Raw genomic sequence first — 72,089 nt, 5'->3', positions numbered from 1 at the left:
AGTTGCAAGGCACACATGTTGCCTGGGTACATGGTGCCCAAGCACATGCCATCTTCATCTCCCCTCTCGAGATGTGAACTTTCATGCTGAGATGTGTCTGCTGACTTTCTCCAACTTTGAAGGAGCTTGTGCTTCTCTCCCTTGAGCACCTTGATCTCTCTTTTCAATCCTTTCCTTACCTTTTTTAGTACCTCTGAATAAAGTATGTTTTTAATTAAAAAAAAGCTGCAATTATGTTAAATTTGTAATGATATAAATAATAAATTTATAAATCAGCACTAGCATTATAGGTAGTATTCTTGGTTTTACTTAAAAAGATAAAAACTTATTAATATTATTAAGTAGCTTAAAGAATATCTGGAAGAGAGAGAGCATCTGACTTGGATGTTATAGAATTGTGAACAACACCCATATTACACAATAGGCTTCTCTCAAGGCATTTATAACTACCACCAGTCACAGACATTGCTAATTCTATCACTGAACTCAGTTGGTGGTAATTTTGCATAGTTGTAGTTTCCTTACTGGAACAAAATTCTGTGAAATGCTGGTTTATTCACATTGTATTTTAAATTACAGATTTGCAATGGTGGTTCTTAGTGTCACAGATGAATTTTATGCCCATCCCTTGACTTCTCAAGAAACTGAGAAAATTAGTTTCAGGCATGAGGTCAGTTATGGCATACTCCCAACATAAGAAAAGTTTCAAATTGTGATATTGGGCCAGGAAAAGTTTAAAATTATTAGTGATCTTGGGCTTGGAAAAACAGTACAGGGGCTTATAGTTTCTACCTTGCAAGTATATAGTCACAAGTTTAAAATCTGAATTTACAAGACTATTGTTTCTAGAAGGGTTTTTTGGGGGGCGCAGTCTTTAGGGTTTTCTAGGTTATGCTATTTGCAGTGAGTTCTACTTCTTGTTCAATTTGGATGCTTTAAATATCTTTCTTGTCTAATTGCTATGGTGATGACTTCCAATTCTATATTGAGCAATCATGGTCAGAATTGGTAATCTTTTTTTTTTAATCAGTAATTTTATCTTGTGCTTCATCTTAGGGGGAAGGTCTTCATTTTCATTACTTTATATGATAGTTTCTGTGGGCTTATGGTATATTACAGTGTCGAAGAAGTTTCCTCCAATTTCCACTTAATTGAGAGTTTTTATTATCAGTGGGTGTTGGAGGAGGATGTGCTGCTAGAATGCTTTTTTGCCAGAAAATTTAGCATCAACAGTAAACTACAATGTCTCATATAATACAATAATATTAGTAATACTACTACTACTACTACTACTAATAATAATATAAATTCCCAGTGTGCCACATGTGTTGAACTAGAGCTGGGTCTAGTTGCTTGAGTGTAGTAGCTTTTCTGACTGTGATTTCTGGCACTATAGTCACATATATCTGAACACCACAAAAAGAGGGAGCAACCCTTGGTATCTAAAATAAACATATGAGGGGATGGAGTGATAGTACAGTGAGCAGGGCATTTGCCTTATATCTGGCCAACCTGCATTTGATCATTGGAATGCCATACATATGGTCTCTTGACCATACCAGGAGTAATTTCTTTTTTCTTTTTCTTTTTTTGTTTTTTGGGCTACACCTGTGAAGCTGAGGGGTACTCCTGGCTATGCATTTGGAAATTGCTCCTGGCTTGGGGGACCATATGGGATGCTGGGATTTGAACCAATGCCTATTTTGAATCAGCCACATGCAAGGCAAAAGCCCTACTGTTGTGCTTTGGCCCATACCAAGAATAATTTCTGAATGCAGAGCCAGGAGTAACTCCTGGAAGCTGCCAGGTGTGGTTCAAAACAAAAACAAACAAAAAAGATATGTGTATCCAAAAACTAGCACATATGACTAAAGGCAAGTATGTGTGTGAAAATTACAATGACACTTGGAGATTACTACAGTATTCACTTGTTTGCTTCAACTATGAGTGGAAGCCTTGTAAAGAATGAGAGGACACCACAATGAAAGGATTCCAAACTACAGGGTGCCATGGCTGAGTGTGCAAGCACCACAGCTAAAAATATGTGAATATTTTGTCAGGTGTTTGAACAATTCTAAGTCATTGTGACAGCAATAAGAAAAGCATCACAGGAAAAAAAAAAAGAAACAAAATAAATACACAATCATGAAGATTGTCCACTGACGATTTTCCTCTGACTAAAACATCTGTATATCGTCTGTTCTCTCTCTCTGCCTCTCTCTCTGTTTCTCTCTCTCTGTTTTTCTCTCTCTGTTTCTCTCTCTCTGTTTCTCTCTCTCTGTTTCTCTCTCTGTTTCTCTGTTTCTCTCTCTGTTTCTCTCTCTGTTTCTCTCTCTGTTTCTCTGTTTCTCTCTCTCTCTCTCTTTCTGTTTTTGGGCCACACCTGGTAGTGTACAGGGTTTACTTCTGGCTCTGCACTCAGAAACTGCTTCTGGCAGGCTTGAGGGATCATATGGGATGCTGGGGATTGAACCCGGGTCCATCATGGATCAACCGCGTGCAAAGCAAATGCCCTGCCACTATGCTATATCACTCTGTTCTCTCTGTTTTCTCTTTTTTTTGGGAGGGGGTCACACCCAGCAGTGCTGAGGGGTTACTCCTGGCTCTGCACTCAGAAATTACTCCTGGCATGCTCAGGGAACCATATGGGATGCCAGGATTCAAACCACTGTCCTTCTGTATGCAAGGCAAACGCCCTACCTCCATGCCATTTCTCCAGTCCCTCTTTTGTTCTCTTTTAAACTTTCTAATAAGATAATCAATAAGCAACAACCAAATACTCCAATTTAATTTATTTTTACTTTATTTAATGTTTTTAAATTTATCTTTATTTAAACACCGTGATTACAAATATGATTGTAGTTGTATGATTACAGTCATGTAAAGAACACCTCCTTCACCAGTGCAAGATTCCCACCACCAATTTTCCAGATATCCCTCCTCCCCACCCCACCCACACCTGTACTAGAGACAGGCTTTCTATTTCCCTCATTCATTCACATTGTTATGATAGTTTTCACTGTAGTTATTTCTCTAATTGCACTCATCACTCTATGTGGTGAGATTCATGTCATGAGCTGCACCTACATGGGTAAATGGGGGGAAATAATGGTGGGGGCTGAGGCAGTAAAAGAGTAAAAGATTAAAAGAGCTTTGTAGGCAGTATCAAGGTCACAATACAAGATGGATATTATGCATATATAAACTATGCATATAATGCTATCAATATATATTGTATGCGTGGGGGCACTAGCCCCCACGTGGTTTTTGAAATGCAGACCAAGGGGAAAAATTTCCAGTGATTGTCCCAACATAAACCAGTGCTGCAACGGCCTGCCCTCCTCCCAAAGCGCATTCCCTTTAGTGTAGGGAGAGATAGGGGGAATGCCTGATGACCTCTATAGAATCCAGGGAAGGCCTGGAGTCCAGGGGAGAACGAGGGGGATGGCTGGGGACCTGCCAAGCCTCCCAGCCCTCCCAAGGCTAGGGAGAAGGCCTCAGCATGGGGCCTCCCCAAACCCCAACCTCGCAAGAGCTGGCCTCCAGAATCAAAGAGGAAACCTGAAGCCAGATATCTGCCCGCCCTCCTCCCCATGCACCTCCCCCCTGGAGTATGGAGGGAGGGGGAAGCCTGAGGACCCTTAAGAGTAAACCTGAACCCACTTCTAGCCATCTGAGCTGGCACCCAGAGAAGGCCTGGAGTCCAGGGGAGGAAGAGGGGGATGGTTGGGGGCTTGCCAAGCCTCTCAGCACTCCCCAGGCTAGGGAGAAGGCCTTCGGCATGGGGCCTCCACAAAGCCCAACCCTGGCAAGAGCTGGCCTTCAGAATCAAAGAGGAAACTGGAAGTCAGATATCTGCCTGCCCTCCTCCCCGTGCACCTCCCCCATGGCGTACGGAGGGAGGAAGAAAGCCTGAGTACCTCTAAGAGTCCACCTGAACCCAATTCTGGCCATCTGGGCTGGCACCCAGGGGAGAAAGAGGGGGACAGCTGGGGGTCTGCCAAGCCTCCTAGCACTTCTCAGGCTAGGGAGAAGGCCTACCTGGGGGGCCATACCTGGCAGTAATTCCTGAGCACGGAATCGAAGCCAGAAGAAAATCCTAATTATCACCTGGTGTAACCTAAAAGACTATTACTTCTAAATGCTGTGTCTTTATAAACTGTACTTTACAATAGAATAGATAAGTACTCAGACATAGTTTAATGAGTTTATTCCTGGCTCTGTGCTGTTATCACTCCTGGTGGTGCTTGTGGGGCCATATGTACTGTTGGGGATAGAGCTGGGGTTGACCATATGCAAGGCAAAAATCTTACCCTTTGTATTTTCAGTTCTGCTTCAATCCAATTTAATGCAGAAACACTTCTAACAAGTAATACTATGGCCCTCTCTAAAGAAGAGACAACATAAATCTCAGTAGTCATTGCAATCAGGTTTCATGTCCAGTGCTTTTAGCTTACAACATTTTTCTTCTAGTTTTATTGTGATCCTGACTCAGTATTCTATAAATTATAGAATAAATAATAATAATAAATTACCTGATAAAAAAATAAGAAAAAAGGAAAAGGACAAAAGTAAAAAAAAGTCACTGAAAGATGATGCAATAGAAGAGACAACGGCAGAGATAGATTTGACCAATGGGGTCTTTCTTGGGGGAGAAGGGTGCACTCCCAGACAAGTTCTGACAGTCTCTGCAGAGGCTGCCAGAGTGACATCTACCAGCAGCCTACAGTAAAATTATATAGTTTATATTTTGGTAGGAAAAATGCGGGAAGAGGTCAGACCATCTCTCCTCCAAGCTGGTTGGGTGGGTTTTGGTGGTTGTCTTTATCACATATGATCAGGGCTGACATCCTGCCTTTCCCTTTCAGTCAGTCCTTGAGACTTAAGGTCTCAAGATCAGATGTTGTCAGGTGTAATCGGCCCTTCTAGTGGGGGACTGCCTGATTTCCCCCAGAAAATCTGGTATTTATAATATGTAGTCACTATATATCATAAAGAATAGACAATATGAATGTTTGCTAAGGTGTCTTTTTGCAAAGGATTATAGGGCAATGATTGACATTTTAATCTTTCTTTTCATGTATTTCATTTAAAATATTATTAATGAATAGCAACCAATATCTATTTTGTTTTTTCAATAATACTTCAAATCAGGAGCCTCAATCTTCTTCATATTCAGAATCTAAAAGTGATTTTTCATTACTTCTGGCATTTAGTATTCCGGCCATGCATATTCACTTCTTCCTTTGAATGCTCTGTGATAGATTCTAGAAGAGTTAGAAATGACTATTCCTTCTAATGAAGTTATGGTGTGTGACTGTTTTCAAAAAGTGTTTCATTTTATCTTACTGATGAAGCATATACAGTTCTTTGAAAGTGTGTAACAATGAAGGATTAAAATACAAATTACAATAAATGTGTGTGTGTGTGTGTGTGTGTGTGTGGTCTTCCAATTGCTCTTCAAGCAAACAATTGAAGATGCTAATCAGAGAACAGATAATTTTTATGCATGTTTTAGGACATGGAGTGGAACTATTTTAATTTATTATTTAAAGAAGCTGACATTTCTGATGAGGAAATCTTCCATGTGCTTTTTTGGAGGCAATGAAGTGTGTATTTGCAATCTCTGGCTTCCAATAGGGTATCATAAAAATAAAGTGATAGCATATTGCAATGACAATGAGTCTTCTTAAACATAGTCCTTTCTTTCTCTACACCACTCCTAGCCAGGCAGTCCCACTTGGGAAGACACAGGATTAATCTTTTCAATAGTAAGATGTATCATCTATAAGACAGGGTATTTTGGGAATTGGAGATTGGAATTGAATTTCCTATGACAAGAGATGAATATATTGGTTCATAAAATTGGAAGGTAAGAGTGTTTCTGAAGGTGACCAGACCCAAAAGTGATGCTTTCATCTTTAGTTTTGTTTCTCAGTACTTGCTGATCTTTATTGTCTTCCAAAACAAAGAGGTGAGAACAGAAAAGGTTATTATTATTATTATTATTTTATTACTGTATTTTAGTTAGAAAATCTGCATTGAACTCTGATTTCTATGAAAAATTTATGTACTTCAAGAAAGTACTATGTGACCAGGAAAGTGAGGCTAGTTCCCATTCAGATCTAAATGCTAGCTATAACAAAGTCCTACCCTTATGAAAGGAATAGGTGACTGACTGTAATTCCCTAGAACTGGCCCCACAAAAGTCCCCATGAACTAGGTAGCCTGCCTCTATAACCTGTGGAAAGTTATCACTTTTTACCGACTACTTTTTTCACTTCTCACTTCTTTGACATTCTGTTAGGGTTCAACCTTATTTGGACAGCTCATAATGTGAACTTTCTGCAGCAAGTATTTGTTGAATACTTATTGGCTCTGGGTGGGATTTTAGGATATAAAAATAAATTCAGTCTGGTCTCCACCCTTAAGTAATATAGGCACAAGCACTTATAAGGGAGCGTAGGCGTTTTACAACCATTACTGCAAGGCTCTGATTAATATTCTTAAACTCAACTGTGTAATTAAATGGTTGTAATCATAGCTTTAATTTATTAGAATTCCCCTTTCAGTGTTTTTCTGTAGTGCTCTGTAGATAAAATAGACTCAATTGAGCTTGCAGCTGTGGAAACTGAGTGGTTGAAATTTCTACTTTCCCCATAGCCTCAAGAAGCTATATGTATATGTAACAGTCTGTGAACTAGTTGCCCTGGTAACATAGATACATTTTGCCATACCCCCGAAAAGATCTGATCTCTAATTAACCTTAAAAATTAACAGGCTAGTGGCAAAGATTTCATAGCAATTTGAAGGAAGAAACAGAATAAATTCTGGAAAATGTAAATTCGAGGTCACACTAATAAATCTGCTGAGATAGTAAAATATGTAATTTCAAAAGGCTGAGAAGGTAGTGTATCGAAATAGTATGAGTGTATTTTCCCTTATTTTATTTTTATATATGTTTTAAAAGAAATTATAAAAATGATTTGAAATGTCTTTAACCCAATATCTTTTAGAGTAAATGGTAGGTAGTATATTAAAATGGAACCTATTCTTTGATTTTTTTTCTATCAGTGTTTTACTAGTGGACACATTGGTCATAGTTCTGTTTAAATTTATTCCTCATTTCTACATATTCTTTTAATTGAATTTTATATTTGATTTTTTCAAATAATTTGCTGTTAATGTATAGAAACAGAAATAATTCTTATATGTTGATCTGGTAACTTTAGTGCTTTCATTAATTCTTACTAATCAGTTGGGTGGTTGGGTAGTGTTTAGGATTTTATATAAAATCATGTCACATACAGAGAAAATTTATTACTTTCTAATTCAGATGACTTTTGATTATTTCCTTCATTATTTTGTCTGGTTGGAACTTTTAGCACTACTCAGAGTAGCACTCTTGTCTCTTTGCCTTAGAGGAAAAACTTTCAACTTTTCATTAGTGGGCATAATGCTAGCTGTTTTTTAAATAGGTGAAGCAGACAGGCAGGTAAAAAAGCCCTCTCTTCCAATGAATTCTTGGGACACAACAGTTCTTGAGATGTTAGAAACCAAGAGTTGGTATTTGAAGGAGAAAGCTCATGTGAAGCAGGTTGGGAAAACCCTATAAAAACCAACAATGGGGTCTAAGTGGGTTGGGCATTTGCCTTGCACTTGGCCCATCCAGGCTTGATCCTGGTCATCTCAAATGATCCCCCAAGTTTGTCTGGAGTAATTTCTGAGCCCAGAGCCAGAAGTAACAACTGAGTAATGGTCCCCATTACTGAGTAATGTGGGCCCAAACAACAAATAAACAAAGTAAGTCAACTTAAAAGGACCAGAGTGATAGTTCAACAGGTAGAATGATTGCCTTGCATATACCCAAACTGAGGTTCGACACTGCATCCCAGATCATTCTGAGCAAATTGGGGAATAATTCCTGAGAGCAGAGTCAGAGTAACTACTGAGGAACTCTGGGGTGTACTGTCCCCCACTCCTAAACAAAAGACAACTTAGAACAAAGGAGGGTTTTGTACGTACATGCCACCTGCATTTCCACTCTTAAGATGTGGATTTTTATATACACCTATTCTCTTTCTCTCTGTCTCTCTGTCTGTCTCCATCTCTGTCTCTCTCTCTCTGTCCCCATACTCTCACATGTGAATTTCATTCTCTTCCTCCTTAAAACTTAAATACAACCTGTTTTTGCTTCACTGCTTGTCTCCTCCTGAAATTTTTCTGAGATAAAGGCGATAGACTGGGAAGGCCCTGGTAAAGTCTAGAACTGACTTTCTTTTCCTGTAAAGAATTGTGAGACTCACAATTCTAGATCAGCCCAGCTTTTCCTAGGCAGCAGAGGTGGGTAGAAAAAAAGTGGCAGATTTCCTTGTGGGGGCAGCTGTCTCTTCCCGCCCCAACTTCATATAAGTCACCTGGGATTCCCACCAGCATCATAAGGCTGGTTATCTCTATAATAAATTCATTGAGAATTTTTAAAATCATGCATAGATATTACATAGGGGTTGTCATTACTTGAAATATTACTTGCACAATTTAAAGTCTTTTTTCCAGACTTTATTGATTTATTTTGGTAGGGAAAACTCATCACAATCAGCCCAGCTTGGGATTCTGGAGAGTTCAACATGCAGAAGGACACTACTGAAGAATAGTAGTGTCCTTCTGCATGTTGAACTTACTATCAGGTCTCTTTGCAGGCAATAACTGATGATTATGCTCACTTATGAGCATAATCATTATGAGCCCTATTTTCAAGCAGAGGCTGTAACTGGGTTCTAAAAAAATATAGGATGTGCTCTGTGGTCTCTTGGCACCACTAGATGACTCTGCAGTTATCTCCTGTTAGGAAACTGCTGGTTTTACCCCTGCTAGGGTGACATCCATGGTTGCATTCTTCAATTGGTCAGGACCATGAAATTGGCTCTGCTATTACTTCTGGTTAGGTAGAGTGTAAATTTTGAAACTCAAATGGATAGTGCTGCTGGATGGAATCTTTATACCAGCTGGGTGGAGAGATGAGGGTCTCAGACCGTGCTTTTTAATTAGGTGGCCAGACACTGTGCTGGAAGTCTGGCAGGGCTGCTGAGTGGGCTTAGTAATGTCAGATACTGAATGAAGTTTCAGATTAGGTTCTGTTAATCTCAAAGATTGGTGGGTACTAGACACTTGTCTGAGGTTGAGCAGAATCTCAGGATTCTCTTATCATGCAGAGTTGTAGATTCCTAGACTGAATAACCCATTTAACTTCCTGCCCAGACAAAGCCATAGGCTGTATTAGCAACTTGGCACTTGTGAGTCCAGGCTACAGAGGGGAATATGATATTGGAGTTGTTCCCGTAGGCTGGGTTTAGAGGCTGTGCAGGTTAATGTTGGGGCTGCTTTGTAATGCAGGCAGCAGACTGCTGACTTGGAGTGGTGCTTCAAAATTCTGTGATCAGAATTCCTCTGGGGTGATAGGACGCTACATTCAGAAAATAGGTGCACCTGCAATGAAAAGACTCATCAGGCTCATAGAGCGGCTGTCTGTGTGTGCTTAGGATCTAGATCTGACAGAACTGCCTGTTCAGTTCTATGGTCAGAGAAGAGTTGTAGGTTGGACTCTGAAGAGGAACAGGATTGTAACTAAGCTATCAGTTTGGGTGTCCCTGCCCAATGCAGCTGCAGGACAGGTTCTAAGCTTCTTAAGTTTCTGACCCGATTTTCTGATCCAATAATACAGGAGGCAATATTCAGGGACAGGGGGTTAAGACATCAAATCTGATTCTCTAACAAATGGGGCTGTAGAATACTTTCCTGGCCTGCACAGTTTGATCCAAATTAATTAGTCCCTCTTGATCCAAACTAGTTAGTTATTAAGATCATTGAGTTTTCAGACAGACAGACAGATCGAGACAGACCCATGGACTCTCATGTCTGCTTGGTGACAGTTAAGATGGGGGAAATTCACAGGCCAAGATCTGAGGGCTGCTTGAGGTAAATCCCAATTCCCTGCAAAATTTCTTTTTGGCATTAAATGATCAAGGACACCCACATTTTGGGGGCAGCTGAATGATTAACCTGGGATATATTTTTTTTCTTTATTTTCCATGGAAAAAAACTCTCCTTCCAGAAGGGAAGTTGATGCTATTCTCTGTTAGTTTTATGGGGTTAGGCTGACTTCCTCCTCCTCTGTATACCCAGGGGATTCTTTAGCCCTAACCCAGAATTCTAGGATTTTCACATGACATCTTTCTATTTATACTTCTGTTTATGGGCCATATCTGGTAGTACTTCAGGGCTAATTCCTTTCTATATGTAGGGAACCATATGGGGTGCTGAGCAATGGTGTTTTTTCTGTGCAAGGCAAGTGCCCTACCCACAGTACAATAACTCTAGTCCTTCACAGTGATGTTTATCTACGAACAGTTGCTAATTTGTGGATCAATAGAAACTGGAATTTTTACAATGAAAGGAGCCATAGGTTCCTATATACATACATTTCTTGTAAATTGATTAGTTAATGTATACTTCTGTGAGATAAAGTATAGTTGATACCAAAACCCTCTTGAAAATAAGGGAGCAGAGATCTTCTTAGGAATTCAGGTTAAGATATTGTGGACTAGGGCAGCATTCTTCAGCTTTTCGTGCCTACAGACTGGCGCTTGTCTCGCATATATACATATCTACAGTTATAATCAAGGTGGCATAAGGTGGTTTTCAACATTTCTACACTGTAGACTGGCACTATATTTGGACTATTTTGGTGGTTAGACTACTGGATAGAAACAGTGAAGAAAGAAATAAAAAGAAAAATATTTGAGAGGAAGACCAAATATATTCAGATATATTTTTGTTTGTTTTTGGGCCATACTCAGCTGTGCTCCAGGCTTGCTGCTGGCTCTGTGTGCTCAGTGATTATTCCTGGCAGTGCTCAGGGTGTCCTGGGAATAGAACTCAGTTTGGTTGTGTGCAGGTAAGTGCCTTATCTGTTGTGCTATCTATGTAGTCCCAGAAACTTTCTTTTTTTTTTTTTGTAAGAATTTATTCAAGAGACAAAATTGATTAACATAATGAGGTAAACTAACATAACATAATATAGTGACATAACATAACATATAATTGATATAATAATAATACATGTAAGTCAAAGAAAGTTTCTGATTAAAAACACATTTTTTTTCCATAATGGCTTACATATCTTTCACAGTAGTATTTCAGGTACATATTAACATTGAGTCAGGGGAATGCCCATCACCAACTATGTCCTTCCCCCATTCCAGTTCCCTTTCTACAACCCATATACCCCACCATCACCCCCGGGCTGCTAGAGTAGGTGGACCCTTCTTTGTCTGGCTTACTATTAGTGATCATATATCTGTTTGGTCCTGGAACCCTCCCTTGTTTCCCCTTCTATTTAAGAGGCGGAGCTAGATAATTCGAGTTATGTAGTTTTGTTTGAAGGCAAGAAAAGCAATAGAATGGGGTACAAAATAAGAGGAAAAAAAAAAGAAGTCAAAAGTCAAATATGCTGAAAATGGGCTGAGTCCCTCTAGAGGCTTCCAACCTCAGTTTGAGAGAGGATGTGAAAAAGGTAATTGAAATACCACAACAATACAGAAAAAATTATCGAATTAAATAACCAGTGAGCACTACAGCAATAAAGATAGGCACCACACAATAGTCTCGGTTCTGAAATCAAATCATGCTTGAGTGCAAAAAGAAAGAGAAAGACAAGACAAAATAAAATAAAATAATATTGGAGATATCAACTGTAATCTCCACACCCAGAAACTTTCTTATAGAAGGAAGAAAGTTGGGGTTAAACTAGCTACTGCGTCTTCACTTTTTTCTTATATCTAGATAAATTTCTTTTTCTTTTGGCTGTTTCTGGATAGCTCAGCAAAAGCAAAATCACTGAAGGGCTTATTGCTTTGAAAAGACAAGATTAAAGTAGATTCTTTATGCTCTCAAATCACTTGGCCTGTTTAATATGTTGCTAGTACAAAAAATGTTTCAGTCTTCTACAAATTCAGCCTGGCTTTTTCATTTCCTCTTCCTCCAACATAACTTCTGTTTCATGGTGAATGAAATCTTGCTTTCAGCAATTTCAAAGTAACTTCACCTTATTCACATGATTTTAGGGATCAGAGAGGAGGCCAGATTAAATATTAACCTTTACCCGTGTTGCTCATGCTGACAGTCAGGCAATCTTACTTTTCTGGGCTGATGTTTGAGGAGGCGTTCCTGTTTCTTCCAGCTTTAGGCTAGAATTATAAAATTCAAGTAAAGTGAAGGTCTGCTTTGTGTGAAATTAAATGATAAAATGAACACTGGAACCTTAGCAAGGTATTATTTTATTATTAAGCAAGTGGAAAAAAGAAACCTTTATTATGGACCTATAAGCTTTTTCCTCTTCGGATTTTCCCTTCCATTTATTTGTCACTCTTTTATTTATTTTTAATTTAATTTTATATTATTTTGGAAGTGGATAGGTTTTCTAAGATTTTCTGATTTCTTTGTGGATTGTCTCCTAGCTATAGGATAAAACCCCCCTACTTCTTTACCCCTCATGGGATAGATGAGTTGTGAGGTTACTCTATAAAGACTATTTACTACTTATAGTAAATTCAATACTTTCATTCAATTTGAGTTATGGTGACTGGCATAATAGAACAGCACTGATAGATTCTACTTACAGATAGCAGATAATAGATTTCTAATAAAGAAACAAACACTATTCTTCTTTACTAGGTCTGAAATTGTTTTATTTTGGGGGGCACACCCAGTGACGCTCAGGGGTTACTCCTGGCTATGCACTCAGAAATCACTCCTGGCTTGGGGGACCATATGGGATGCTGAGGGATCGAACCGCAGTTTTTCCTGGGTCAGCTGTGTGCAAGGCAAACGCCCTACTGCTGCGCCATCACTCCAGTCCCTGAAATTGTTTTTATCATGAGCTCAAAGGTGATGACAGATTGGTGTCATTTATTCTGAGCTAGTAGTGCTGTTATTTTAATCGTGGGCAAAAACAGAATTCAGAACATTGCCACAATTTCTTCAATTTTCTTTCTTTTTCTTTTTGAACCATACCCAGTGGCCGAGGCTCTCAGGGGTTACTTCTGGCTCTTTGCTCAGAAATCACTCCTGGCACTCTCGGGAGATCACCTGGGATGCTGAGAATCTAATCCAGATCCATTGAGGGTTGGCAGGATGCAAAACAAATGCCCTATGACTGTGCTATCTCTCCAGCCTAATTTCTTTAATTTTCAACATCTGAGTCGGTCTTTTATATTGATTCATATTTAGAGCTTAAACTTTTCTGAGTAATAATATAAAATGTTTATTTCATTTCTAAAAAAGAATCTACTTAACAATTTACAGAATAAAATGATAAAAACCATCAAGTAAACCTCATATAATTCTTTTTTTTAGATAGGTATTTGAAAGACAGGTATTGTTATGGTTCTATTTTCCCACAGTTTGGGCACACGCTATTTTAAGCTTTCAAAAATTTGTTTAAGATTTAATCCCATTGTTTAATTTCTCTACAATTTGTATTATAATGGAACAAAACCATTTTGATAACTTTAGATATATTTCAATTTTATGACAACAGTTTCTTGGTTCAAATTTGGGATGCTTTTTTATTCAGAGAAATAAATGACATCTTGGTAAAAGTAAAAGCTATCATATATTTAGCATTGAAAGAATTTTTATAACTACCTCCTATTTAAAGATCAGATTTTTCTTGAAGGGTATTTTTTATGCTTAATATTAAAAGTTTCTCTGAGTTTCATAAAAGCTTATTTATCCTACTGAAACCTCTAGTGATGTACTGCAAAATGGTCTAGGATAAACCCTTATTTGTTCCCCCAGCTCCTCCTTTGCCTTGCTTTTCACCTTTTTCTTTTTACTCTGATCCTGATTTGTTTTCTCCTCTGGCAGAACTGCTAGAATCCCTGCTGATAAGTCTCCAAGGTTCTGTTTCCTGCAGAGGGCAGGAAATGTTACAGCTCCTTCTTGATTGATAAGAGGTGCAGAGCCCTGCTGAGAGGCTGCTATAAGGGAGCCTCTGCTTCAGAGGAAGTGGGTGTTTCGAGACACCAAGCTTAACCTGAGAGCCTGCCTTACTCGCCCGCTTTCAGGAAGAATGACTTTGTGCACCGACATTATCTCTAGTCAAGCTGTGGTCATCTACACTTTGAAGTAATCAGGCCAGGTTGGAAGGAAGCACACAGGCTGAGGTGATGGTACAGGGTCATGATTTATGATGTTAATAAATACGACTATATTACCACAGCGGCCCTTATGTTAGGTTTTTTGGTTATGATTATTATTGTTCAAGAATTTCATTTTCCAATTAATGGAAATACTTTTAGTACATTATCTATAATAATATTTTTAATAGGCACAACGAATATGGAAATTAGGCCAGAGCAGAAAATTAAGGATATTTGAATAATTATAGTGCAATCAAGTCAAAATTACCGATGTCTTTATTTGATGCTGGGTTATGTGGAAAACAGCACAAGAACATACGTGCTTTGGAAGTTGAAGGTACATCAGATTTTTGACAGCACAACTGCATACATTACCCAGTAGTTGGGTGATTTGTTTCCTCAGAAAATCTTGAGTAATTGTTTCAAGAAGGAGTTCTTAACGAAATTTGAATGCATAAATCATGTTCCAAGTAACTTTAAAATATGTTTTCTCTTTGAAAGCCTGGATATATGATCTATGTTTGATGTAATGCATAGTTAATAGTGAAATATTGTTTTTAATATTTATAAGAAAGGTACATTATCTAACTAATAGAGCTTATTAGGGGAATTTACTAAATAAATGAATAACTAAGCATATAAAATGTATTTAGTTAGAGGGTTTAGTAGATAAAAATGTAACTTTAAATATTAAAAATACCTGGAGTAACCCCTGAGCAAAGCCGGGTGTGACCCCTCAAAAATAAATATTACAAATACTTTTTTTTGTTTGTTTTTGGTTTTTGGGTCACACTTGGCAGTGGTCAGGGGTCACTCCTGGCTCTATGCTCAGAAATCATTCCTGGCAGGTTTGGGTACCATATGGGATGCCAGGATTCGAACCACCGTCCTTCTGTATGCAAGGCAAACACCTTACTTCAATGCTATCTCTCTGGCCTCTACAAATACTTGTTAGTGTATTGATGTTGGAATAGAACGACACAGGGAATTTATAAGGACAAATATTTGTCATTTATATTGATAATTATCAGGTGATATAAGGAACAAACATGAGAGCACAAATGTGAAATGATTCATGGACATAACTGGAGAAAGTTAAATGGGATTAAAATCGAGGCTATTGGTGAACTTCATAAGTAAGATTTTCTTTAATTTTCATAAACATTTGGGTGAATATTATTTTTCAAATACTCCCACTGATAGATCCTTTCTTGAATTCCCAGATCTTATTTATAATATATATGTATCTCTCTATCTATATGATTATTCTGTAATGGAATAATCAAAACCTTTTGCAACTTTGTGCTTATTTTCTTAGGAAAAATTTCAAAGTACTCTCTGGGAATAAGAAAGTAAAATAAACTGACTTGATATTTGTGTTTTGGAAGAGGTGACAATACTTTCTGAAATGTATCACCTGGTTACATTTTTTGGTTTTTGTTGGGTTAATATCAGCTTTACGGTGATGAGTATACTTCACTGCCAATTTCCTCCTAGATGATCGTTCTGCAGCATTCTGTTTATATAGTGTATGTCCATTATACATGCCCAGCCATACCTTTTCATAATTCCCCCTCACTCATGCGCCTGACTTTTCTTGAAAAATAACTAAATATATATAGACTGTTAGACTAATTTGATTATTCTTAAAAATTAACTGCCCCCCTTGCCTCCTTTTTCTGTATTTCTAAATAATTTTTAAAAATGGAATCACTATGAGATTCACAGTTACAAAGCTGTTTGTGATTAGTTTTACTCATACAATGTTCAACACCCATCTCTTCACCAGTACACATTTCCCACCAATTGTTCTCAATTGTTCTTCCCCATTCTTGTTCCTCCCCCTACCTCTTTGACAGACATTTTTCTCTCTCTTTCCCTCCCTCCCTTCTCCCTCCCTTCTTCTCTCCTTTTCTCCCTCCCTCCCTACCTCTCTCTTTCTGAACATTTTGGTGTCTCTTTTTGAACACTGTGGTTTGCAATATTATTACTGAAGGGGTACCAAGCATATCCCTCCTTTCAGCACCAATTATTGTCCAGAGTGATAATTTACAATTATCATTATCATTGTGAACCCTTCTCTGCCCTAATTGCACCCCCCCACTATTTGTGTAAAGATTCTCAGGATGGACTGGTTGCCCTGGCCCCCATCTCTATTGTCTTTGAGTATTATCACCGTACTATCTTTTCTGTATTGAATAAATAAGTGTGGTCATTCTACGTCTATTCCTATCCCTCTGACTCATTTCACTCCACATATTCCTCTCCATATCCATCTATGAATAAGCAAATTTTATGAATTCATTTTTTCTAACAGCTGCATAGTTCTCCATTGCATAGCTTTACCACATTTCTTTATCCACTCATCTGTCCTTGGGCATTTGGGTCGTTTTCAGAGTTTGGCTATTGTGAATAGTGTTGCAATGAATAGAGGAGCACAGATGACTTTTCTACATTATGTTTTTTGACCCTCACATATATTCTCAGGAGCAGTATTGTGAGGTTATATGAAGCTCTATATCTGGTTTTTTTTTTTTTTGAGGGATGTTCACATTTTGTTCTGAAGGCTGGTCTAGCTGATAACCTCCCCAGGGGTGAATAAAAGTCCCTTTCTCCCCATATTCATGCCACTCCTTATTTTTCTTATTCTTTTTGATATGTGTCAGTTTCTCTGGTGTGAGGTGATATTTTATTGGTGTTTTGATTTTCATCTCCATAACGAATTATGAGGTGGAGCATTTTTCTTCATATACCAATTATAGGGCCATTTATATTTCTTCTTTGAGGAAGTTTGTGTTAATTTCTTCTTATCTTTTTAGTGGGCTTTATTTTATATTAAACTTTATAAAACACTTTTGTTTTGTTTTGGGTTTTGGTTTTTCGGCCACACCCAGTGATGCTCAGTGGTTACTCCTGGCTATGCACTCAGAAATGGCTCCTGGCTTGGGGGACCTTATGGGATGCTGGGGGATTGAACTTCGGTCAGTCCTAGGCTAGCGCACATAAAGCAGATGCCTTACCAATGTGCCACCTCTCTGGCCTCTAACACTGTGGTTTTTAGTTTTTGGGTCACACCTGGCAGTGTTCAGGAGTTGCTCCTGGCTCTTTGCTCAGAAATCGCTCCTGGCAGGCTCAGGGGACCATATGGGATGCCGGGATTCAAACCATCGTCCTTCCGCATGCAAGGTAAATGCACTACCTCCATGCTATCTCTCTGACCCCAACACTGTGGTTTTTAGAGTTTCTCATAATATAGTTATTTCTGGCATTTAGTGTTCCAGTACCAATCCTAATATGATTGTAATATTCCCTTCACCATTATATCCAGTTTCCCAACCTCCCTGAAGCCTGTGCCTTGGTAGGTGAGAATAATTTCCTTAGTATTGGTTGGTACAACTAAATGGTAATGGAATTATTGAAAAAAATTTATTATATTTATTTATATGACAATTGAAAATGGTCATATACCACAATGGAGTCATTCATTATGTAATTGACTGAAGGTTTACAAAACTATTTATTGCTAGTTAAGCACTCAAATGGGAAAATACTACATATGAAAACAAGTTATTATCACAAATTTTGTAATGCAGTTAGGCCTTATACCCTGAACACTGGCATAATGACTTACCTCAGGCCTCAGAAGAATGAGTATTGCCCAGACAGCCCTGAACCATTGAGCATCTATGGAAACAACCACAATTGTCTACAACATCACCAGGAAGCAAACCTCTACCAGGGAAGACCCTACCACTACTCCAAAGAGTGTTCCCTAAACACCAGGATGACTCAGCAACAGCAACAACTTGCTTGCAGGGCATGACACTTCACATCTAATGGTGAGGAGAAACTAGAGGACACTCCACATCATCCTGACTTTGATGAAACACAGAACCAGAATTTTTCTGGCACAGAAACCAGAATCTTTAACTACAGAAACCAAACAACAACAGCTTATGTGTGAAAAATTTCATTGTGATCACAGAGAATGACTCATGGTTTGAACAACTTAGTATACCTAGATCCCAGAGTCAGTCTTACGCCAGAAAGTTTCAGGAATAAGATCTCCTTGTATTTAGGCCAAGGCTTTTTTTTCTTTTTTTCTTGAATTTATTTATTTATTTTTTTATTTAAACACCTTGATTACATACATATTTGTGTTTGGGTTTCAGTCATGTAAAGAACACCACCTATCACCAGTGCAACATTCCCATCACCAATGTCCCAAGTCTCCCTCCTCCCCACCCGACCCCTGCCTGTACTCTAAACAGGCTCTCCATTTCCCTCATACATTTTCATTATTAGGACAGTTCAAAATGTAGTTATTTCTCTAACTAATCTCATCACTCTTTGTGGTGAGCTTCCTGAGGTGAACTGGAACTTCCAGCTCTTTTCTCTTTTGTGTCTGAAAATTATTATTACAAGGGTGTCTTTCATTTTTCTTAAAACCCATAGATGAGTGAGACCATTCTGCGTTTTTCTCTCTCTCTCTGAATTATTTCACTCAGCATAATAGATTCCGTGTACATCCATGTATAGGAAAATTTTATGACTTCATCTCTCCTGACAGCTGCATAATATTCCATTGTGTATATGTACCACAGTTTCTTTAGCCATTCGTCTGTTGAAGGGCATCTTGGTTGTTTCCAGAGTCTTGCTATGGTAAATAGTGCTGCAATGAATATAGGTGTAAGGAAGGGGTTTTTGTATTGTATTTTTGTGTTCCTAGGGTATATTCCTAGGAGTAGTATAGCTGGATCGTATGGGAGCTCGATTTCCAGTTTTTGGAGGAATGTCCATATCGCTTTCCATAAAGGTTGAACTAGACGGCAATCCCACCAGCAGTGGATAAGAGTTCCTTTCTCTCCACATCCCCGCCAACACTGTTTATTCTCATTCTTTGTGATGTGTGCCATTCTCTGGGGTGTGAGGTGGTATCTCATCATTGTTTTGATTTGCATCTCCCTGATGATTAGTGATGTGGAGCATTTTTTCATGTGTCTTTTGGCCATTTGTATTTCTTCTTTGTCGAAGTGTCTGTTCATTTCTTCTCCCCATTTTTTGATGGGATTAGATGTTTTTTTCTTGTAAAGTTCTGTCAGTGCCTTGTATATTTTGGAGATTAGCCCCTTATCTGATGGGTATTGGGTGAATAGTTTCTCCCACTCAGTGGGTGGCTCTTGTATCCTGGGCACTATTTCCTTTGAGGTGCAGAAGCTTCTCAGCTTAATATATTCCCATCTGTTAATCTCTGCTTTCACTTGCTTAGAGAGTGAAGTTTCCTCCTTGAAGATGCCTGAAGTCTCAATGTCCTAGAGTGTTTTGCCTATGTGCTGTTCTATATATCTTATGTTTTTGGGGCTGATATTGAGGTCTTTAATCCATTTGGATTTTACCTTCGTACATGATGTTAGCTGGGGGGTCTAAGTTCAATTTTTTGCAAGTGGCTATCGAATTGTGCCAACACCACTTTTTGAAGAGGCTTTCCCTGCTCCATTTAGGATTTCCTGTTCCTTTATCAAAAATTAGGTGATTGTATGTCTGGGGAACATTTTCTGAGTATTCAAGCCTATTCCACTGATCTGAGGGCCTGTCCTTATTCCAATACCATGCTGTTTTGATAACTTTTGCTTTGTAGTACAGTTTAAAGTTGGGGAAAGTAATTCCTCCCATATTATTTTTCCCAATGATTGCTTTAGCGATTTGAGGGTGTTTATTGTTCCAAATGAATTTCAAAAGTGCCTGATCCACTTCTTTGAAGAATGTCATGGGTATCTTTAGAGGGATAGCATTAAATCTGTGTAATGCCTTGGGGTGTATTGCCATTTTGATGATGTTAATCCTGCCAATCCACGAGCAGGGTATGCATTTCCATTTCCGCGTGTCCTCTCTTATTTCTTGGAGCAGAGTTTTATAGTTTTCTTTGTATAGGTCCTTCACATATTTAGTCAAGTTGATTCCAAGATATTTGAGTTTGTGTGGCACTATTGTGAATGGGGTTGTTTTCTTAATGTCCATTTCCTCCTTCTTACTATTGGTGTATAGAAAGGCCATTGATTTTTGTGTGTTAATTTTGTAGCCTGCCACCTTGCTATATGAGTCTATTGTTTCTAGAAGCTTTTTGGTAGAGTCTTTAGGGTTTTCTAAGTAGAGTATCATGTCATCTGCAAACAGTGAGAGCTTGACTTCTTCCTTTCCTATCTGGATTTCCTTGATATCTTTTTCTTGCCTAATTGCTATAGCAAGTACTTCCAGTGCTATGTTGAATAGGAGTGGTGAGAGAGGACAGCCTTGTCTTGTGCCAGAATTTAGAGGGAAGACTTTTAGTTTTTCTCCATTGAGGATAATATTTGCTTTTTTTCTTTTTCATTTTATCCATATTTTGCTGGGCCTATGCAAACAACAACAATTGCCACTCTAACTCCTTTATTACTATATTTTTAACCCTTATCTTTTTTTTTTCCAAAAAAAAAAAAAAAAAGAAAGAAAGAAGAGCTTACTTTCTGCTGGTGCTTCAATGAATTCATTGGGAGTCAATAATTTTTCAAAAATATTTTTTCCTTTATCTTCTATCTCTAGCTTTTCTTTCAATTTTCTATTTTTAAAAAGAACATGTTGCACAAAAAAGGACATGTTGCTTTTGGTCTTCCTAAAAATATATTATCAATTATGTCAACTATATAATGTATTTTCTTAAAATAAATTAATTTAAAAATATGTGACAGACTTATGCATGCTCACATCTAATAAAGTAACTGTAGAAAATAAATAAAATAATTAGAACAATAAAAAACAAAGTTTATATAAAAATCAAATGACAATATAAATTGTGGTTGTTTCCATAGGTGGTCAATGTTTCAGGGCCCATTCTTTTGAGGCCAGAGCCAAGTCATTATGCCAGTGTTCAGGGTATAAGGCTTAACTGCATTACAAAATTTGTGATAATAACTTGTTTTTATATGTAGTATTTTCCCATTTTTAATGCACCTATGCAAAAGAGGAACAATGCCACAATGTATTATTGGTGCCTCTGGGGAGCTGAGGAAACAAGTCCAACAATCCCCTTAACTTGGTTCTAATATAAATTCTAAAGCAAAAGACTCTGGAAACAGCCAAGATACCCTTCAACAGATGAATGGCTAAAGAAACTGTGGTACATATACACAATGGAATATTATGCAGCTGTTAGGAGAGATAAAATATTTTCCATTTATTTTCCCCTATAACAACACAAATCAAGCCATAGAATATTACCAGATTTTTGGACAACTCCACTGTGTTCCTGTCCTATTAAAACCTTATCTAATCTGGAGGTAATTCCTCTAATGTAATAACTAGTACATTTATCTTTTTTTGTTTTGGAACTTAATTTAAGGAAATCTTGTATATGTTTTTCTGTTTAACTTGTTTTATTCACTCTATGCAAGATTTTCTATTTTGTTATACATAACAATTGTTTGTTCCTTTCTATATAGTGACTTAGTAATATGAATTTGCTATACAGCCATTAAAATTGTTATTGGGGACAGAAAGATAGCTCAATGGGATGGAATACATGCTACCCAGGTAGAAAGCATTGGTTCAATCCATGGCATACATACCCTTAAACATGTCCAGGGATGATACCCAGGCATCATGGCCAGGGATGAACTGGGAGTGGCTCCTGTTTGTCTCTAGTGTGACACAAAAATATTATTCATTTTATGTAAATCAACATATTTATTTTACTATTGATGCATATTTATATTTTTAAATGAGTTTTAAACTTTATGAATAACTTTAATTATATTTATGAACATTTTTGTGCATAACGTTTTGGTGGACATATGTACTCTTTTTTCTTGGGTGTATTGTATAAAGGGTGTGTAATTACTAGTTTGTAATATCAACTTATTCTTGGTAGATACAGCCAAGAGGAAGATATTTCTTTCTTTTGGGGGGGGGTCACATTCAGCAGTTCTCAGGGGCTACTCCTGGCTCTGCACTCAAAAATTGCTCCTGGCAGGCTCAGGGGTCTATATGGGATGCCGGGGATTGAACCAGGTTTGTTCTGGGTCATCCACATTGAAGGCAAATGCCCTACTGCTGTGCTGTCACTCCATCCCTGTTATAAAAAATTGTGACCTTTTTTGTTTGTTTGTTTGTTTTGGGTCACATCCGGTGGTGCTCAGGGTTTTTTCCCTGACTCCGCACTCAAAAATTATGAAAGAGAGAGAGAAGAGGAAAGGAGGAGGAAGGGGAGAGGAAGGGAAAGGAGGAGAAAAGAAAAGCTGAGAGGGGAGGGAAAAATGTCTGCCTAGAGGCAGGCATGGGGGAAGTAAGAGGGATGTTGGAGACACTGGTGATGGGAAACGTCCACTGGTAAAGGGAAGTATACATTATTTACTGAAACTTTCAACCATAAGCTATTCTGTTTTCACAGTGCTTAAATAAAATAATATACATATATATAATAAATATATATAAAGGAATAATTCTTGGCAGGTTTGAGGAACCATATGGGATGCTATAGATCAAATCTGTGTAGGCCACATGCAAGGCAAATACCCTACTTGCTATGCTATGGCTCTGGCCCAAAATTTTGACTCTTAAAAATACTAATGAAATAAAAAAAAATGACTCAAAAAACCAAACAATGCCAAAACAGATTCAGATGGTCATCTAAGTTGTGTGTGTCTGTGTGTGTTTTAAATCATTGATATTTATTTGGAAATAGGTGTTTTCTGTAAAATAGAATAATAAATCAATCATATTTACAGAGAAATAATTTGCTTTTCTAATTTATATTATATAAATATTTCTAGTTAATATTGTCCAATAGAAATAAATCTATAAGGATAAAAGGCTTCTAGATGACTATAGAGAACACATGAAAATATTTCTTATACAGGATATAAAAAGGATAATTTATAAAAACAATATGACTTTATAAATAGGAAGTACCTTTGGTGATTGAAGGATACCATTGAGAATAAAAATGCACATTTTCTGGTAAGAGAAGACACTTAACATACTTAACTGGTAGAAGATATATCTTGAGTAACTTCTAGAAATATATAAGTAAAAGACAATAAAGAATAGGCAAAAGTTTTGAGTGAGCATGTCAGTGGTTACCAACTGTAAGTCTTCCTGAAAGAAGGAGGAAAGGGAGTCCACACTCATTCCCAAAAGCCCTGGTGTTATCAGCCCCCAAACTTGTTTTCCTGAAGTGTGATCAAATACGTGTCCCTAATGGAAATTATAGAAGGTCAGTGATGAGTCAGGACCATCAGGGAAATGCTGATTCTGGGTGATGGAGGCAGCAGGCATGACTTTGGCAGGGTGGGGATTTGGCTCACCCTCTCCTCCCAAGAAGGCTAGCTTTCTGCTGCATAAGCTAATATAGCCATAATCTTTCATGGCTCAGTTTACATCTTGCTCAAGAATAGATAGAGTAGAGAGCTGGCCTGCTTTGAACATGGTAATTGCATTTGTGAGCCCGAGTATTTTAAAATTACTACACAATTTAACTGTTTCGGTTCCATGTGAATTAATATGGTCATTACAAACCCTTACTTCAGGCATTTTCATTTCTAAAAAGAAAATTCCAAAGTTAGTGTAATTTGCATCATAGGATCTTTCTCTTTTTGTGTTCCCTGCTAAGAGCCAATTCTATACTTTCTTAGAGCTATTCTTCACTCTGTTTACAAAGAACCACATCAGTGATGTAATTAAGAGTACTAGAAACTGTATCTGCAGCTGCCACTATCACATTTTCTGTTCTTCATCTTTATGATATTAACAACACTGTAGTCCTAATTTCTTCTTCTCCACCATCATAACTAGTTCTATATTGTCAAAGAAAATACTCAAGTATTTTAATATGGAATTTTTTCTATCTGTGCCCATTTCTTCGATGATATAAATGAGTATATTTTCTCATGCTTTTCTGTTGTTTTATATTGGCTAGAGGAAAGCAAACAATTTGTGCTCAGAGCCTGTCTCATGCCTCATTAGGTACTGGGGGTAAGCAGACGGTAGCAGCATAACATAGTTCCATATAAACATCTGATTTATTTTTATGAGCAAGTTATAGTCTTTAAGACATAAGCACAAAAGTCACAAGTGGTGCCATATACAGCATAAAAGTGAAAGATGTTTTTATTTATGTCATGAAATAACCCATGCATGTAATTCCTCTGACAGGAAAAATAGTCACTTGGAACAAACCGAGGGCTTGTTTGTTTGTTTTGTTTTCAGTTTTGGGAACCATACCCAGTAGTGTTCAGGGGTTGCTCCTAGCTCTGTAGTCAGGAATCACTTCTGGTGGTACTTGAGAGACTATATAGGATGTTGGGGACTGAATGTGGGTTGAAGGTATGCAAAGCAACCTCTTTAGTCCCAAATAAAAAAACATATTAATAAAATAGTATTTTCAAAATGAGTGATTTTATGGCCTTGGAAATATTTTTTTAATTTTTTAATTTTTTTATTAATTTTTTATTTTTAATTATGAGAACAAAGATGCAAAGAAAGAGGACAAGGTAAAGTTACAGTGAAAGGACAATCACCCATAAAGAGAATTCTCAGTAGTTCCATTATTGATATCTTAACTTTGAACTTTCAGTCAAAGAACATTAAGAAAAATAAAAACAGAACCCATGTATAATTACTTTGTTCCTCAAGTCCCCAGACTGTAGTACATAATATTTCTTAACAGCACACAAAGCAATCTAAAGCCATAAAACTTATGTAATTCCTTAAACATTGAAGGCAAAGTACTTTTTTACATTTCCATGCACATGCATATTAGTTTAAGTTAACCTCAAAAGTTTAAGTGGGTTGTTTTTCTTAAGGATTAGAGTCAAAGGAGCACAGTAAAAACAGTGTTAGAGTGGCAATTATTGTTTGCATAGGCTCACAAAAATATGAGGGACATGGAAAGGAAAAGCCTTGGCCTAAATACAAGGAGAGCCTATCCCTGGGGTTTCCTGGCATAAGACCAACTCTAGGCTCCAGACAAACTAGTTTGTCCAATCCAGGTCATTGTCTGTAGTGCCAATACTTTTATTTTTCACACAGTCTCTGTTGTTGGTATCATGTTTCTGTATTAAAGATCCTGGAATCTGCATATCCTATATTGCAGTCAGGATGGTGCAGAGCATCCTCTCATTTCACCTCACAATTAAAGGGCAATGCAGAGAACCCTGTCCTAAAAGCAGGTCGTTGTTGTTGTCAAGTCTTCTTAATGTTAAAAGAAGTCTCTTTTGAGCAGGTCAATGTCAGAGCAGTGGTAGGGTCTTCCCTGGTAGAAGATTGCTTCCAGGTGTTGTTATATAAAACCTGTTTCATAGATAGCTTCCCTGGTTCAGGGGTGAATGGAGCCTTGGAAATATTTAAAAGCACAAAATTATCTCTCTCTCTATATCTGTGATAGTTCTGAAAGTTCATTTTTTTCTTGGTGAAGGAATGATTGTTTTAAATAACCTTTAATGAAAAAAACTTCTCTATTCAGAATGTTGCACCTTTTTTGTTTCCCCATAGATTACAATTTTTTATGTTTAGAAATGTATATATTTAAATGATTTAATCAGTGATGGATGAGCACTCTCAAAAGCCTTTAAGAGCAGAAGGACTGGGTGAATGTTGTAGACAGGAGGTTAAGCTCAGAATGCTATATAGATTTATTGGGCAATAATATTGACCTAACATTTTTCCTTAGGGGGAACACCTGATGATGCAGAGGGCTATGGTTGGCTCTCCATTTAGGGATCACTTCTGACAGGCTCAGGAGACTTTATGGGATACAAGTTACTGAACTTGGGTCAACCCGTGCAAGGCAAGAGCTCTACTAGCTGTGCTATAACTCTAGCCCCTAAAATTGCATTTTGTAATAGTTTACAGATATCTTGTTCTTTTTTTATTTTCTTTATTTCTACCATTTTAATTGAGGTACCTGGATTTACCATGTTGTTAATTATACTTTTTATACATGCATTATTTCAATACCAAATCTGTCACCAGAGTGCCCACTTCTCTTCACCAGTGTCCCAAGACACTCTCCTGTCAACTCCCCCCCATCTGTAAGCTCAGTTCTATAAAGTATCCAGTAACAATAACTTTGGCCTTTTGTTATCCCTTACTGTATTTATTTGTATCCCACATATGAGAGAAATTTTATTTCTTATTATAGATGTGGTAACACCATCACACATAAAAATAATGAAAATTAACTCCTACTATTGTACAAAACTAAATCAATAAGTTGAAAACTATTTTCAAAAAGCAGTATCTTTTTTATAGGTATATAAATAAAATGATAAATAATTCTTTGCTATTTTATTTTTTTTGTTATTTGGGCCACACACGGTGGTGTGATTACAGGGATTACTCTTGGCTCTACACTCAGAAATCGCTCCTTACAGGCTCTGGTCACCATATAAGATGTCTGGATTCGAACTGAAGTTGTCCTGTCTTGGTTGCTAGCAAGACAAATGCCCTGCACTGTGCTATTGCTCCAGTCCCCATCTTTGCTACTATATTTTAAAATTAACATAAAATAGATGAATCTTACAAATATAAATTTGGTAAGAGTGAAGAGAATTAAATTTTTAATAACTATTACTTTGTAACACAATTTAAAATTAGGGAAAGTAATGCCTCCCATATTTCTTTTCCCAAGGATTGCTTTAGCTATTTCTGGGTGTTTATTGTTCCAAATAAATTTCAGGAGTGTTTGATCCACTTCTTTGAAGAATGTCATGAGTATTTGTAGAGGAATTGCATTAAATCTGTTGAATGCTTTGGGGAATATTGCCATTTTAATGATGTTAATCCTGCCAATCCATGAGCAGTGTATGTGTCTTTATTTCCTTTTGTCCTCTCTTATTTCTTGAAGACTTTTGTAGTTTTATTGGATAGGTCCTTCACCTCTTTAGTTGCCTCCAAGATATTTGAATTTGTGTGACACTAATGTGAGTGCAATTGTATTTTTAATGTCTATTTCTTCTCTATTATTATTGGTGTACAAGAAGACCATTGATTTTTGCGTATTACTTTTGTAGCCTGCCACTTTGCTATATGGGTAGATATGCAGAAGTGAAATTTCCTATGGGATATGTACTATGAGAGATATATCCTATGGGTAGATATGCAGAAGTGAAATTTCTGGATCATAAGGCAGACAAATTATATATACTGAGAACTTTCCTTACAGTTTTCAATAATAGTTGAACCTGGAAACTATCCCAACAGCAGTGTCTGAGGTTTTCTTTTTTCTCCAAACTCCTGTCAACACAGACTGTTCCCAGTATTTCCGATATATGTTATTCTCACTGGTGTAAAATAGCATCTCATTGTCATCTTGATTTGGATTTCTTTAATAACAAATGATGGTGAGCACTTTTTCATGTATCTATTGGTTATTACAAATTTTTTTTTGTTTTTGGGCTACACCTGGTGATGCTCAGTGGTTACTCCTGGCTATGCACTCAGAAATTGCTCCTGGCTTGGGGGACCATATGGGACACTGGGGATTCGAACTGCAGTTTGTCCTAGGTTAGTGCTGGCAAGGTAGATGCCTTACTGCTCTGCGCTAATGTCCGGGCCATCGTTATTACAATTTTTATATAACCAAATCATAATATTTATATATGTAACTTCTGAATGTAGTTTTCTCATTGCAGAACTAATACTTTCTTATGCTTTGTCTACTACCTGCATCATCATATTTTTGAATGTATTACACATGGCGTTGCTAAGGTCACTGTCTGATAGTTTACAGAATCTGTTGAAACTGCCAGAGCCTTGGTGTTATTATTTTTACTGATTAAGCTTTTGTCTTCCCCATTGGGTTTGCTGTGTTCTTGCTATAGCAAGGGTGAATCTTTCTAGGTATAATTCCCTGGAAGTTTGTGAAGGATTAATCTGTGCATTGCTCTTTTCATTTTCTACTTGTCTTGATTCAGTGATAGAAAGTGTGTTAGCTGTGTAAGGTATGATTAGTAGAGCAGTCAGGAGACAGGAAGTGACCTAAGAAAATGGTGAAGAGAATCAAGTAGTGGTTGCTGAAGTCTGACTAGAGAGGAGAAATTCTATTTCCAGATTGAAAAAAAGCCTTTAGAATATTATCTGGGAGAATCACCTAATTTGGAGAGTTGGAAGTTGAAGAAGAGGTTCAGAAAATGTGGAGGCGGCTGGCTGAGCAGAAAGTAGGACTACATTATTTTTTCTTAGTAGACTAGAAATTAAGTAAACTTAAAATTCACTTCTCCTAAACTACATTCAAGAATCTATATTGTAATTCTAGTCCTAATTTTAATATTTTATTATTACTTTACTAAGAATTTGAGTACAATTATTCTTTAATGACTTAGTATACTTAAAAATATCATATATAGGGGGCCTGACTGTGAAAAATTTTGAGTGCTGCCTGTGTGTGTCTCCTGTCCTGTCACGTGAAACTCTTGGGAGTGGGCTGAAAAAAGGCTCCAGAAGAGCACTTAGCTCTGCTTCGTTACATGGCCATGTGTTCATTCTAAGGAAAGAACACCATCACAACAAGAAGAAAAAATCACACTAAGAACGGTGCTGGATCACTGAAGCCCAGCATTTCTCTCCAGACTGTCTTCTCTGCTGCGTGCTCAGGCCTAAGATTTGATCCTGTGAGAGGCTTCTTCCACGGAGGACTCCCCTCACTTGGAGGCAAGTCGACCCACCCAGAAAGGGCAGAGCCAGAGGAGTGTGACTGCGTATATCATTTAGCCAATGAATACCACCACAACACGTAGAAAAACTCACAATACAAGTGTGACAATGGGGAAACAACGCAGGCCAGCATCAGACAGAGAATGAAGATGACAATTTTGATGACCAGATAATGACCAACTAACTAATCAACCGCTCAGATAAGGACTTTAGGCAAGCAATATGGAAGATGCTCAAAGAACTCAAAGAAACCATGAATCGAGTTGAATAGAAAACTAACAAGAACCAAGAAAATATAAAGACAGAAATCACAAAACTCCAAACTGAAATAACATGTCAACTAACAGGCCTGAAAAACTCAATAAATGAAGTGAACGACAAAATGGATAAACTCTGGGACAGGGTAACAGAAGCTGAGAATAGAATTGGTGTTGTGGAAGATGAGATAAATAACAACTCCATACAGCAGGAGAGATTGGAAAAAAGCTTAAAGCAAATGAACAGACAATGGAAAAATTAGTCAAAAAATGGGAACAGATGAAAATAGACATCTATGATAAGCTCAACAGAAACAACTTAAGAATCATTAGAGTCTCAGAGACCCAGGAAGAAAATCTCCAGAAAGTATCAATGGTCAAGAACATCATTAAAGAGAAACTTCCAGAGCTAAAGAATATATGTGATCAAATCCTGCATGTTCGAAGAGTACCAACCAAAAGAGACCCCAGAAAAATTACCCCAAGACACATCCTAGTCACAATGATGAATCCCACAGATAGAAACAGAATTCTGAAAACAGCAAGATCAAAAAGGGAAATTACATTCAAGAGAGCATTCTTGAGATTTACAGCAGACCTGTTACCAAAAACACTCAAGGCTAGAAAGCAGTGGTGGGATATTGTGACAAGACTGAATGAAATGAATGCTTCACCTAGAATACTGTACCCAGCAAAACTCACTTTCCAGTTTGAGGGAAGAATACATGATTTCACAGACAAAAAAAAAGAGCTCAGAAACTTTACAGACTCAAAACCAGTCTTAAGAGAAAAACTGAAAGACCTAATTTAAGACAAGACTAACCAAAAGACACACCAAATTTTGATATAAAGATGGCATTAAATCCCAGGACAATTCTTTCTCTCAACATCAATGGACCAAATGCACCAGTTAAGAGACACAGAGTGGCTAAATGGATCAAAAAACTCAATCCAACCTTCTGCTGCCTACAAGAAACGCACCTGAATAGTCAGAACAAACATAGACTCAAAATAAAAGGCTGGAGAAAAATTATCCAAGCAAACAACACCCATAAAAAAGCTGGAGTGGCCATACTAATATCAGATAATGCAAACTTTATACTCAGGAAGGTTGTAAGGGACAAAAATGGACATTTTATATTAAACAAGGGGTATGTAGAGCAGGAAGAAATCACTCTCCTAAACATATATGCACCAAATGAGGGTCCAGCAAAATATTTAATACAATTGTTGACAAATATGAAAAATAATATCAATAACAACACAAAAATTGTGGGGGACCTCAACACAGCTTTGTCAACACTGGATAGGTCAACCAGACTGAAACTCAACAAGAATATACTAGACCTGAGGAGAGAAATGGATGAAAGAGGCCTAGTGGATATATATAGCACACTCCATCCCCAGAAACCTGGATACACATTCTTCTCCAATGTACATGGGACATTCTCCAGGATAGACTACATGCTGGCACATAAAACATACCTCCATAATATCAAGAGGATAGAAATTTTGCAGGCTACTTTCGCTGACCACAAGGCTCTGAAATTATTTGTGAATTCCAAAGGGACTCAGAAGAAAAACTTTAACACCTGTAAGTTAAACAGCCTCATATTGAATAACGTTGGGTCTGAGATGAAATCAAGTAGAAAATCAAAAGGTTCCTGGAAACAAATGACAATAAAGACACAAACTATCAGAACTTATGGGACACAGCAAAAGCAGTACTGAGAGGAAAATTTATAGCTTTGCAAGCACACATCAGGAAGGAAGAAGAGGCTTACCTGAGTAGCTTAATGATGCAGCTCATAGAACTAGAAAGTATTCAACAAAAGGACCCCAAAAATAGGGAGACAGAAGGAAATAACAAAGCTGAGAGCAGAAATCAACGAAGTGGAAACCCATAAAACAATCTGAAAGATCAATAAAAGGAGAAATTGGTTCTTTGAAAAAATAAACAATATTAATAGACCGCTGGCAAAACTAACAAAGAGCAAGAGAAACTTGATAACTCGTATTAGGAGTGAAAGGAGAGATCACTACTGATATGGCAGAGATTCAAAGGGTAATGAGAAACTACTTTGAGAACTCTACACCAGTAAAAATGAGAACCTGGAAGAAACGGATAAATTCTTGGACTCTTATAATCTTCCACGGTTGAAGGAAGAGGATGTAGCATATCTAAACATCCCCATCAGTATTGATGAAATTAAAACGGTAATCAAATGTCTGCCCCAAAACAAAAGCCCAGGCCTAGATGGATTCACTAATGAATTCTTTCAAACTTTCCAAGAGGAAGTACTACCAATCCTGTCAAGACTCTCTTGAAATTGAACAAACAAAAACACTTCCAAATAGCTTTTACGAAGCCAACATCACCTTAATACTTAAACCAGAAAGTGATGCTACCAAAAAAGAAAATTACAGACCAATATCGCTGATGAATGCAGATGCAAAGATCCTCAACATAATCCTGGCAAATAGGATTTAGTGCCTCATTAAGAAGATTATCCACTATGATCAAGTAGGTTTTATCCCAGGAATGCAAGGATGGTTTAACATCCTTAAATCTATCAACATAATACACAACATCAACAACAAGAAAAATAAAAATCACATGGTCATATCAAGAGACGCAGAGAAAGCATTTGATAAGGTTCAACACCCAATCTTGATCAAAACTCTCAGCAAGATGGGAATGAAAGGAACCTTTCTCAATATAGTTAAGGCCATATACCACAAATATTGTCCTCAATGGAAAAAAAATGAAAGACTTTCCTCTAAATTCTGGTACAAGACAAGGCTGTCCTCTCTCACCATTCCTATTAAATATAGCACTGGAATTTCTTGCTATAGAGATTAGGCAAGAAAAATTTATCAAGGGAATCCAGATAGGAAAGGAAGAAGTCAAGCTCTCACTGTTTGCAGATGACATGATACTCTACCTAGAAAACCCTAAAGTCTCTACAAAAAAGCTTCTAGAAACAATAGACTCATATAGCAAGGTGGCAGGCTACAAAATTAACACACAAAAATCAATGGCCTTTCTATACACCAATTGTAATAAGGAAGAAATGGATATTAAGAAAACAACCCCATTCACAATAGTGCCACACAAACTCAAATATCTTGGAATCAACTTGACTAAAAATGTGAAGGACCTATACAAAGAAATCTTTAAAACTCTGCTGCAAGAAATAAGAGAGGACACATGAAAAAGGAAGCACATACCCTGCTCATGAATTGGCAGGATTAACATAATCAAAATGGCAATACTTCCCAAAGCATTGTACAGATTTAATGCTATCCCTCTAAAGATACCCATGACATTCTTCAAAGAAGTGGATCAGGCACTTTTGAAATTAATTTGGAACAATAAACACCCTAGAATAGCTAAAGTAATCATTGGGAAAAAGAATATGGGAGAAATTACTTTCCCCTACTTTAAACTGTACTACAAAGCAATAGTTATCAAAACAGCATGGTATTGGAACAAAGACAGGCCCTCAGATCAGTGGAATAGACTTGAATACTCAAAGAATGTTCCCCAGACATACGGTTACCTAATTTTTGATAAAGAAGCAGGAAATCCTAAATGGAGCAGGGAAAGCCTCTTCAACAAGTGGTGCTGGCACAACTGGCTAACCACTTGCAAAAAATTGAACTTAGACCCCCAGCTAACACCATGTACGAAGGTTAAATCCAAATGGATGAAAGACCTCTATATCAGACCCAAAACCATAAGATATATAGAACAACATGTAGGTAAAACACTCCAGGACATTGAGACTAAAGGCATCTTCAAGGAGGAAACTGCACTCTCCAAGCAAGTGAAAGAGAGATTAACAGATGGGAATATATTAAACTGAGAAGCTTCTGCACCTCAAAAGAAATAGCGCCCAGGATACAAGAGCCCCCCACTGAGTGGGAGAAACTATTCACCCAATACCCTTCAGACAAGGGGCTAATCTCCAAAATGTACAAGGCACTGACAGAAATTTACAAGAAAATAACATCTAATCCCACCAAAAAATGGAGAGAAGAAATGGACAGACACTTTGACAAAGAAGAAATACAAATGGCCAAAAAACACATGAAGAAATGCTCCACATCACTAATCATCAGGGAGATGCAAATCAAAATAACTATGAGGTACCACCTCACACCCCAGAGATTGGCACACATCCCAAAGAATGAGAACAAGCAGTGTTGGCGGGGATGTGGAGAGAAAGGAACTCTTATCCACTGCTGGTGGGATTGCCGTCTAGTTCAACATTTATGGAAAGCATTATGGAGATTCCTCCAAAAACTGGAAATCGAGCTCCCATATGACCCAGCTATACTACTCCTAGGAATATATTCTAGGAACACAAAAATACAATACAAAAATCCCTTCCTTACTCCTATATTCATTGCAGCACTATTTACCATAGCAAGATTCTGGAAACAGCCAAGATACCCTTCAACAGATGAGCAACTAAAGAAACTGTGGTACATATAAACAATGAAATATTATGCAGCTGTCAGGAGAGATGAAGTCATGAAATTTTCCTATACATGGATGTACATGGACATACATGGAATCTATTATGCTGAGTGAAATAAGTCAGAGAGAGAGAGAGAGAAAGACGCAGAATGGTCTCACTCATCTTTGGGTTTTAAGAAAAATGAAAGACATTCTTGCAATAATACATTTCAGACACAAAAGAGAAAAGAGCTAGAAGTTACAGCTCACCTCATGAAGCTCACCACAAACAGGGATGAGTTTAATTAGAGAAATAACTATGTTTTATACTATCCTAATAATGAGAATGTATGAGGGAAATAGAATGTCTGTCGAGTACAGGTGGGGGTTGGGTGGGGAGGAGGGAGATTTGGGAAATTGGTGATGGGAATGTTGCATTGGTGATGGGTGGTGTTCTTTACATGACTGAAACCCAAACACAATCATGTATGTAATAAAGTTGTTTAAATAAATTAAAAAACAACCAACCAGAGGTTGACTTCTTTCAAAAGAGTAAACTTTGAGTACCACTATGTGTGGCCCTAAAATAAAAAAAAATCATATCTAGAAGGAGCTTTTAAGGCTGTGAATTTAAACACCAGACCTTTTAATTCAGGAAGCATGCTGCCTCTATAGCTATATTAGTTAATATTCAGTAAAAATTTCTTTTCAGGGATCTGTAAAATTTAAGGTCTAATATTAGACATGATGATATTAATGAATAGAAAGTATTATTATTTCTTGCTGATGAACTTATGATCAGCCACTGATCATTATGAAGGCTCAATTCACACTGGGATAAGAGTATCCCAAGATGATTGGTCATTACATCTTTTTGTTTATTTATTTATTTTTTTTGGTTTTTGTTTTTTGGGTCACACCTGGCAGTGCTCAGGGGTTGCTCCTGAACAGCCCTCTTTCTGCATGCAAGGCAAACGCCTTACCTCCATGCTATCTCTCCAGCCCAGTCATTACATCTTTAAAGTAAAAATATCCTTTAACATTTTTCTCTTCCCTACATGTTTTAGTTGAAATTTTAGTTTAGGAAATTGGGCTTTATTTAAAAGGAAAGAAAAATTGATTTATTAATGCTTTTAATTAAAATGAATTACTTTTATTAAAATAAATATATTAAAATAAAATGTTTATTAATTTCTTTGTTATAATTTTGGTAACATTTAAGAATACTCTTAAACTTTATGATCTAGATATACAAAATTACTATATCTCACCACCATATACTAAAATGCTCAAGACCTGCCATCTCTGTTCTTTTATTATCTCTAGTCTGTCCCTTAAAACTAAATTCAGCTGGGGGTCCTAAATGTAGTTTTATAGTGGAATTATATTTAGATATAAGAAAGTTGATGCCTTGTTGAGTATTTTTCCATTTTGTGTGAGTATTTTATTTTATTTTATTTTTTATGAGTGTGCATATAGCTTTCCAGGAAGGACCAAATAAGATAGGATATCATAAAGATGACATGAAGTGGGTAGGTATTTTCTCCTATGTGAAAGTAGGAAAGGTTAGAATTCTGGGGTTGAGGAGTGAGATCAGGGGCCTCTCATGTGCTGCTCAGGAGATTTCGGGGAACCTTCAACAATTTTTGGCTAACTTTATTGTCTTTGGTTCGCAGTTGGCCATTGGTTGGCTAAGGCCAAGCAGGATATAGTGCTACTTGGGCCCTGTATGCCAAATATTATTCAGGTCACCTGATAGTGCTTGGAGGTTTCCAGAAATCACATAAAGATGCCTAGGGGAAGCCGTGGTGTTGGAAATTGAACTTAGGTGGTCCACATGCAAAACATATGCCTTAATCCTGAATTATCTCTCGGTTCCTAGAGTGAATTATTTAGGCAGTATTTTAGAAAGTTATATATTTTATGGGTCCGGAGCGATAGTACAGCAGTAGGGTGTTTTTCTTGCACTCGGCTGACCCAGGACGGACCTCTGTTAGATCACTGGCATCCCATATGGTCCTCCAAGCCAGGAGCGAGTTCTGAGCGCGTAGCCAGGAGTAACCCATGAGCGTCACTGGGTGTAGCCCAAAACAAACAAACAAACAAAAAAAGAAAAAAATTATATATTTTAGTAGAGAACAAGATAAATTGTAGCATACTGGAAACTAAGCTAAGCATTAATTAATCATAGCATTGAATAATCTTAGCATTAATCAAAGAAACTTACTTGGGGCAGTGATGATAGAAATGCAAGGTTGCTACAGATGTGATACTCAAGGCTAGCAAAAAATTAAGAACAACTTAGATTGAGTACATGAAAAAAGTCAGGTAAAGGAGACTGCAGGTTTTCCACCATGGGGTAAAAGAGAGAAGTTCATTATCAGGACCAGTCAAATAGAAATTAGAATAATATTATGAAGGAATGGTTATAATTTTGGGCTTCAGGTGAGAGGGTAACATCTTAGTGTAATGTTTTAGATGGTGGAAGGAAAGGCACTATATTTGGTAAAGTGACCATAAGCTAAGGGCAAAATTTTAAAAATGATCCACACTAAAGAGTAGCTGACGTAACTGGGGGCATGATAGCATAGAAACGAGATAAAAGTAAAGAGACCCTGGTTCTCTGTGCATATATTTATGTGTATAAATATATACAGAGGTATATATATGTTTATATTTATACACATAAATGTATAGCTACATATCTATATTTTAAAGTGGCTATAGTCATTTTGGTGGTGGTGAAGGTGGAATAACTTTGTATATGCAAACCTATAACTGTTACTACAATTTTAACTATGTTAAACTGTACATTTTAACTATACTACAATAAATAAAGCAATAGTTGAGAACAGTTGATGACACTGGGAAATTGGTTCAGTGGTAATGTGTGAGACCTGGGTATGAACCCCAGCACTGGAAAAAAGAAGGTGATCTTTTGAGTAAGGTAGAGGAGTTTCACTCTGAGAACTGTCTCTAGGAGAAATTTGAGAAATGCCACCTCCAGAGAAAAGAATCTGGGACAGAGGAGAGGAGCATCAAGGAATTCCTTCTGAAGGATGCATGTTGACCTGGAGACAAGAAAATCAGAACAGTTCAAAATGTGTGAGAGATAATTGATTAAAAAACTTATAAAATGGAAATTTTAACAGGAGGGTAAAAGTTGTTTTATTAGTTTTCTGTTATAATTATATCTGGTAAAATGTCATTGTTATTATAGAATGTGTCTAGGAAATCTATTCAAACTTGTTTATCCCCTCTAAAATAACCCCAATAGTTACTGTGCCTATGCAGGGGGATAAAGAAAAGGAGAAAAAAAAAGCACAAAACAATCACTTTTCCACATGTTTATTTATCGATTGATCGATTTTTTGACGTCTTTATTTTGGTGTGGAGATTACGGTAGATGTCTCCAATATTATTTTATTTTATTTTGTCTTGTCTTTCTCTTTCTTTTTGCACTCGAGCATGAGTTGATTTCAGAACCGAGACTATTGTGTGATGCCTATCTTTATTGCTGTAGTGCTCACCGGTTATTTAATTCAATATTTTTTTCTGTATTGTGGTATTTCAATTATCTTTTTCACATCTTCTCTCAAACTGAGGTTGGAAGCCTCTAGAGAGACTCAGCCCATTTTCAGCGTATTTGACTTTTGACTTCTTTTTTTTCCTCTTATTTTGTACCCCATTCTATTGCTTTTCTTGCCTTCAAACAAAACCACATACCTCGATTTTTCTAGCTCTGCCTCTTAAATAGAAGGGGAAACAAGGGAGGGTTCCAGGACCAAACAGATATGTGATCACTAATAGTAAGCCAAACAAAGAAGGGTCCACCTACTCTAGCAGCCTGGGGAGTGATGGTGGGGTATATGGGTTGTAGAAAGGGAACTGGAATGGGGGAAGGACATAGTTGGTGATGGGTATTCCCCTGACTCAATGTTAATATGTACCTGAAATACTACTGTGAAAGATATGTAAGCCATTATGGAAAAAAATATGTTTTTAATCAGAAACTTTCTTTGACTTACATGTATTATTATTATATCAATTATATTATGTTATGTTATGTCACTATATTATGTTAATCAATTTTGTCTCTTGAATAAATTCTTACAATAAAAAAAACTTGTTTATCAAACTTGCAAGAATGTGTTGGCAAGAAACATTTCTGTGCAAGGGATTAAAACCCAGGACCCTACACACAGTTCAACTAGTCTGCTATATCCCTGCCCCTTAGGAGACAGTTTTAAATCTTGGTCTCATAGTTTTCCATAGTTGCCAAAAATTTTAATAGACAAAACCAAGAAAGTAAAATTGAACAAGTAACAAATATATGTATAAAGTAAATTTTAATTGGAGAAGGAATCCTTTTTTGGACTCATATTATAGGATTTTTTTGGTGGATGATGGTTTGGACCATATCCAGTTGTGCTCATAGACTATTCATGTCTCTGTGCTTGGGAGTGACCTGTGGCACCAGGGATTTAAACCAGAATCAATGGAGGCAAGGCAAGTGCTGTCACTCACACTGTCTAGTCCTCATTTAAATTATTATGATGTTAAATTTTACCATTTAAAACTTTAATTTTTGGGTGGTGCATTTGGGTCATACCAAGTGCTGCTCAGTGCTTACTTCATGTTCTGGACAAAGGAATTATTCCTGGTAGTAATTAGAGGATAATATGGGGTGCTGGTGATCACACTCAGTTAATTACATAAAAGACAAATGCCCTACCCTCTCTCATTCCATCTTTTCTTTTTCTTTTGAAAGTAGAACAAATCAAACTTAGAGTCTCATGCATGCAAACAAATGTAGGACTGCTAGCCTACATTCCTCATCCTTCACTGTTATTTTTTTATTATTTATTCATTTATTTTTAAAAATAACTTTATTTAAGTACCATGATTACAAACATGTTTATAGTTGGGTTTCAGTCATAAAAATAATACCCCCCCTCACAAGTGCAACATTACAACCACCACTGCCCCCAACTCCCTCCTCACCCACACTCTGCCTGTATTTTAAACAGGCATTCTACTGCTCTCACTTGTTAACATTGTTATGATAGTAGTTATTTCTCTATCTGTACTCAACACTCTTTGTGAGCTTGTCCTTCTAGCCCTCAACTGTATTGTCTCTGGGCATTGTTATAATAATTTATTTTTCTGGAAACCCATGGATGAGTGAGACTATTCTGTATCTCTTTCCCCCTGATTTATTTCACTCAGAATAATAGTTTTCATGTCCATGCATGTGGAGGAAAATTTCATAACTTCGTCTCTCCTGATGGCTGCATGATATCCTATTGTCTATATGTACCACAGTTTTTTTTTTAGCCATTCATTTGTTGAAGGGCATTTTGGTTGTTTCCAGATTCTGGCTATTGTAAATAGCACTGCAATGAATATAGGTGTGCAGAAGGCATTTTTATGTTGTGTTATTGTGTTCCTAGGGTCTAGGAGTGGTATATCTGGATCATGTGGGAGCTCAATTTCCAGTTTTTTGAGGAATCTCTATATTGGTTTCTATAAGAGCTAGACTAAACAGCATTGCCAAGAGCAGTGAATGAAAGGTCCTTCCCCCACATTCCCACCAGCACTGATTTTTCTTGTTCTTTCTGATGTGTACCAGTCTCTGTGGTGTGAGATGAAACCTCATTGTTGTTTTAAGTTTTATCTCCCTAATGATTAGTGATGTGGAATATTTTTCATGTGCCTTTTGGCCATTTGAATTTCTTCTTTGAGAAACTGTTCGTTTCTTCTCCCCATTTTTTGATGGGATTAGATTTTTTCTTTTTAAGTTCTGTCAGTACCTTGTATATCTTAGATATTAGCCCCTTATTTGATAGATATTCAGTGAATAGTTTCTTCCATTTTGTGGGTGGTTTTTGTATCCTCATCACTATTTTCTTTGAGGTCCAGAAGCTTCTCAGTTTAATATAGTACCATCTATTTATCTCTGCTTCCCCTTGTTTGGGGAGTGCTATTTTGTCATTGAAAATGCCTTTAATCTCAAAGTCATGGAGTGTTTTACCTATGAGTGTTTTATATACCTTATGATTTCAGGCCTGATATCCAGGTCTTTAATCCATTTGGATTTGACTTATGTGCATGGTGTTAGACGGAGGTGTTGGGGACTGACTTGTTTGAGGACATTTTGCTGTTCTCTCTGCCATAGCCCAGCTTTTCACCTAAAAGCAATATGCAGTCTTGCTGTAAATCTCTGAGCTAAGAGAAAAGAATGTAGCTGCAGGACTTAATTTAGCTATAAGCCCGGAGGAGAGAAAAAACCGCCTGGTCCAGTTATCAGAAACTAGGCCCCATTCCTTAAGACCACATTCCGGAGTAATTTAGGCTGTTATCAATAAGTATATGCTATATTGTCTGTTCAAGATCACTTAGGCAAGCACATATTGCACCATTTCCTGATAGTCAAGCAATTAGGAATGCAGCTAGAAGGACACTAGAAGTTTCCATTGAAACAGCACGTTCAGTATAGCTTAAAGGTCATCCAGCCCCTAGCCCACTGCCCACTTCCTTATGAGCCTTCGCGCCAAAAGTATGATTGACATCACCTTTGTACTGCCCCTTTTTCTCCTTCACTATTTAAGAAGGAACTGTAGCCAATAAAGACACCCTTGAACAGTGAGACGCTGCCTTGGGTCTTTATTATTAACCTCTCTCAGATTTTTTACAGTGTGGTTGTTCTTCTACTCAGCAAAATAGGAGTGCAGTCGTCTGAGAAGCCTTCCCAGCTAATTCCTGCTGGCCGGGTCCCCCCTGGGGGGTTTCTGGACCCTGCATTTTGGCGCCCAACGCTGGGCTCGAAGATCACCGCCACACTCCGAACGACTACAGGTCGGCGAGTCTAGAGCTCCTTCGTAAATCGCGGAAATTACCTCATCAGGGTAAGCGTTGAAACGAGTTAGCCTTAATCAAATATTTAAACTGCAGTTTTTCCAGTCGTTCCGATCGCCGCCCCTGATTGGCTTTTGGGGCTTAACCCATAGGATACGCTACCATGGGTAATTCTTTGAGTACTGAACTTAAATTCATTAAATATATACAGTCTGAGTTGAAAGCCAGACATATAGAGGTTACCAAAAAAGATATTTGTAATTTCTTAATATTTGTTCATGATGTTTGCCAAAAATCTAGTGTTCCTGGGCTCCCTCTCGCTCTAACTCTGTCTCTCAGTTTCCTTCCTCTTCTGACCCTTCATCTTTACTTCTGCCGCTGCACCCTCTGTGCAAAATCCTAAACAGCCCTTCACTTCCCTAGCTTCAGCTCCGTCCCTGTTCCACCAACTCCCCTCCTTAACCAGCAATTGCAACAATACAAAGCCTTTAATTGGAAAAGCCTCACAGCTGTTTCAAGCCGTGTGACCCCAGCCCCTTACACGCTCTCCTGATTGAAATCTATTGGGGGCGGCGCTGTCTCCCCCGCTGAAAAGCTGAACTCTTGCAAAGTTAACTTTTTCTCCGCAGTAAAATCTTTCCTTCCAGCAAGCAAGCACACATTCTAATCTCTGAGCTCATCGCTGGCTTCACCTTAAAGGGACAGCGCCCATTTTCCAAATCCCAGCTTAAATCCGGTTCCACACGTAGCAACAAACTTTTGCTACTCCCCCCCCCCTCTTGGCCATGCGGCAGCTTCAGCAAAATTCAGCGAGCAGGGCGAAAACCTCCCATCCCTTACTATACAAATGCCTATCTTCCCTCAGGCTTTTATAATTGTCTCTCTGGTGCTACAACTGTTCCCTTTTCCTGAGTTGGGATGCCTAAGTTGAAATGTTTTTCTAAGTATAAAGGCCACAGTTGGTAAAATTAAAAAGTCTTAAATGTGTTACAAAATGTCATAATAAGTTTAACCTACGCAAAGGTGACGTACCTGTTTTTAAAACTAAGTTTCTATGTAGCTAAAATGCAAAAAAAAAAAAAAAAAAAAAAAAAAAAAAAAAAAGCCCGCCGTTTTTTTTTTTTTTTTTCTCTCTTCCCTGCGCTGTAAGCTCGGCCTCTAAGCTTTTAAAGGCGCAGTGTACATTTTCCAAACCCTAGCTTGTCAGCAGCTCTGTGCCTGAGTCACTCTCCAAAGTCTGTGTCACAGCAACAGGAAAATAACAGCAATAAACACCCTTGTTCATGCCTCTCAAAAATTTTAAAGTAAGGTCATAATTCTGTTACTTGTAATAACAAATTATCAGTAAACAAAAAACCTTTTCGTGCTTTAAAACTTAAACAAACACACAAATATTAAAATTTAAGTCTTTTTTAAAATTATTTTTAATCTTAAAAGTATATGAAGTTTGTAAAATAGTTCATGTCATGGGCATTTTTTAGTAGCTTAGGCTCCTTAATCTGCATTTAAATATTTCTTATATTTTGTCTTTTTAATTGCTCTTTCCTTCCCATGTTTGCCATTCAAATCTAATAGTTAAATAACATTTTGTAACATTTTTAACTTTGTTTTTAAGAACCTCTGCATTGGGAAAAAAAAGCAAAACTCCTTTGTTAAAATTACTGCACATGTTTAGAAAGTTAATTTTTTAAGAACTAAAATAATACAAGTGAGCAAAATAAGTTGGTCAGCTTTCCTTAACAATAATGTATAAACATTCCAAAACTCTAAGCTAAGCCTAAGCTCTTTTGAATGCATATAAATATAGCAAAATAGCATTGCCATTTGAAAAACTTAAACCAAATAATCTAAACCTTAAAGTGGTTAGGCAGTTCAAATAGTGGCATAAAAGCCATTTCAATAACAAAAAACAATATGATAACTAGTTAAATAAATTTGTTCATAAATTATTGTTCATAAACTTAAACCTTAAGTAGCTTTATTTCTTTTCTTAATTTCAAGCTTAATTTTAAACTCAAAGGTAAGTACAAATAATTTTGCATTTTCCAAGTTTAATCTTAAGTTGTCTCTGTTCATGTTGTGGTTAGCCCTTTTTAAAATAATATTGTTAATTAGTATCATAAAAGTAACTAAATTTTATAAGCAAATTAACAAGTATTAAAAATAATTTTGGTCTTAAGCTCTAGGTGTGTAAATGCATCAAATGTCTTTAACTATATTTTATAATGTCTAAACATTTTGTCAATTTGGTATCTAATATTTTTTACAAATTATTCACTTTAAGTCTTCAAAGTAAAAACAGTTGTTTTTTAAAGTCAGTTTTTTATACCTTTGATAATCATAGTTCATACTCTTGTGTTTAATCATAAAAAATTTTAACACTTTATTACAGCTGTCTTACTATTCTACTGTAAAACCAATTTATAACAAACCTGTTCCTTTACAGCAAATGATATCATACTTCAGAGTGCAGACTCCTTCTACAGTGCTCACTAAGCAATTTACTTAACAAAATTTTAACTGCTAACATTTTACTTTATGTTTTCAACTTTAAATTACAATTGTTTTAAAAATGTTTTGTGTTAAAGCTAAACCTTAAAATTTATTTTCAGCAGTTCCACTCCAGCTACGTTAACAATTTTTTTACAAACATGCCGGCTAAATATTTAAAAGCGCTTGTCAATTTTTCCAATGCAAATTTTGAATAAGTCCTCTTGTCTGTTCATGTGTGTGTGTTATGCGTGAAAGTGGCCACAATGTTGTGTTTCGTGTTTGTTCTGTCTGTCTATTTGTTATTTTTGCATTTCATATAAATACAATTTTTAAAGCCTTATCCATTTTTAAAATTTCAATTAATTTTTTACCTGGCTTAGTCTCGTCATCTATAAACTGTGAAATCCTGCCAAAAATCCTGTGCTCAGCTAGCTTTGTTCTATCAGCATGGCAAAAAAGGTAGGGGATGGTAAACCCCAAAAATTTCTCAAATGGCCATCAGGAATAACTTTTTCCTGGAGAATTTCTGGACTTTGCAATCCCCAGTTTTTCTGCTGTGTGTAGTTAAGGCCAATACTATAAGGCCAAATGTGGCTAGAAAAAGAAGCATCTAGCTTTAAAATAATAACTAAGAAGTTTAAAAAAAAAAATCATTTAAGTTCAGTTTAAAGGCTTTTGAACAATTGGCTATCATTAATTATAAGATTTTTTAAAAGTGCTAAAGTCTGGCAAAAGTCAGAAGGCATTTCTGTGGCATTCAAAAATAATCATTTTACCTCCTGCCAAGTTGTTTTCTTATAGACCTCCTACAGCTTCCTGCAGTCCTATCTTCACCCACTGCTAGCCCACCATTCCTACCGGACCTGTTTCTAACTGACTCTGCCTAAAGGAAATGCTGAATGGTACTCTGCCTGGCTGCCACCAACCACCCCCTTCGAACCAAGGCTTCATTAATTTGTTTGCTCCACTTCACTCCCTTGCAAGACAATGGCAACACCTCTGGTTCCTTCCCTTCCCCTTTTATGGTGCCGCATACATAGCCAAACCCCTCCCACGCATCCCCTAACCCATCCTGGAAGTAGCCCTTTGTGCCCTCACCATGGGTGCTAAGGAAGAGTGAGCCACCCCCAATCAATTTTGCCACAACCTGGCCCATTCACCCATTCCCCAGGACACACTGGCTATGTCAGCTCAACCTCTCCCATGCCCTGAGCTCTTCAGGACTCTGCCGGCTTCCCCACCCTTCCAGCCCATGCTGTCCTCGGGACCCCCCCTCCTCTTCTCAGCTCATCCTTGTCATGATCAACGCTTCCGCCCTCCGCCCAGATGCAAACGCCTTCGGTACCTGCTATTCACCCACCTCAAACCTCATCCTACAGCTGGTCAACGCCTCCACCATCACCGACCCTGCCTGCTTTGGCAACCTCCTGCCTGTCTCTGACCCCTTCGCTCTGCAATCCAGCCCCAAGCCTCACTTCAGCATCACCTTCAAACAGGTGGTGAAACTTGAACTTTGCCTTTTGGTACCCAATATAATTCCCCCTATTGAAAATTGTAATCAAATTCTTGTCATTAATTCCTCCTTTCAGTTCATAATTGCCCCCAATTTAACGTTTCTTGCCTGTTTTACTGGTTTATCTCCCCACATTGTTTCACATTTGTTTTTTTCAGTCCTAAAACTACTGTGTTTTCATTGTTTTAATGCCTAACTTACCTGTCAAACCTGCTCTCACCCTAGCCTTAATCATAGGCCTGGGTGCTACCGCTGTAAGCACAATAATTTATTCATTGGTTCATACTCTAAAATCTGTCAATGCCTTAAGTATAACTGTTGTTAATAATGTTTACAAACTTAAACTAAGTTTACAACACTTAAAGCACATTGTTAAATCCCTAGCAAAGATAGTGCAGCAAAACCACCATGCCTTAATTTGGTTTCCTTTTTTTTGAAGAAAGGGGGAGTCTGTGTAGCCCTTAAGGAACAATGTTGTATTTTTAAAGACAAAACAGGTTTAGTTAGAGATAGCGTTCAACATATTGGTGATGGTATAAAAGATTTTGAAAAACATTTCGATGAAGAACAAGGTTGGTACCAGGATTGGTTTTTCTCTTCCCCTTGGCTCCACACAATCTTGTCCACCGTTGTGGGCCCTCTTATTAGCCTCATGCTGCTCTTTTCTCTTGGCCCATGGATTTTCCGCAAAATTACTGCCTTTATTAAAAACCAGGTAGATGAAAAGGCAAAAACCTCTATTCAGGTTAACTACCAGCGTCTAACCCCGCGTGACTCCTGTGAAAACTTGGCTTTAGTCACCAAGCCGCCTATCCAGCCACTAAGTTTCCAGGAGATAGAGCGCATAGCTAACAGACGGAGCTCGCTCCGGCACTTGTGCTCTCGGCTGTGGAGACACCTACGACGGGATTAGCAAGGTCCCAGTTAGGGCACGGCCCTAAAAGGCTACAACGCATAATTCGGATCTCTGCGCGCACCCACGGCGCTTGTAGCCACCTGTTAAATGCGGCTTTGGCCGTGTCCGACCTGATCAAACCTTGTATGCCTAAGACACGGTTCTTCCACCCGCTCACGACTTTCCTTCTTTTATTAGAAGAGAAAGGGGGAGATGTTGGGGACTGACTTGTTTGAGGACATTTTGCTGTTCTCTCTGCCATAGCCCAGCTTTTCACCTAAAAGCAATATGCAGTCTTGCTGTAAATCTCTGAGCTAAGAGAAAAGAATGTAGCTGCAGGACTTAATTTAGCTATAAGCCCGGAGGAGAGAAAAAACCGCCTGGTCCAGTTATCAGAAACTAGGCCCCATTCCTTAAGACCACATTCCGGAGTAATTTAGGCTGTTATCAATAAGTATATGCTATATTGTCTGTTCAAGATCACTTAGGCAAGCACATATTGCACCATTTCCTGATAGTCAAGCAATTAGGAATGCAGCTAGAAGGACACTAGAAGTTTCCATTGAAACAGCACGTTCAGTATAGCTTAAAGGTCATCCAGCCCCTAGCCCACTGCCCACTTCCTTATGAGCCTTCGCGCCAAAAGTATGATTGACATCACCTTTGTACTGCCCCTTTTTCTCCTTCACTATTTAAGAAGGAACTGTAGCCAATAAAGACACCCTTGAACAGTGAGACGCTGCCTTGGGTCTTTATTATTAACCTCTCTCAGATTTTTTACAGTGTGGTTGTTCTTCTACTCAGCAAAATAGGAGTGCAGTCGTCTGAGAAGCCTTCCCAGCTAATTCCTGCTGGCCGGGTCCCCCCTGGGGGGTTTCTGGACCCTGCACGGAGGTCTGTGTTATGATGGAGTTCATTGGCTAGTAGATACATAAGACCATGAAGTGGAGAGGCTGTGAACCTTTGGTTCCACCCTAATTGGGATTTCCCAGCTCATCTCAGCTCATGCAGTTTCAGCAGGGCTTTAAGGTAGGGGTTGGTTTCCAAAGTCATAGGGATAATCAGGCTGTGGCCCCTTGCAATGGCATTTAGCCAGGATCCTGTTATTAATTTTTTTTAAAGAAGAATTCTTAATAGGAGAATAAAGGATATATGCTCTTTCTGTTCTTTAGAAATTATCACCCCAAAGAAAACATAAATAGATTTTGACATGTAGACAAAAGAGATTTATTTTCAGAGAAGACTGATTTAGTAATTTTAATTTAGATGACTTGAAATACAATGTCTTAATTTTCTAAAACATTTGGAAAAAAGAATGTGTATTTAAAATAAGCATCACTTTTTTAATTAGTAAGAATAGAGAGGTGTGAATTATATTACAGTTTTAGATGTGTAGAGAATATTATAAAAAGTTTAATACATTTATTGCAAACTCTTGACATTCCATGCTAATGTATTCTTTATTTGCTTTTTAATATTTGTTATTAAATTGCTTAGAATTAATTTAAAAGATTTCTTTTGCCTTAGAACTTCCACTATTTTTTGTGTCTTCATACCTGCCATCAAACTATTAAAATTATACATGAGTTATCCTTGTAATAACATAAGTCAAAGGAAATGGAGCTTATTTTCTACACTTTTAGATAATTTGCAAATTTTACAAAATACTTTCTAACTAAAAACTGTCAAAGTGTAAAATGTTTTAGTTATTACATTTTTTTTATATTTCTCTTAATTATATTGAAATAAGTCAGTGTTGATTCTTTTGAATGAGGAGGCCAAGTGAATGTTACTAAATAATTATTTTTGTCCTACAATACATGAATTCATGCCTTCTATGAATGAGGACCAAGTTACAACCCTGGCATCTCATGCCCCTTTGTATTGTTTGGAATGTCCCTGATGGCCACAGAAACACTGTGCTGAGCAGCACTGCATTGCATAACCAAAACATTGAACTGTCAGGATCTGTCTCTGACTGAGCTGACTATCTGTTGGAGTTTCCCCTAGATTTCCAAGCACTGCTAGGAAGGTCATATAAGAGATTCCCAATATAAAATTAAATTTTTCCGGGGCTGGAGAGATAGCATGGAGGTAAGGCGTTTGCCGTTTGTGCAGAAGGTCTTTGGTTCAAAGCTCGGCATATGGTCCCCCGAGCCTGCCAGGAGCGATTTCTGAGCATGGAGCCAGGAGTAACCCCTGAGCACTGCTGGGTGTGACCCAAAAATTTTTGTTTGTTTTGTTTTTGTTTTGTTTTTGGGCCACACCCGGCGTTGCTCAGGGATTACTCCTGGCTGTCTGCTCAGAAATAGCTTCTGGCAGGCACCGGGGACCATATGGGACACCGGGATTTGAACCAACCACCTTTGGTCCTGGATAGGCTGCTTGCAAGGCAAACGCCGCTGTGCTATCTCTCCGGGCCCTCCAAAATACTTTTTTTAAAAATTAAATTTTTTCTAAATATGAGCAAGCTATTAATATAAAATCTGAGATCAGCTGAAGATATTCTAGAGCTTCTTTTGGTAACTAAATGATTTCATGGCATATAAAATCTGACTAATTTTGATGGATAATTAGAAAAAAACTAGGAAATACTTAAAAAGCAAAGCTAATTGGTGGAGAAAGAACAGAAATTTTTAAAACTGACAAAGATATTGAAAATAAATGGATATTATTGTACCTCATTATCATCCACTTCCTCCAAGACCTTTCTCCATTATCTTTATGTTACTTCTCAGTCTGACTCTCCTCCAATACTTGGAAAATTTAGTAATCCAAGGTCAGTATTTGCCATAATTTGACTCTATCTGTTCCCTTGTTTTGTTATTCTATAGAACACAGATTAATGATAACATCTGATGTTTATTATTTGCCTTTTTTGTGATTGATAAGTCATTAAGAGTTGGATCTTAAACATGCAGTGGTTCATCAGTGTCATCCTCCCTCCACCAATGTTCCCAGGGTCCATTCCATGTCAACACCTCCCCAGTCTGCCATCGTAACAGGCACATTTTTAAGTTTGGCTGTTAAAGTTTAGGTCTCATGATTTTATTATTGTTGACTCTGTCTTGGATATTTAGCTCTATTCTTTCTTTTTCTATTGTTTTGTTTTGTTTTCTTTCTTCTTTTTCTATTGTTTTGTTTTCTTCCTTCCTTCCTTCCTTCCTTCCTTCCTTCCTTCCTTCCTTCCTTCCTTCCTTCCTTCCTTCCTTCCTTCCTTCCTTCCTTCCTTCCTTCCTTCCTTCCTTCCTTTCTTTCTTTCTTTCTTTCTTTCTTTCTTTCTTTTCTTTCTTTCTTTCTTCTCTTTCTTTCTTTTCTTCTTTCTTTCTTTTCTTTCTTTCTTTCTTTCTTTCTTTTCTTTCTTCTTTCTTTCTTTCTTTCTTTCTTTCTTTCTTTCTTTCTTCTTTCTTTCCTTCCATTCTTTCTCTCTCATTCTTTCTTTCTTTCTTTCCTTCTTCCTTTCTTCCTACCTTCCTTCCGTCCCTTCTTTCTTTCTTTCTTTCTTACCTTCCTTCTTCCTTCCTCCTTCCTTCCTTCCTTCCTTCCTTCCTCTCTTCCTTCCTTTCCTTCTTTCCTTCCTTCTTCTTTCTTTCTTTCTTTCTTTCTTTCTTTCTTTCTTTCTTTCTTTCTTTTTTCTTTCTTTCTTCTTTCTTTCTTTCTTTCTTTCTTTCTTTCTTTCTTTCTTTCTATCTTTCTTTCTTTCTTTCTTTCTTTCTTCTTTCATTCTTTCTTTCTTTCTTTCTTTCTTTCTTTCTTTCTTCTTTCTTCTTTCTTCTTCTTTCTTTCTTTCTTTCTTTCTTTCTTTCTTCTTTTCTTTCTTCTCTTTCTTTTCTTTCCTTTCTTTTTCTTTCTTTCTCTTTCTTCATTCCTTCCATTCTTTCTTTCTTTCTTCCTACCTTCCTTCCTTCCTTCCTCCTTCCTTCCTTCCTTCCTCTTCCTTCCTTCCTTCCTTCCTTCCTTCCTTCCTTCCTTCCTTCCTTCCTTCCTTCCTTTCTTTCTTTCTTTCTTTCTTTCTTTCTTTTTTCTTTCTTCTTTCTTTCTTTCTTTCTTTCTTCTTTCTTCTTTCTTCTTTCTTTCTTCTTTCTTTCTTTCTTTCTTCTTTCTTTCTTTCTTTTTCTTCTTTCTTTCTTTCTTTCTTTCTTTCTTTCTTTCTTTCTTTCTTTCTTTCTTTCTTTCTTTCTTTCTTTCTTTCTTTCTTTCTTTCTTTCTTTCTTTCTTTCTTTCTTTCTTTCTTTCTTCTTTTTCCTTCTTTCCTTCCTCCTTCCTACCTTCCTTCCTTCCTTCCTCCTTCCTTCCTTCCTTCCTTCCTTCCTTCCTTCCTTCCTTCCTTCCTTTCCTTCCTTCCTTTCCTTTCTTCCTTTCTTTCTTTCTTCTTTCTTTCTTTCTTTCTTTTCTTTCTTTTCTTTCTTTCTTTCTTTCTTTCTTTCTTTCTTTCTTTCTTTCATTCTTTCTTTCTTTCTTTCTTTCTTTCTTTTTTCTTTCTTCTTTTCTTTCTTTTTCTTTTTCTTTCTTTCTTTCTTTCTTTCTTCTTTCTTTCTTTCTTTCTTCTTTCTTCTTTCTTTCTTTCTTTCTTTCTTTCTTTCTTCTTTCTTTCTTTCTTTTCTTTTAGGCCACACTTGGTGATGATAAGGGCTTACTCCTATGCACTCAGAAATTTCTCCTGACTTGTGAGACCATACAGGATGCTAGGGGATTGAACCATGGTCCATCCTAGGTCAGAGGTGTGCCAGGCACCACTCTGGCCCTTTTCTATTCTTCCTTTATTTTTCTCTTTTAAAACCCATAGATAAGAGAAACTATTCTGTGTGTCACTCTCTCCCTGTCTGACTTATTTAACTCAACATAATAGTTTCCATGTTTATTCATGTATAGAAAAATTTCATAACTTTATCATGATTGCTGCATAATAGAAAACTGTGTTACAATAGAGTATTATTATTTACCTTCTGACTATTTTGCTTACCATGATAAAGCTTCAGTTTTATCCAGGTTGGATCAAATTGCAAGATTTTGTATTTTCCCATAGGTGTATGTTATTCCATTGTGTATATAATACACTTGTGGTTTAGGCTACAATTTCTTTATTCAGCTATTATTGAACATTTGGGTTCATTTCATATCCTGACTATTGTACTAAAGGCTGCAACAAATATAGGTGTTTTGGGAGTAGCTGCCCAGAAGTGGAATTGCTGAATTATACTGAAGCTCTACTTACTTTTTAGATGGAAATGCCTATAGTTTACCACAGATACTGAACAGATGACAATTTCATAAAATAAAAGAGGGTTCAGCTTTTCATACATTCCTATCAGTACTGTTTGTTTCCAGTCTTTCAGATATATTCCATTGTCACTAAAGTTAGATGATATCTTATTGTTTGGATTTAAATTTCCTTAATAATAAGTTGTGATGAGGGGCTGGAGAGATAGCATGGAGGTAGGGCATTTGCCTTCCATGCAAAAGGACGGTGGCTTGAAACCTGGCATTCCATATGGTCCCCTGAGCCTGCCAGTAGTGATTTCTGAGTGTAGAGCCAGGAGTAACCCCTGAGCACTGCTGGGTGTGACACAAAAACCAAAACCAAAACAAAACAAAAGTTGTGATGAAAACTTTCCACATGTCTACTGGGAGCCCATGCATACTTTTGGGGAAAGTAAGTGTTCATCTTCTTCCTCCTTATTTTTAAATGCATTATTGATATTAGTTATTTTTATATTGAGTTTAGTGAGCGCTATATACACACATATGCCCATATGTTAATATTAAATATAAACTTAAACTTCATGCAAATATTTTCTCTTATTCAGTAATATATCTTCAATTTCAACTCTAGTTGCTTTTTCCATATACCTCTTTTCATATTGGTGTATTTTTTTTTGGCTTTGTTTTCTTTGGCAATAGAGTCAAATCAATAGAGTCAAACCTCTGAGGTCAGTATCTCTAGAAATTCTTTTTATGTTTTCTTTTAAGTACTTTATGACTTCTAGTTAAATTTTAAGAGTTTTTTTGTTTTTATTTTTTGGCCACACCTGGCTGTGTTCGTGGCTTATTCCTGGTCCTGCACTCAGGGATCACTCCTGGAGAGTCTCTGTGGACCATAAAAGGCCTGCATGTCAAACCCAAAGGCCTACTATTTTGCCAGGCCCTCTCATTTTTTTTTAAGGCTATTCACACATACTCCTTGTAAAGCTGTTTTAGATGCAACAAATGTCTTCAGTTTTTTGTCTGAGAATGTTTTATTTCTCTCTGAAACATGAATGATAATATTGTTGGGTAGAGGCATATCATTTGTGGATTTTTAATTCAGTACTTTGAGTATATGGTTACATTTATTGTTTGAGAATTTTATTAAAAATCTGCAAATTTTATGTTGTTTTTTGTATTTGAGACTTTGCTTCTCTCTTGATGTTTTATTAAGATGATCCCTTTTCTAAAGAGAATAAAAAGCTTCATGAAACATACAAACAAAACCCATATAACTTCAAAATTCAAAAAGTTTCATAACTTGGAATTGGTTATAAACTTGAAACTGTGTGAGTAAAATGAATAAAATACTATATATTTAATAAGTTGATGTTAATAGCATGTCTAAAAGAAGTGAAAGCAGGGCTGAAGTGATAGTAGAACAGATAGGGTACTTTCCTACCAAGCAGCTAAGTCAGGTTCAATTTACGGTATCCTATTTGTGTTCTTGGCAGTTTCCCAAAAACTGCAAGAGTAATTCTTGAGTGCATAGCCAATAGTAACTCTCTGAGCATTACCAGGTTTTATCTAAAAATAAAACAACAACAATAACAAAGAAATGGAAGCAAATAGAAAAATACATGCACTTCACAGAGTTATTCATAGCAATATAAATAGGTATAAATATGACATAAAATGCAGCTCAATAATAAAATGGAGGAGCAATAACAGCAGGCAGGGCAATTTTCTGGTATACAGCCAGCCAACTTGGGTTCAGTCCTCGGCATCTCATATGAGCATCCACTCCTGAGCCTGCCAAGAATAATTTCTGAGTCATGAGTAACCCTTTAGTGCTGTTGAGTGTGGCCCCCAAACAAACAAACAAAACAGCAAAACAAAACATGGAATCAGAAAGATGCAAAAAGTACATGCCTACATGGTTTTATTTCATAGCCTATATAAATGAATATGCACACATAAGTTAGCTAACAGATGATATTGTTATTAAAATGAGATTGCTTAGTTGTATTCAGAGTGGATTGAGAATGCCTGACAGGAACAAGACTGTATGATGGGGCCAGAGTGATAGCATAGTGGGTAGGGCATTTGTCTTGCATGCATCTGACTTGGGTTCAATTTATGGCATTTCATATGGTTCCTCAAGCTTGCCCAAAGCAGCTTTCGAATGCAGAGCCAAGAGTAACCCCTGAGTGTTGCTGGGTGAGGCCTCCTTAAAAAATCCTGGGTGATGGAGATCTATCCTAGGGCAGTGCTAAATGGTAATACAGTGAGGAAGCAGGCATTATTTTGGGGGAGGCCACACCTGGTGATGCTGAGGAATTACTACTGGCTATGTGCTCAGAAATCCGTCCTATATGGGGGACTATATGGGACACCGGGGATTGAAACACGGTTCATCCTGGGTCAGTCATGTGCAAGGCAAACGCCCTACCACTATGCTATTGCTCAGGCTCTAGAAGCAGACATTTTAATTCCAGAAATCATGACTACTTCTATTTTTCAAAACTGGTATTTATTAAAAATTAGTCAATATATTGCTAGGGGGATTGAAAATATAATATTTTAGGAATTTATGTTTATATTTTAGGTCATAGGCTCAATGACAGTTATCACATATCAGTCAAATTTGGTCTTTGTATTTATCTAATAGCACTGATTAAAAGAGCAGAAAATTTCAAGGCAGTGTCAACAATGATTTACCTAATGGTCATTAATATACTTTGAGCCTCTTAAAACGTATAAAGTTTCACTAAATCTTGGAAATTATGAGGTATCTATATGCCTCCAGTTTGAAATTGCTGAGAAAGTATTATTGGTAATATTAACATTGAAAGTAGTTATAACTCATTTTTAGTAACTTGTTCAGACCTAAGGAGACATCACTCAAGAGCAAAGAAAATGTAGATAGGAACTGTCAGGAGTATGTATATAACAACAAGTATAAAGTGTATTTAGATTGGGAGTTTTGCTACAAAAAGTTATAAGTGCATTTCAAGGTTGGACAGTCCTAAAGGTACTAGGTTAAAAGTCCAACATGGTTTGTTTGGAAGCAAATTTTTCTAGTCATTCTCATCTTTATTTTTCTACAATCTGCTTTAGTTCCATATTACTTTTATTTTAATCAAATAAAACATTTCTTTATTTAACACTGTGGTTACAAGGTTGTTCATAATAAAGTTTTTCATGGTTACAAAGTTGTTTATAATTGAGTTTTAGTCATACTATGTATAATACCCTTCACCTGTGCACCTTTCCTGCCACCAATGTCCCCGTTTCCCCCTTTTCTCCTGTCCTCTCCCCTGTTCTCTGTCTGCCATTTTTCTTCTTTCTCTCTCTTTATCTATTTCATTTTTTTCTTTTTAGACACTGTGTTTTACAATGGTATCATGCATTTTATTTTATCTTCTTTCATCACCCAGTTCTTGTTTAGAGTGATCATTTCCAACTCTCATTGGCTAGTGGTTCTCTCTCAACCCTTAATTACATTCCGATGCTATTTGTGTTCTGCCTTACTTTAACACTATTCCCCCCAAATTTGAGAATGTCTTTTTTTCACTTAAATTGTGAAAAAGTTACATGAGATTTAGTGTTAATAACTAGGTAAGCCATTATTTTGAGACAGTAAAAAGAAAAAAGAACATTATGAGAGAAAAATAGGATTTCACAGCAATTTCATGACAAAAGCGCCTCTGTTTAATGATTTGTAAAAGTAGTAGGAAGCATTTTCTGTGAAAACTGCTAATTATTTTAGTTTCCCATAATGAAAAACCTGTGATGTTGTTTAAATGTCTCTGTTTATTAGTTTATTCTGTGACACTGGTATATTTGTTTGCTTTATGTATCTTTTCACTTCTCTGCATTGAAGTGAGATTGAAATAATGATTGAAAAACTTAAAAGGATTTTGGAAAATATAGCGACAAAATTTTTTGACCATGAGAATCAAGGCTTTAAAATTCCTCTTCGTCAAGATTAAAGGCATATTCCAAACATCCATTAGGTGGGTTGCTTCATTCATCAGGTGTCTTGGAAGATGGTTCTTTATTTTGCTTTGTCAGAAAGATCTACAAATCAAATCGTTATTGATTTATACATGGGACATTGTCTAGAAATAAATTTAAAAGTTACTACAGAAATTGACTTTGTTAACAATTGTTTTTTTTTTCATGCTAATAGCTTTTAAGGAATGATTTAATTATGCATGTCTGTGGCAGACTGCTCAAAGACACAGTTGGTAAAATCAGAAGAGGGACGAGGTTTTAAGGTCAAATGCCAGAAATCATATATCAGATCATATTCAGAGAAGGCATGTTCAAGAAGTTTTTGAGCCTAGAGTTGCTTAATTTTGATCAGAATAGAGATGGTGAATTTATAGGTTTTCTTTTCCTCTTTTCCTGCCTGCTGTCTTTTTTTTCTTTTCTTGCTGATTACTTACTGCTTCTTTTCTCTTTAAAATCACTTATGTCATCAAGGTGTTCATTCAGGAGAGTTTGCAGTAGGGCTCATAAACATTTCCTACCTTAGTCTCCACTGCAGATTTAGGTGTGCTGATCAGTTTTTTTTATCTACAGTCCAAGGCTTCGAAGGCTGTTAAATAAGTTCTGTCTGCCTTCATCAAATGTTTTCCTGTCCCTCATTCAAGTGACATAGCAGAAGTTACCTGGTTTCACAGAGAGCAAATCGAGACCTGCTTCAGAAGATAAACCAGTCAGGAAATTCTGCTAAGTCAAGGTTTCCAAGCTTGTTTTAAATTACACTGACACTTTAGTGTTTAGAATTCATGGACCAAAAACAGGTTCTTCTGCTCTCAGGGCCTTCCAAAAAAGACAATAAAATATTAGTAATTACGGAAAAATCAATGTAGATAACAAATTCATGATCCCTTTGAATTGGTTGAGTAAAATGGAGATGGAAGAGTCAGTAATATTGTTTATATGTGATACTCAGTGCTTTTTCATAAAAGCTTGGTTCAGGAAATATTTTACTTTTGTCTTTTCACTTTGCCATGCTCTCTGCTAGGACGGATGCTCACCTCTCATACTTGCTAGACTGCTGTTGTTATGTTGTACACTTTGGCGTCATCCCAGTTTAGACTGTCTGCAGGAGGGCCCAAGCTTTTTCTAACTACTATAGCAATGTAACAGAAGGAAGGAAGGGGAATGGCTGCAAGTCATGCTGTAATTAATGCACAGATAAAGCTTTAAGCTCTAAAATGGAAGATCTATTTCTTAAAGTAAAATAGAAATCATGGAAAGTATAATGAAGCCATTTTTCTCTCTGCCTAAAAATTTGTTTTTATTCTTTTCACTATATATTTACAGTCATTATAAATAGTCAACATATCTCCAGTTTTGAAACATATAAGATTTTATATATATTTTATTAAGAGAAGATAACAACTTCCTTTTTACAGGTTTTGAACACCAAATGGCACTTTTAAGATTTTTTCTTTCAAAAAATACTTTTTTTTTTTTTTTTTTTTTGCTTTTTGGGCCACAACCGGTGATGCTCAAGGGTTACTCTTCACTCAGAAATCACTCCTGGCTTGGGGACCATATGGGATGCCAGGGGTTCAAACTGCGATTTGTCCTAGGTTAGTGTGTGCAAGGCAAATGCCATACCACTTGGACCATAGCTCCAGCCCCTCAAAAAGTTCAGATTTAGTGTAAACCATAGTCTGTAACACCTCCCATGTCTGCATTTCACTTTATTGATTTGATTCTTGGACACGACTTTCTAGATATATGGGATATATGACACTGAAACTTCAGGTGGCAAAGGGCTGCCATTTATTGACCTTAGAAGAATGTATATGGGCCCTTTAAAATGTCTTAACAAGAGTTACCTTATATGATTCCCTGGGCCCTATAAAAATGATCCCTGAGTACAGAACCAGGAGTTAGCTGTGAACATAGTTGAGTGTAGCCCCTAAAACAAAACACAGAAGTCTTGGGAGTCCCCCTTTCCCTTTTTAAATAATGTTCTGGCATTGGACAGACTCTCCTTTCTGGGGCTGGACTAGTAATGACTTAAATCTTTTGAACCAGAGGAGATACTCTGGAGGAAATGAATTCCTAAAGGAAAAGAAGCTATGAAGACAAAGATCAACTACAATAAATGTGATAAGTATTTCATATATGAAGAACTAAAGTAACCCAAATTAGCAGGTTATCTAAGCAGAAGCTTGACCTATGTTATTTTCAGTTTTATTGTCATCAAGATTCATAATTTTACGAGATGAATTGGAAACACTCTGATCTGATAAGGAATATGCAATAGCATTTTTATTTCTATGTATTGAGAGAATGTTTTCCTGTGATCTCCTATGGAAAAATCATGTATTAATGTTTTCAATATTAGATAACAGAATGATTGATTTCATTTGTTTTTAATCTTAATATTTATTTATTCATTCATTTATTTATTTTTGGTTTTTGGGCCACACCCCATAATGCTCAGGGGTTACTCCTGACTATGTGCTCAGAAATTGCTCCTGGCTTGGGAGACCATATGGGATGCGGGGGGATCAAACCACAGTTCATCCTAGGCTAGCACATGCAAGGCAGATGTCCTACTGCTTGCGCCGCCACTCTGGCCCTTAATCTTAATTTTTAAATTAAATTATCATAAATTAAAAATATTTATGATTTAGTTTCTAGCTTATAGTTTTCCAACATCAATCTCTTTACCAGTGTTCACTTTTCTCTACTACTGTCCTCAATTTTTTTCCCAGGTCCAGGCTTTCTATGTTTGGTTTTTTCTTTTCTTTTTTTTAGGCACTATGGTTTACAGTACAATTACTGATAGAGTATCATACATATCATCTTACCTCATTTCAGTACATACACCTAGTCCAGAGTGTTTTCTGCCTTCTATCATTGATGTAATGGTCCCTTACTTGATCTAACCTCCCATTCTCCTGACAGGCAAGTTTCTTACTAAGGGTAAGTTCTGCTCTTTGTTTTTATTGTCTTTGGGCATTAGTTATTCTTGAGTGCTTGGGTTGTTCCAGATTTTGGCTAATGTGAATACTGATGCAATGAACATAGTGTAGAGGTCTTTTACTACACTGAATATTTGGATCCATGAGCTATATTTTCAGGAGTGGAATTGCTGGGTCATGTTGGAGCCCAATTCCTAATTTTTTTTTTTTTTTAGATAGCTAGTTGATTGGCTATCTTTAAAGTTTGGTCATAATTTTTTTTTGAGGTATAGAGGCTTCTTATTCTTTTTGTTTGTTTGTTTTGGGGCCATACCAATGACACTTAGGGGGTACTCCTGGATCTGCATTCAGAATCGCTCCTGGAATCTAACTGCAGTTTATCCTAGGTCAGCTGCATGCAAGGCAAACACCCTACTGCTGCGCCACTGCTCCAGCCCATAGAAGCTTCTTAATTTAATTTAGTACCTGTTATTTATATTTTATTTCCACTTACTTGGGCAGTGATGTTTTATCTTTAAATAAGCCCTATAGTTTTGATGTTATGGAGTGTGTTACTTATGTCTTCCCCTATGTATCCTATGGATTTAGGTCTTATATCCAGGTCTTTAATCCATTTTTATTTGACTTGTGCTTGGAGTCAGAAAGAAGTCTGAATTCACATATCTGTATTTGGCCATGAAGTGTTCCCATCACCACTTGTTGAAGAGACTTTTCTTATTCATTTCACATTATTGGCTCTTTTATTGAAGATTAACTGACCTTATATCAATGGGTCTGCCTCCAGATTTTTTATTTTAATCCATTGACTTTAGGCTCTGTTTTGATTCCAGTCCATGCTGTTTTAATTAGTACCACATTGAAGTACAGTTTGAAATTGAGAAAGTAATGCTTCCCTTTTGCTTTTCCCTGAGGATTGCTTTGGCAATTTTGTGGGTGAAGAGGTTAATGTTCCACGTTAATTTAGGAGCTTTTGATATGTTTCTTTGAAAAAGAGCCTAACTATCCTTTTAGTGATTACACTGAATCTGTACAATGCTTTATGGAGCATTGTCATTTTTTTTTCGGGCCACACCCATTTGATGCTCAGGGGTTACTCCTGGTTAAGCTCTCAGAAATTGCCCCTGGCTTGGGGGAACCATATGGGATGCTGGCGGATTGAACCTTGGTCCTTCCTTGGCTAGCGCTTGCAAGGCAGACACCTTACCTCTAGTGTCACCTCGCCAACCCCAGCATTGTCATTTTGACAATGTTAATACCCCCAGTTCATGAGCAAAGAATATGTTTACAATTCTTTGTATCTTTCTTAATTTTGTTAAGCAGTATTTTGTAGGTTTCATTTTTTGGGGGTTGTTTTATTATGTTTGTTTATTTTGGGGCCATAGTTGGTATCACTCAGGAGTTATTCTTGGTTCTGCAAATTAAAAATTTATCACAAGATTACTAAAAATTCTAAAAAATTACTCCTGGCAGACTTGGGGGACTGTGCTGGGGATCAAACCTGGATCAGTCACATGCACGGCAAATGCCCTACTTGCTGTGCAGTTACTCTGAACCCTACAACTTTATTTTTTGTGTTGAGGAAAGTTCTTTAAACCATCATTTTATTGCGAATTTTTTAAATCACAAATTAGTGCTGAATCCTGTCAAATGCATTTCTGCAGATGCTAATATGATCATATGCTTTTTAATTTTTATTGTATTAGTATGTAATTATTATGATTGAATTGCACATATAGAACCATTTTTAAATCAGGTTTGAATCCCACTTGGTCATGATATATGATCGTTTTGATGAGTTGTTGGATTCTATTTGCTAGTTGGGGGTCATTGCATTTATGTTCATCAGGGATATAAGTCTATAGTTCTCCTTTTTGGTGGTGTCTTTGTATGCTTTTGTTACTTGGATGATTGCTTCATGGAAATTGGGAAAATTACTATTTCTTCAATTTCCTAGAAAAACCTTAAAAGGATAATCAGTAGGCTCTTTTCCCCTCTGCTTTTTGGGCCACACCTGGTTACTCTGAGGGTTTTTTTTTTTTTTTTTTTTTTGGGCCACACCGGCAGTGCTCAGGGGTTATTCCTGGCTGTCTGCTCAGAAATAGCTCCTGGCAGGCTCGGGGGACCATATGGGACACCGGGATCCGAACCAACCACCTTTGGTCCTGGATTGGCTGCTTGCAAGGCAAACGCCACTGTGCTGTCTCTCCGGGCCCACTCTGAGGGTTTACTATTGGCTATGCGCTCAGAAATTGCTCCTGGCTTGGGGGACCATATGGGATACCGGGGGATCAAATCACAGTCCATTTTAGGCTAGCACACACATGGCAAACACCCTACCACTTGCGCCACCACTCAGGCCCCCTTTATTATTTATTTATTTATTTATTTATTTATTTATTTATTTATTTATTTATTTATTTATTTATTTTCTTTTTAAAGGTTTGCAAGAACTAACTAATGAATCTATCTGGACCTGGATTTTGTTTTTGAAATGTTTTTTAATTTTGTATTTAAACACCATGGTTACCAGATTGCTCATAAGACAGTATTTTTCACAGATATAATTATTCATAATTGAATTACAGTTATACAATATACAAAAAATTTTACCAGTGTGCATTCCCCACCACCATTGTCCCTGGTTTTCCTTCTACCCTCTTTGAGAAGGTTTCTGATTACAATTTTAATTTCTTCCAGAGTGATATATCTGCTCAAGTGATTCATATCTTTTTGGTTCAACTTTGGGAGGTTATAGGGTTCAAGAATTTATCCATTTTTTCTAAGTTATCTTGATTTGTGGCATAAAGATTTTCAAAGTAATCTTTGATAATACTTTAAATTTTTGTAGTATCTGTTTTGATATCCCCCTATTCATTTCTGATTTGGTTAATAAGATTCTCTTTATCTCTCTTTTGGTTAAGTATTGCTAGTCTTTTATTAATTTTGTCTATATGTTCAAAGAAACATCTCTGAATTTCACTAATTTTTAATTTTTTATTCATTAATTTCTTTTCCAAGTGCTATTATTTTCTTCTTTCTCCTTATTCTGGACTCTTTTGTTCATTGTTTTCCTCTTCCTTAAGTTGTACAGGTAAGTTAATGTGGGCCTTTTCTTCCTTCCTGATATAAACTTTTAGAGGGATGAATTTTCCTCTTAGCACTGCTTTTGTTGTGTTCTGGTATCTTATGTCTTTATTCTCATGTGTTTCCAGAATCTCTAGTTTTCCTCTTTGACAAACTTGTTCAGTAGTAAATTGTTTAATTTCTATATATTTGAGTTATTTCTGTTTCTGATTAAATTCTATTTTCTGTGCATCATGGTCTGAGAAGATAGTTTTACAATTCCTACCTTTTTGACTTATGAGGGCATGTTTTGTGGCATAATAGGTGGTCTGTTTTGAAGAATGTCCCATGTGTATTGGAGAAAAATGTGTATTCAACTTTTTGAGAATGAAAAGTCATTTATATATCTACTAACCCATCTCTACTATTTCTTGCTTCAAAGCTGTATTTCCTTGGCGAGTTTAGACTAGTTGATATAACAAGAAATGACAGAACAGTATTGACATCTTCAACTACCATTGTGTTATTGTCAGGGTCTTTCTTTAAGTAAAATACTAGTTGTTTTTTAATGTATTTTAATGGTTGTCTACTAGATGCATATATGTTTAGGAGTGTAAGATCTTCCTTGATTAACAAGAAATAACCATCTCTGTCTCTTATTAATTTTAAGTCTATCTAATGATACAAATATGACCACCTTTGTCTTTTTGTGGAAGTTGTTTGCTTGAAATATTGTCTTCCAACCTTTGACTTTGAGTTTGCTTCATAAATATGCTGTAAATCATAAGGATACCCCTTTGTATGTGATATCATTTGATGGACTTTCTGCTTTCAGTATTATATCTATATGACATTTATTATTTTGGTTGGGTGCTTTTTTGGGGGGGTCTCTTTCACATGATACCCTTCAGACCTCTGGAATCTGGATGTATTCACCCTTAGACTCTGGCAACTTCTCAATGTTCTTTTTTCTCCCCCATTCCCCCATTGTTAATTTCTTTTAATATTTCTCCTTCATCTGAGCTCCTCAGAACTTGATGATTGTTATATTATTCTTCTCGAGAAGAGAAGAACATCTTAAAGTCTCCTATCCTTCATTGTTTGATTCTTCTTAAAAACTCTGTTATTGTCTGGAGGCTTTCTGCATATCATCTTGTAGCTGACTGATTCTGACCTTAGCTCTGCTGCTGAGGCTTACCAGTGAGTTTTTCATTATACCTAGAAAATTCTTTAGTTCTGTCATTTCTGCTTGTCATTTCCAATTTCTGTTTTTATTTCTTGTATTTTATTGGTTGTCTGTTCTATTATTTCTTGGAGCTCCTCAAACTCTCTCAATATTTCCTCTATAAAATGCTCATCAGAAAGGTTAGATAGGGCCTGGAGCAGTGGTGCATCAGTAGGGCTTTTGTCTTGCACGTGGCTGACCTAGGGCGAACCACTGTTTGAACCCCCAGCATCTCATATGGTTCCCCAAGCAGATCATTTTCTGAGTGCATAGCCAAGAGTAACCCCGCAGCATCACCAAGTGTGGGGCAAAAACCAAAAAAAAAAAAAAGTGATATATCCAGCTACTATTACTGGTTGAGTCTTCAAAACTACTAACTTTATTTTCTTTCTTTCTTTCTTTTCTTTCTGTCACACCTGGCAGTGTTCAGAGGTTACTCCTGGCTCTATGCTCAAGAGTTGTTCCTGGAAGGCTTGGGGGACCATATGAGATGGTGGAATTCGAACCACCATCTTTCTGCATGCAAGGTGAAAGCCCTACCTCCATGCTATCTCTCTGGCCACAACTAAATTTATTTCTTAAGCCTTGTAAAAGTCTGAGTTGCTCTCCCATCATGACTTTTGCAGCCAGGAGGTGACTTGCTTTGTTGATAAGTGAAAAGAGATTTAGCCTGTGAATATTTGCTCTCTATGACCTATGAAGCTAAGTACCACATAGGGATACAGGCTTTGGATTTTTCCTGAGCAGGGGGCTAAAATGATAGTTTCTGAGTGTAGTTTATGACAGGATTATTGCATAATGTTCTTAATACCAGAGGTAGGGCAGGGCCAAACTTGGCAGCTGTAAACCTTTAGAGGGGTCCTCATCTGAGTTCAAACTTGCAGCTTCTGAGTATAACCCCAAACAGAGTTCTAATAATGTGACTTTGTTTCTTGGAGGCCTATTTGATTTTTGTAGGCTTGAAAAATAGATGAATACAATTTTTTCCCTTAATTTCTCATAGTAAATTAAATGAGTATAGCCAGCTTTTACCAACACTAAAAGTGCAGGTAATAAATGGTCAATAACTTATATTTTTATAATAAATAAAACTGATACTTTAAAATTTTCTATTAGAGGGTATGGGGCCATAGTACAAAAGGTAGAGAGAGTGCTTAGCTCACATTAAGTTGAACTTGGTTGGATTTCCTGTACCTCACATTGTCCCGTAAGCCCCACTAGGAGAAGATTTTGAGCACATAACCAGGAGCAAGCCTTGAGCACTGATGAATATCTCCCCCCAAAAAACAAATCAACCAAATTTCTACTAGTTTTAGCCTTTCTTTTGGCACCAAGAAACTTTTGTTACACACATATACACATACACACAGGACTCAAAGAAACCTCTTCTCAATCTAATGAGGAAAGAAACAAAAATAAAATAATTTGTTACTTTGGTTTCTAAGCTGAAGGAAGAGTGTTGAGTGATGAATTGCTCTGGGAGTAGCTGGGGTGGAAGAGAGGTAGCTGAACTTTTCTATTCTTTAATAATGTCTCTGTAACTCCCAAGAGTCATAGCATATAATTTGAAAAGCACTGAGATAAAAATCAGTGATGGGATTCAAATCACTTTACAACATTACTCATAATTAATTCTGAGTTATTCATCTGTGTTTTTCATTAAGTGTCTCTGTGGTGAGACTAAAAATATTTGACAATTGATATAATACTGGTTCCAAACAGCACTGAGACAGATCAGACTCTAGATCTAAACATCTGGAGCGCCTTTTAGATATGTTTTTAGCTGATTTCAACTTTGCATTTATATATAAAGATGTGAAATTACTACTAAGGTATTTATATTGTCAAAATATATATTTAGCCTTGGTTTAGTATTTTATTCATATGAAAATGGTTACTGATAATTTTTAGAGGAGCTTACTTCAGGCTCCATGCTCAGGGATCACTCCTGGCAGGGCTTGGGAGACCATATATAATGTTAGGATTTAAACCAGATTGGCTGTTTGCAAGTCATGTGTATGATCCACTGTAATCTTCAGACTCTGGTAAAAATTTTTTATGATCATTTTATTCTAATTACAAGAATTACTAGTTATTAAAATGATACATATATAACTTGTCATTAAGTATTATAGCAAATGACTATGCATTTTAGGCTCATTGCTTAAGTAGTTGGTTAATAAAAATTTTACAAAGTTTCTAGGCTTCTTTTTGCCATTTAGGCAATATGAAAACTTGAGATATAGAGCAAGATTGGTAAAAGTGTTCCTCTACACCCTGTGAATATTATAACTTCTTTGTGGAGACAGCAGGCATTTCCAAAGCAGAGTAAGAATAATGCAATTTAGTTTAAGGAAGTTCAAGGAACTTGTGAGTGCAGAGGAATGACATTCCAGGTGTGTGTGGATCAAGAAAGTCTTCCTGGGGCGTGGATAATTAAATTGTCACTGAAGTAACGCACCAAAAATATGGAGATATGGAGAAAAAGAGAGTGAGAGCAGAGTAATTAGAAATGGCGAGTATGGAGGAAGAGGGCAATGGGAAAAGTGAATCAAGCATGTGTAAGGCTGCAGGCATAGATCAAAAGACCTTCAATAACTAGAAAGTGGTTTAATATAGCTTGATTTATGCCTCTCTGTCTTTGCTCATGCTGTCTCTTTGACCTGGATTGCCCTTTCTTGCCTCATTAACCTGGTCTATCTACACATCTTTCAGGATTTGGATCAAATAGTCTAACTCATCAAAATTTCATGGCTCCTCCAGGTAGTGCTGATTGCAGTATCCAGGATACAGTTTTCTCATTTCAGCTATAAGTCTTTATGCTTCACTTAGCCTGTGCACTATTTGAGGATTGTGGGTATCATTCCATGATGTTATCTTGAATAGTGTCTATCGCAGCATGGATTTTAGGAGCTTGAGGCACATTTCTCCTTTCCTTTTATATCTTTTTAATTTTGGTATATACACATAAAGCTTACCACACAAATATGAACAAAACTGCTTATATTACTCTAGTCCAAAATATCAGACAAGTTAATTTTGGGGTGATGAGTAAAAGGCTTGAATCAGGAAATTTATAAAAATTTCCATACAACAGTCCCACTAAATTGGAAATAAGTTTTATACTTTAAACACCTGACCCCACTTTATTAACACATTTATAAGAAAATAGACAAACCATAAAGTAGGAGTCTGATTGTAAAAGAAAGTCAGTAATACATGACAGAAAGTGAATCACTTCCTATCTTTATACACAGTAACTGCCCATTACTTAAATGTATGCTAGGGGCCAGAGTAATAGAATAGCAGGTAGGATGTTTGCTTTGAATGTGGTTGAGCGAGCATCCCTGGCATTACATATGTTCTCCTGCCAAGTGTAATCCCTGAGTACAAAGTCAGGAGTAAACCTTGAATACTTCTGGGTGTGGCCCACAAACAAAACCATATAAAAGTAATATGCCTCAGAGTCAATGAATGTCAGTTTGACCAGTCTAGTTTGCAATCTTTTCATCCTATGTTAAAATGATCATTTTCAAACAAATATTTTCAGCATATGTACAAGTATATAAACCAAATAGCACTGAAAAGCTGCCAATACCATTCAAGCAAAAAATGGGACTACTATCTCACTGGTTGTACAATATCATTGTACAGTATTAGATTAATGGTTTGACTTGATGTGAAAGGGACTCTGTTTCTTGGATCTTTTATAAATAAATGTGGGAAGGTGAAATTAATTCAGTGCCCCTGTTTTTCATGGGTCTCAACCAGGAAATATGAAAGGGACCAATGTGAGATGATCCCACATGCCAGGATTCCTGCTCCTCTCCTACTGATATGGCTGGAAATATGGTCAGACAGCTGGCCAATGGCCTCCTGGGCTGACCACTTAGTCCAGGAGACCGAAATCCCCCCATGCCAAACTGGTCTTCAGGGCCAGGTCTGGCAACTGGGCTCTGGGGGGAGGGAGGAGGAGGGAAACTCCAATCCCATGCTTTTTCAAACTGGAGAGGAAGGCTGCAGCTGGACCCAGACGATCCCACAAGCCAGGATTACTGCTCCTCTTCTACTGGCATGGCTGCAAATCTGGACAGACAGCCGACCAAAGGCCTCCAGGACTGACCAGTTAGTCCTGGAGACTGAGAGCCCCCATGCCAGGCTGGCTTTCAAGGCCAGGTCTGGCATCTGAGCTCTGGGGGGATGGGGAGGAGGCAAACTCCTCCCCCATGCTTTTTCATACTGGAGAGGGAGGCTGCAGCTGGACCCAGATGATCCCACATGCCAGGATTCCTGCTCCTCTCCTATGGGTATGGCTGGGAATCTGGGCAGACAGCTGGTCAATGGCCTCCTGGGCTGACCACTTAGTCCAAGAGATTGAGATCCCCCATGCAAAACTGGTCTTCAGGGCAAGGTCTGGCAACTGGGCTCTGGGGGGAGGGAAACTCCTCCCGTATTCATACTGGACCCCCTGCAGCCATGTCTTTTCTTACTAATACTAATTTTCATAACCACGTGGGTGTGGTTATGAATATACTTTTTAAGTATTATCTAAAAATGTTCTTTATTCTATATGGTTCCTAGGAAAGAAAACAGAATACCAAAGATTTGGATGATTACACTCAAATAGATCTTTAAATTCAGTCTTTATGGACGTGACTCTCCGTACTGACTCCAAGCCGAAATCACAAACAATTCATATATATATATATATATATATATATATATATATATATATATATATATTGTATATAGCCCCTGTCATGTATTGCCACTCCCCTACCCCTGTGTCCCTTCTATCCCCCTGATATCCCAATCCTGATCCGTTATCTTCCCCTAATTTAACCCTCATTACCCTCAGTTTCTAACTCAGTAATCACCAAGATTGATCTCCTGCCCCAACAGACCTCAGTGAAAGACACCCTCTGGGTCCCCGTTCTCATGCCTAGGCAAAGAACTACAACCAGCATGCCTGCTGACTCATGATTGATGACCCCTCTCACCCCCACCAAATTATGGACTGTTGCACGATACAGGAATTGGCCTCAGCAAAACTCCTAGCTCAAAGACACTATATGGCCTCATAATGCAGCAAAGCATCTCTCAAACTCAATTCCAAGGCTTGTGAATCGAAAAGCTTTTTGGCTTTTACTCCCTACAAGAGTATATCAAAAGATATATATTGGGAGTCTTATATTGCCTATGGAAGCTCAACACCTGTATAATAATACATCTTAAGATGTGTATTCCTAAATATACAAGTAGCCTCCTCCACCACTTGTTTTATTCGAATACCTTTTCTTTTTAACTCAGTTTTATTTATTTGTTCTATTTTAATATATACATTTTTTTCTCTATTCTTACCATTTTTGGTGCTGCTTGGTACAAAAAGCCTTGACTGGGATAAAAGCTCAGAACAAAACCAGACGACAGAGACTGTGTGTGCAGCCTGTCATCCTTACCCAGAAGAGCACCAGCAACGCAGCATTACACCATATGTTTTTGTATGGGCACAGTAAAAAAAAGGGGGAAACCATAGACACAGAAACAAGATCTTATCTTCTAGGGATAAGAACTCACTTTTTATAGCATAAGGGTGCCTCCCATCCTGAACATGTGTCATGTGGATGCAACCAGTCCCCAGGAGATTGGACAGTGTTAGTTCAATCAGAAACTTCAGATCCCAGATGTAGAAATGATACAGCTCCAGGCAACACCACCAGGAACTAAGCTACATTGGGAGTTTTATAACACTACTCTGGCACCAGCTTGTACCAGTTTTGATATGACAACAAGGAAAGGAAAACTTGACCTAAGACCAGGCTGTCCTATCACATCATCTAACAATAAATGGAAATCAGAAGAGATATCGTCCTTTGAACTGTGAAAAATAAGAGCACCAACAACAGAAAACTGACTTTGACAACCGTGACCGAACAGAGCTTACCCTACCCTAGGCTGTAGCTCAGGAAACATAAAAACAACAACAACGATGTCTTATTGCAGAGGTCCAACTTGGACAAAAGAGACTGAGCAGAACCTTTGAATCCATAATATCCTAGGCTTCGGCTTAGGGACTGAACAAAAACAGGGAGCAAGTGTTACAGAAGACTGAACACAACAACAATGATGGATGGATAGGAACCTCTAGAACCTAGAGACTCTATCCTAGACCCTGACCTATAACCTGTGCAAATACCAAGATTGTTAGCTACAGTGGCTTGATTTTTCACACACAACCGAGAGGAAACTTTCCTGGCATCACAGAAAAGCCTTTGGGATGGGGTAATGAGTATATATGGAGCCAGGGGTTGATCCCATGATGGTATGCTTCAAGGATGGAGAAACCCTGAATTTCTTAGGCTACGGGAATTCCCTTTCTTCCCCAATGATTACTGTGCCTATGCAAAAAAAAAAAAAAAAAAAAGTTGGGGGAACGCCAAACCCCTACTTTTTCTTGTTTTGTTTTGATTTGTTAGCTTTTGACTTTATTTTCCTTCTCTTTTTTTTCTTACACTTTTCTTTTTCTTTTTCACTCTTGGGGTTATTATTTAAAGATTTATTTTTATTTTTATTTTTTTGGGTCCATTTTTTTCTTTTTTCTTCCATTTCTCTTTTCTTTTTTCCTCTCTCTTTGTTTCTTCCATTTCTCTTTTCTTTTTTCCTCTCTTCTTTCTTTCTTTCTTTCTTTCTTTCTTTCTTTCTTTCTTTCTTTCTTTCTCTTCTTTTCTTTCTTTCTTTCTTTCTTTCTTTCTTTCTTTCTTTCTTTCTTTCTTCTTTCTTTCTTTCTTTCTTCTTTCTTTCTTTCTTTCTTTCTTTCTTTCTTTCTCTCTCTCTCTCTCTCTCTCTCCTCTCTCTCTCTCCCTCCCTCCCTCCTCCCTCCCTCCCTCTTTCTTTCTTTCTTTCTTTCTTTCTTTCTTTCTTTCTTTCTTTCTTTCTTTCTTTCTTTCTTTCTTTCTTTCTTTTCTTTCTTTCTTTCTTTCTTTCTTTCTTTCTTTCTTTCTTTCTTTCTTTTCTTTCTTTCTTTCTTTCTTTCTTTCTTTCTTTCTTTCTTTCTTTTTTTCTTTCTTTCTTTCTTTCTTTCTTTCTTTCTTTCTTTCTTTCTTTCTTTCTTTCTTTCTTTCTTTCTTTCTTTCCTTTTCTTTCTTTCGTAGTTGTCACCAAATTTTTTTCTCCCCTTTTTCTTATCCTTTTTATCTCCAATGATGGTGGAATAGATGCTCAATCTACAACAAACTGTAAAGTGGAGACCAGTTACTCTAGAATTCTGGGGGTTAGAGGAGGGAGATATGGGATGCATACTGGGAACAGGGGTGGAGGGAGAACAGCACTGGTGGTGGGAATGCCCCTCATTCATTGTCACTATGTACCATAATGATGCAGTGAAAGATTTGTAATGCACTTTGATCACAATAAAAATTAAAAAAAAAAAAGGGACCAACCAATGTTATGATGGAAATACTGTTGCTTCTAGGTTTGTTTATTTCATTGAATTTTTGTCTTGCTTCAAGAGGGGAGTAAAAGGGACTAATTATTTCAGAGAATTTTATCACCACTATGTATACATTTAATCAAAGAAGCTTCTACATGAGGAACTGTGAATCCTTGTTTGACTATGGTTTAGTGACAACCATGCCATGGAATTGAAGCTTAATTTCTTTATTAGAGTTGATCTCCATAAGCCATTATCATTAGATAAAGGTATCATAAGGTAACCTAAAATAAGCAAATAAAACTTGTGTTTTTGCTTTAAAATTAAAAGAAAAATACTCTACTTAAAATATAAAATGTTTCATGAAGAATGGAGACCAATCACCCCATTGATGTGCATTTTGTAGAAGTAGGACAAGAACACTATAGGAGAATTGGCTGAGTTTTACTTTATTTATTTATTTATTTATTTATTTATTTATTTATTTATTTATTTATTTATTTATTTATTTATTTAGTTTTTGGGCCACACCTGGCTGCACTCAGTGGTTACTCCTGGCTCTGTGCTCAGTAATTACTCCTGATATGCACAGGGGACCATATGGGATGCTGGAGATCAAATCTGGTTTTGTCCCAGGTCAGCAGATAAATGCCCTACCACTGTGCTATCACTCTGGCCCCTTTTATTTTAAATTTTTACTCTTTTTATTTTCTTTAAGTGGACAAGTTTTAAAGTTGCATAGGAAGCACGTTTGTTCTTGTTCTAATTGGTTTTTCCTTATAATTTCCTTGTTTAGGATAGATTAAAGGGCACTGGGGAAATTGTGGGTGATACTGAAAGAACAAGATAAAATGACCCAAACATTTTGTATTTGCATTTGGTGTTACTGAAAATTATTTTTTGTGTTTTTTTCAAAGTTTATTTATATTTTATTTGTTATGGAAGTAGTTTATTTTTCTGGTATTGTTAAATCAGATTTTCAAGGATTTATTTCTAGGTTTATTGCTTTTCTACTATCAATAGACTACTGAGTATGGTGAAAATGCTAGACTGTATTAGACCTTGTGACTTGAGGCTGTAATATGGATATTTTATAGAAATATGTAAAATATTATATAATATTTAACATAGTATTAACAAATATTTACAAATATTTATTTTAACAGAAATTTTTGTGGGAAAATTGAAAATTAGCAATTTTGTGAGTATAGAATTAAGCAGAAATAGACATATTTATTGTTAGAGAATTTGATAATGTTATGAAGTTTCAGATTCTTTTACCTACTCTTCTTTTAATGTTCATATAGGAAATTTTTTTCAGAAAATAAAAATGTATTAAGCATATTAGTTTTTTTCTGTTTTTGGGCCACACCCAGTGACACTCAGAGATTACTCCCGACTCTTCAGTCAAAAATTGCTCCTGGATTGGGGGACCATATGGAAAACCAGGGATTGAACCCAGGTCTGTCCTGGTCAGTCGCGTGCCCTACTATGTGCTATTGCTCTGGCCCCCAGCATTTTAATTTTTGTTGCATACTGTACCCATGGCTTTTTCATCTGTTTCTTCTTTCTGAATGAATCCACTGAAGTTGATTCCACTAACTTGCCTAGTAAGAAGAGACAGAATGATGATTATCTATATAGAAAAGTTCTTCAGTGTATGTGTCTATTATTTTCTTTAGTAAATAGTTTTTTATCATGAAGGTAGATTCACTTGGAAATACGTAAAGTGTGAATGTATGTATGTACAGTATAATGAATTGTCACAAAAACCAGTCTCTGTTAGACATCCTTAACACATATGTCAAAAATCATAACATCAAGAGCTTTAAGAAACTTGCATGATCCTCTTAGTCTTAGCTAGAAGATATCATTATGCTATTTTTATAATAAAAATAAACTCACTTTTCAAGCCACTTTAGTATGCATTCCTGAGTTTTAAAAATTCATGTAAATGGAACAAAATTACATGTATTAATTTTTGTGCCTTTTATAGAGGGGGAGTAAATGTCATATCAGACTCGTTCATCATTTACTTCATTTTGAGATATTTTAGTTGTCTTCATATGTGAAATAATTGCCAGGATTGCTTGTGATTTATTTTTAGCTATCATAAACAGATATTTTCTCACCTGCTACAGTTTGACTTCTATTTTTATTGTTTTAATGTATAGGTATAGATTTTTAGAGATTCATAAATTCTTACTTGCCATGATCATATTTTATTTGTAAGTTATTTTTATTGCTATTTTACAGGTCTTGATTTAAATATTACTTTAGAAAGTGCAAAGATTTTAAGCAGAATGGAAAGAAATAGATGTTCCCCTTTAGAATGATTGAATAAACTTACTAAAAAACATATGGTATGAAATATGGCATGAAAGAAACTGATTGATAATGCAAGATTTCAGGGAATAAGGTGTATAGTTTCAAGAGGAGAATCAACAAAAGGAACAAAACAGTTGGTATTGTCAAGTTTGCAACCTTTTGGCTTTGTTGCCTAGAAAATTTATCATTCTGACAAAAACAATAGCAAACATTTTAGTAATAGAGAAATACATAATTTTGAAAGATTTTCTACCTAGAGTCTTTTCAGATATGTGTTTATATTTTGAACTTAGTTATATATGCTGTAGAAAAAAATAGAACTAATAGAAGATGTGTATTTTTTCCTTTTGATGAAGAAAATCAAATGTTGACAGCAAGATGTTTGAACGAATTCACAAGTATTTCAGTCTATATGCTCCAGATTCAAGATTTAGCCATTACTTTGTTCAGTGAAGTCACTGAAAAATTTTTTGAAGATTCTTTGGTAAGTTGAGGAAAAAGTGAAATGAGATTCCTTAAAAAATAAAATTA

The sequence above is a fragment of the Suncus etruscus genome, chromosome 5, assembly GCF_024139225.1.
Source record: "Suncus etruscus isolate mSunEtr1 chromosome 5, mSunEtr1.pri.cur, whole genome shotgun sequence".
Lineage (NCBI taxonomy): Eukaryota > Metazoa > Chordata > Mammalia > Eulipotyphla > Soricidae > Suncus > Suncus etruscus.
Note: the sequence above shows the minus strand (reverse complement) of the source record.